This window comes from Pteropus medius, unplaced genomic scaffold (genome assembly GCF_902729225.1).
Source record: "Pteropus medius unplaced genomic scaffold, Ma_sr-lr_union100, whole genome shotgun sequence".
In the NCBI taxonomy this organism is placed as follows: Eukaryota; Metazoa; Chordata; class Mammalia; order Chiroptera; family Pteropodidae; genus Pteropus; species Pteropus medius.
Genome location: NW_024344321.1, coordinates 249,015 through 307,004, shown reverse-complemented (window position 1 = coordinate 307,004; position 57,990 = coordinate 249,015). Strand labels below are relative to the sequence as shown.

The 57,990-nt window shown below is 37.0% G+C and overlaps 4 protein-coding genes and 1 long non-coding RNA gene across 8 annotated transcripts in view; 3 read left to right on the top strand and 2 right to left on the bottom strand.

Moving 5' to 3' along the window:
* Nucleotides 1–8,029, top strand: part of RNASE12 (ribonuclease A family member 12 (inactive)) — a 44,365-nt gene extending 36,336 nt beyond the window's left edge. Inside the window, exons 1-3 of one of the 3 annotated variants that reach the window (XM_039869821.1) lie at nucleotides 6,747–6,840; nucleotides 7,297–7,687; nucleotides 7,819–8,029. In XM_039869821.1, coding sequence (XP_039725755.1) covers nucleotides 6,807–6,840; nucleotides 7,297–7,687; nucleotides 7,819–7,843 — 450 coding nt within the window. In that variant the 5' untranslated portion in view covers nucleotides 6,747–6,806 and the 3' untranslated portion in view covers nucleotides 7,844–8,029. Of the gene's footprint in view, nucleotides 1–6,746; nucleotides 6,841–7,296 lie in introns of those variants that run through there. The other 2 variants (XM_039869819.1, XM_039869822.1) reach the window with 2 other exon arrangements.
* Nucleotides 8,030–11,330: 3,301 nt separating this feature from the next.
* RNASE11 (ribonuclease A family member 11 (inactive)) lies at nucleotides 11,331–12,508 on the top strand. The gene is made up of 2 exons (XM_039869892.1): nucleotides 11,331–11,409; nucleotides 11,896–12,508. The coding sequence occupies exon 2, from the start codon at nucleotides 11,918–11,920 to the stop codon at nucleotides 12,506–12,508; it is 591 nt and encodes a 196-aa protein (XP_039725826.1). The 5' UTR covers nucleotides 11,331–11,409; nucleotides 11,896–11,917.
* Nucleotides 12,509–27,632: 15,124 nt separating this feature from the next.
* RNASE9 (ribonuclease A family member 9 (inactive)) lies at nucleotides 27,633–28,203 on the top strand. The gene is given in 2 exon segments (XM_039869887.1): nucleotides 27,633–27,884; nucleotides 27,886–28,203. Coding segments are annotated over 2 exon segments (570 nt in total).
* Nucleotides 28,204–32,570: 4,367 nt separating this feature from the next.
* Nucleotides 32,571–44,317, bottom strand: LOC120608062 (uncharacterized). Its single transcript, XR_005654303.1, has 3 exons — nucleotides 44,048–44,317; nucleotides 34,902–35,045; nucleotides 32,571–34,151 (listed from the first exon to the last, which is right to left on the bottom strand). It is a non-coding gene; the product is annotated as an uncharacterized LOC120608062 (long non-coding RNA).
* Nucleotides 44,318–49,139: 4,822 nt separating this feature from the next.
* RNASE10 (ribonuclease A family member 10 (inactive)) lies at nucleotides 49,140–52,625 on the bottom strand. 2 transcript variants are annotated; one of them, XM_039869814.1, is made up of 2 exons: nucleotides 52,399–52,625; nucleotides 49,140–51,077 (listed from the first exon to the last, which is right to left on the bottom strand). In XM_039869814.1, the coding sequence occupies exon 2, from the start codon at nucleotides 51,070–51,072 to the stop codon at nucleotides 50,425–50,427; it is 648 nt and encodes a 215-aa protein (XP_039725748.1). In that variant the 5' UTR covers nucleotides 51,073–51,077; nucleotides 52,399–52,625; the 3' UTR covers nucleotides 49,140–50,424. The 2 variants fall into 2 exon arrangements, with proteins under 2 accessions (XP_039725748.1, XP_039725747.1); XM_039869813.1 differs by having other exon boundaries at nucleotides 52,391–52,623.
* Nucleotides 52,626–57,990: the final 5,365 nt, after the last annotated feature.

Here is a 57,990-nt window from a genome sequence, read left to right as displayed (position 1 = left end):
ACGGGAATGGAGATAAGGCACGCACAGAAGAAAATGGATGACTGTATATATATAACTATCCTTTACATATTCATAATGGTAACCACAAGCCAAAGATTCAGAACCATTGTATATAACATAAAACAAGAAGGACCAGAGGGAAAACCCACAAAAGCCAACCAGAATAAAGAAAACAGAAGCACAAGGACAAAGAAGCAATGGATACACCGAGCTACCAGAAAGCAAAAGATAAAATGGCTGTAAGAAGACCTCATATTTCAATTGTCACCCTAAATGTAAATTGACTGAACTCACCAATAAAAAGGTACAGAGTTGCAGAAGGGATCAAAAAGCAAAACCCAACCATATGCTGCCTTCAGGAGACATATTTCAGCTCCAAAGATAAATACAGACTCAAAGTGAAAGGGTGGAAAATGATATTTCGAGCAAATGGCATTCAGAGAAAAGAAAGAGTAGCAATACTAATATCAGACAAAATAGACTTCAAAATAAAAAAGGTAAAGAAAGATACTGAGGGACACTTCATAATGATAAAGGGAGTCATACACCAGGAAGACATAACATTTATTAATATCTATGCTCCCAATCAGGGAGACCCAAAATATGTAAAGTAATTACAAACAGAACTAAAGAGAGAAACAGACCAAAACACTATCGTAGTAGGGGACCTAAATACCCCACTGTTGGATATGGACAGATCATCCAAACAGAAAATCAATAAGGAAATAACATCCTTAAATGACACATTAGACCAACTGGACATAATTGACATTTACAGAGCCTTCCATTCCAAAACAGCTGCTTATACATTCTTTTCTAGTGAACATGGACCATTCTCAAGAATCAACCACATACTGGAACACAGAGATAGCCTCAACAAATATAAGAGGGTTGAAATCATACCAACCATATTCTCTGATCATGATGCTTTGAAACTAGAGATCAACTGCAGAAAGAAATCAGGAAGAACCAAAAATACATGGTGATTAAACAACATGCTACTGAAGAATAACTGGGTGAGAGAAGAAATAAAAAGAGAGATCAATAGATACATAGAAACAAATGATAATGATAGTACAACATATCAAAACTTTTGGGACACAGCAAAAGTGGTCATAAGAGGAAAGTTCATATTATTACAGGCCTATCTCCAAAAACAAGAACCAGCCCAAATAAATAATATAACCCTTCATCTTAAAAAACTAGAAAAAGAAGAACAAATAAAGCCTAAAGTCAGCAGAAGGGAAGAAATAATCAAAATGAGAGCAGAAATAAATGAAATTGAAAACAAAAAAAAAAGAAAAAATTAATGCAACTTAGAGCTGGTTCTTTGAGAAGGTTAATAAAATTGACAAGAAAAAAGAGAAAGGACACAAATAAAATCAGAGATGAAAGAAAGGAAATTACGACTGACCACAGAAATACAAAGGATCATACAAGAATACTATGAAAAAGTATATAACACCAAATTTAATAACTAGAAGAAATGGATCAGTACTTAGAAAAATACAACCTTCCTAGACTGAATCAAGAAGAACTGGAAAATCTAAAGAGACCGATCAGCAGTATGGAAATGGAAACAATCATCAAAAACCTACCAAAAAGTAAATGTCTAGGAGCAGATAGCTCACCAGTGAATTCTAACAAACATTCAAAGAAGATTTAATACCTATTCTCCTTAAACTCTTCCAAAAAGTTGAAGAGGAGGCAATACTTCCCAATTCATTTTATGAGGCCAATATCACCCTGACACTAAAACCTGGTAAAGATAACACAAAAAAAAGAAAACTACAGGCCAATATCTCTTATGAACACAGATGCAAAAATCCTGAATGAGATACTAGCGAACTAAATACAGTAACATATTAAAAAGATTATACACCATGATCGAGTGGGCTTCCCAGAGGCACAGGGATGGTTCAACATACACAAATCGATTCATGTGATACACCACATAAACACATTCAAAAATAAGAATCATATGATCATATCAATAGATGCAGAAAAAGCCTTCGACAAGATACAGCATCCATTTATGATCAAAACACTTAACAAAATTGGTATAGAAGGAAAATACCTTAACATAATAAAGGCCATATATGACAAGCCCTCAGCCAACATTATACTTCACAGTGAAGAACTAAAAACCTTCCCTCTAAGATCAGGAACAAGGCAAGGCTGTCTGCTATCACCAGTTATTCAATATAACATTGGAGGTCCTAGAGAACGCAGTTAGGCAAGAGAAAGATATAAAAGGCATCCAAATAGAAAACAAAGAAGTCAAACTGTCATTATTTTTAGGTGACATGATTCTCTATACAGAAAACCCTAAAGACTCCACAAGAACTCTACTAGAAACAATAAGGAAATACAGTAATCTTTCTGAATACAAAATCAATGTTCAAAAATCCATAGCGTTTCTATACTCTAATAATGAAGCATCAGAAAAAGAAGTGGAAAAAATAATTCCTTTCATAACTGCAACAAAAAGAATAAAATACCTAGGAATAAATTTAACAAAACAAGTGAAGGACCTATATAATGAAAACTACAAGACCCTATTAAAAGAAATCGAAAAAGATACAAAGAAATGGAAAGATATTCCGTGTCCTTGGATTGGAAGAATCAACATAGTTAAAATGACCATATTACCTAAAGCATTATACAGATTCAATCCAATCTCCATCAAAATCACATCAGCATTTTTTAAAGAAATAGAACAAAAAATTATCAGATTTGTATGGAAGCACAAAAGACCCCAGATTGCCAAAGCCATCCTGAGAAAAAAGAACGAGGCTTGAAGCATCACTCTGCCCTACTTCAAATTATACTACAAAATGACAGTAATCAAAACAGCATGGTATTGGCAGAAAAACAGACACATGGACCAGTGGAACAGAATCGAGAGTCCAAAAGTAAACCCATATTTATATGGACAAATAATTTATAACAAAGAAGCCAAAATCATACAGTGGAGAAAGGAAAGCCTCTTCAATAAATGGTACTGGGAAAACTGGAAAGCCACCTGTAAAACAATGAAACTAGAGTGTTGTCTATCACACACCAAAATTTACTCAAAATGGATTAAGGACCTGAATATAAGACCTGAAACAATAAAATGCATAGAAAAAAATGTAGGAACTAAACTCAAGGACCTTGGACTTAAAGAGGATTTTATGAATTTGACCTCAAAAGCAAGGGAAATAAAAGCTAAAATAAATGAATGGGACTACATCAAACTAAAAACCTTCTGCTCAGCAAAAGAAATTGTCAACAAGGTAAAGAGACAACCATCCAAATGAAAAAATATATTTGCATTCAGTGCCTCCGATAAGGGCCTAATATCCAAAATATACAAAGAACTCATACAACTCAATAACAACAATAACAAAAAAGCCACAAATGATCCAGTCGAAAAATGGGCAAAGGACCTGAACAGATACTTCTCCCTAGAGGACATACAAATGTCCAACAAATATATGAAAAGATGCTCAACATCATAGTTATTAGGGAAATGCAAATCAAAACTACAATGAGATACCATCTCGCACATGTTAGAATAGCTATAATCAACAGGACAAGTAATAACAAATGTTGGAGAGGACGTGGAGAAAAAGGAACCCTCATACACTGCTGGTGGGACTGCAAATTGATACAGCTACTATGGAAAACAGTCTGGAGGTTTTTCAAAAAAATAAGAATTGATCTACTATATGGTCCAGCAAGTTCTCTACTGGGTATTTACTCTAAAGACTTGAAAACCCACATCCAAAAAGATATTTGCACACCAATGTTCATAGCAGCATTATTCACAGTGGCCAGGACATGAAAGCAACCAAAATGTCCTACGATAGATGATTGGCTAAAGAAGCTGTGGTACATATATACAATGGAATATTATTCAGCCATAAGAAGAGATGAAATACTGCCATTTACGACAACATGGATGGACCTCGAGATAATCATGCTAAGCTAAATAAAGCCAAACTGAAAAAGCTGAAAATCACGATATTACTTATATATGGGATATAAACCTAAAAGCAGCAAATGAGCAGGACAAACAGAGATTTATGGACATGGACTATAGGCTAGTGGTTACCAGAGGACTATAGAGTAGTGGTTACTAGTGGGGTGGGGGAGGAGAGGGGAGGTAGACGAGGTAAAGGGCGTCAAGTATATGATAGCTGAAGGAAACTGGACTTTGGGTGGTAAACACATAATAGAATATACAGATGTCAAATTATAATGTACATCTGAAAATTATATAATTATATTAATCAATGTTACCCCAATAGACTTAATTAAAAAAAAGTCTGTGGGGGCCAGGCAGTAGCAAATTAAGGAATGGTTGAGGGCTTGTGGTGGGGTCATTTGTCCTCCCCAAGGCCCTCTACAATCTCTTTCCATTACTATTATTTGATGTGGGCAATCCATATTTCCTCAGCTGTGTGCAAGGCACTCAGAAAGCAGAGTGCCCTTAGCCCACTCTTGTGACATGATCGTCTCTTGGGGAAGAAATATAAAGCAGGGGATGATAAGGAGAATAAACACACCCCACATCAAAATGGCAGAGGAAAGGGACAATTAGAAAGGGTATTTTTTTGAAGGGCCTGCTGGTGGCTGCCAGGAGTAGTAAATACGTGAGTCAGTGTTAAGATTTCTTCTCTTTTGTAATTAAAAATTTCCAGAAAGTTTGTTAAACCGCATAGCCTGCGGGTAGTGTGCGTTAGAGTACTCAGGTTTTAGGAGGAGCGGGAAGCAGGCGGGAGGTAGCCGCTCAGGGCAGAGAAGCACTGACAGAAGCATCCTGTCAGAGAGAGCCTTGAGGGTCCATTGACGACAAGAGCACTTCCCAGGGAGAATTTGAAAGATTTAAGAAAAAGAACTAGAATTCTAATAATGATGAAAGATGGGCTCGAATTGTTGTTATATGAATTTTAAAGTGGGGGCAATCTCCCAAATCCAAAAAACTGGGCCTATTTAGGTTCTGTTCCCTTCTGCTTACTGTTTCCTTTATTCCCATTCGATGCCTGGAACCGAGGATGCCGTCTATGGCTCCCAGTCACTTGGAACCTTTCCCAAGTTGACGTTCCACAGAACACTGTTCCTTAGGTATGTTCATAGTGGTGTCCCTCAAATGAAGTTCCATGCTCAAATCAGTTTGTAAAATTCTGAATTTAACAAACTTCTCTGTTACTGGGTTTCTCAACATTTTGTGCTTTGTGGATCTTGTGACTCTACAAAGGAAGAATTAAAATTAACAGTGTTTCTCAAACTTTTGATCAAGAAACTCTTTTCCTTGAAGCACACTCATTAACATTTTCCAGAACAATGTTTGCCTGAAGGCAAGCAGGAAAAAGGCTGTTAGTCATCCTCCAGTGTTTAGACTTCCCTTCTTCTCTTGTAATTGGAAACCAGAATTTTAGCTGGGCACATGCCCACCCAGAATAAATCGAACATTTCTCTGTGTCTCTTGCAGTTAGATACGGCTATGTGAGCAAATGCTTTCCAGCGAGATATAAGTGGAAATACTGTGTGAAATTTTGGGACGTATCCTTAGAAGGCAGTGCCATGCCCTTTTTGTGCTTTTTTTCTCCCTGCTTGCTGGAATGCAGATATGATGGCTAGGGTTGGAGCAGTCATCTGGACTGTGACATGGAAGACACATGCTGAGATGGAAGAAGTCAGCACCTTGAAGCATCTCACCAATCCTGAACTAACTACCCCAAGCTTTCTTTTTCTTTTAGATGAAAAATAGATTTCCATCTTCTTTAGATTACTGTTAGTTTTCTGTCATTAGTAGCCACTTGGGAAATGTGTAATGATAATCTCTTTAAATAGATCTCTCTTTATGCAATGAAAATGTTTCTGGAAGACGGTGCGCAAATTAATTATGTACTTACATCTTTATGGCATTGCATAACACATATCCAAAACAGGACAATTTGAACTCTGAAAGGACATCCAGAATGAAAGTCTTTGGGAAATAAATAATAACCTCTTGGTTGTTCATTTTCATGGGCTGGGATTATGCTTTCATTATGTAGAAAGAGACACATTCTTTGAACCCTTTTCCAGTATTCTCCGTCTTTTCAAGACCATTTTCACCCCAAAATATTTTTCTTTTTACCAGTTAGAAAGACACAGATTTGTACAGAGGAGACTATGAAGTGAGTTGTCTTTCCAAAAGAGAAATCATTTCAGGGCAAGAAGAGGTAAGATTAAGTGTTTTCCCATTCCTATATCAAATGACCAGGAGATGATAGCAACAAAAATGATTCTTTTGTCTCAATACCTTGATCTTTTACTAAGACCTCATTCACTAATTTTCCATGTCCTGGATACCTCGTGGTAATAAAAGTTGCCGAAACTGGAGTTTCAAACGTTGAGAAGGTGAGACTAGTCTTACTCTTGTTATTTCCCATCTCCACCTTAACTGTTCTGCAATTCATTTCTTCATTAATGAAATAGAGAGAATTGCTCCTTCACAGGTTTGCAGTAAAGACTGGCTGAAAATTTGGAAAATAGAGTGTACTGTGTCTCGCACACATTAGGACGTCAATAAATGTTTTTGAAAAATCCATGCTTGTTTAATGAGGACACATTCAGAACCTTACCCAACTCTCTCTCTGAAAGTAAAGTCTGTCTCTACCTTCTCAGTGGCACCAAAGCACACTCCCCTACAAGCCCCTCCCTTTCTGCTCTTTCCACTCTGGCCCTCCCCACAGTCAACTGGCTCCCTATGAGTTATTGTCAGGCAAACAGTGAGACACAAAGGACTTTCTCAGACCCATGATCACAAGGATATGATACTTGTGAGAGCTGCAGCAAAAAGGAAAGGTAAGAGGAGCTAGCACAGAGCCAAATAGAATCGACAGAAGGAGAGATTGGGAAAAAATTGAAAAGAACCGATTAGAAAACAGTGCTAAAGGCATGTGCAATTGGGCAGAATCAGGGTTGAGATGATTATGGGAAGGAAGGCATTCAGCAATAGGAATAAAACAATCAGCCATGGGTACTTTTGAACACCTCTGTATGTTCAGCTCTGTGTTAAGAACTCTGACAGATTCAGGAGAACTAGGAGATCAGATACTTGCTATCAAGGAGCTTATGGAAGCAAAAGAAAATGAGAATAACTAAGGAACTGAGAGCTGAAATGGTCAGAAAGGGCTTTCTTGAAGAGCTCTTCCTCCAGCTGTTTCTTACAGAGTCAGCATGGTGGAGGAGCAAAGTTAGGGGATGGGGCTGGAGGACTCGATTACCCTCTGCTACCTTCTGTCTTCTTTTACTCTATAGGAATTAAAGCAAAAGATGTAAAGGGACTTATACCCCTGATGATAATAATGGTGATGATTTTCCTGATATTTCTATTCTGGGAAAATGAGTTATATGAGGAAACAATGGTGTCAACCATGGAGCACTTGCATGTGGACTACCCTCGGAGTGACTTTCCTGTAAGGTACTGCAACCACATGATCTTACAAAGAATCATCAAGGGACCTGACAACACCTGCAAAAAGGAGCATGTCTTCATCCACGAGAGGCCTCGAAAAATCAATAGTGTTTGCACTTCTCCCCAAAAAATGGCTTGCCCAAATCATTCCACCATTTTGTGCTTCCAGAGTGAGACAAAGTTCAAAATGACAGTCTGTAAACTCATTGAAGGTATCAGATATCCTTCCTGCAGGTACCACGTTTCCCCCACGGAGGGGTTTATTCTTGTCGGTTGTGATGCCATGGGGCCAATTAATGTTCAGAGATATATTGCATAACTTGAGACCAGCACCTGTATCTGAGATCCTCTGTCTTCTCTCTCAGGGGCACTGGTGCTTGTTCTCCCTGATGCACACCTGAACTGTGGACATGGGGTAATGCTCTGAGTGACATGGGTAGCCATTGGTAATTCATCTATCCTTCCAGTATTTCTGAGCTGGAATCTTTTTGCCCTACTTCAATAAAAAAAAGTTCTATTAAATTAAACCATAAACTATGCATGTGTTTCAATTTATTGCCCCTTTTCTTTGGGTCATTTGATGAGAGCCAAGAGTGAATCCTACACAGGACTGGGATTAGAATAAGGTGAGTGAGGCACTCACTTCACGTGCAAAATTTTAGAGGCACCAAAAAACCCCTAGTAATCTAGATTAATAATATTTTCAAAACAGCAAAGTTATTGCAAAAAGCCCTGGTGAGCAAAATACCTGACTTTTAAATCAAGGGTTGAATTTAGGATGAGACGAGTTACATGAGCTGTGGTCAGATGTTGTTATTTAAAATTTTAATATTTGTTCATAAGAGATTGTTTTGAATTAAATCTGCTTTTAAATGTTGCATTAAATTAATATTTATCTTGATTACTGGGCTTTTTGGTACCCCCTTGAATTTTGTACCTGGAGGAAGTACCCCATTCATTTCACCCTAACCCCAGACCTGGTCCTAGGTATAGAGGCAATTGGGGTCATATTTTAGGTTTTTCTCTAAAGGTGATATGTATAACTCAAGCTGCATTTGTTCCTGTTCAGCAGCTCCCTCTGCACCTTGAAAGAAAGAGAAAAGGAGATTGAATGGAATCTGACTGGTCAGAAACCATTTTCCTGGAAGACTGGAGAGAAACAGACAAGGATTTCCCAGAGAGAGAGATTGAGACTCTCAGAGTTCAGTGTACCTCCTCTTTGTATTCCCAGAAGAAACAGAAGAGACTTTGCCCCAGACAACTAACTCTTTTCCCCTTTTAGTTCTTACAATTGAACTGGTCATTTAGTTCTTTCACGTTCGACTATGGGCAGAGAATCTTTAGAGATAGAGGGCAAAGGAAGACAAGAAAGAGAAAGAGAGGCTCCTAATTCTGGGACTCTGATCAAGTCCTGTTCCTCTCAGAGCCTTAGTTTTCACACCTGTAAAGTGAGAGCTTGAAATAGATAATCTTTGAGGTTCTTTCCAGGCCAATTATGCCACAGTTCTCTTTCTTAGTAGTATAGACATGGGCCTTGTAGGAGGGAAGGGTTGTTAGTACTGGGGAGCAATAAGAAATAAGGAATGCCAGATTATGGGGTCACTAATTCTGAGCTATGACATTTTAATCCTGCAAGTGAGAGCCAGAAATTCATACAGTGAGCTTGAGCAGGCACTGGTGATGTATGGGCTTCAAAGGGCCCTTTCTGTTCTGATCTTTTCAGTTGAGAGACTTCAACTATTGCATTCTTCATTTGTACTTAATTCAAGGTCAGATCAAAAAAAGGAGGTACACCTATGCTAGTTGTTAACTTCGTCTTTTGTAAGTATCAAGTTCTAATTGATTTATTAGATTTAAGGAAGGAGAAGGGTGACACTTTTCAATCTTGAAAAGTGGGCAAGGCTCACCCATCTGGGGTGGCCTTTTCACAATTGAGTTTCATTATCTATTTCTCTGTGAGAATCCCAATGTCACTGTTGTCTTCTTTAAGTTTGAATGTCACCAAGGGATCAGAGCCCTCAGCATCCGAATAGATGCTAAGCAGAAACAGGTGGTTCCTAGGACATGACTTGTTGGGTCCTGGTAGCAGCATCATTTCTTGGGTGAAACTTTAAAGTAGCCGAAATGTGTTTCTATGTTCTGAATTCTTATTATTTTTCCTACTCCTCTCTCTAGGCTTTATTGTCCTTTCTTTCCTACCCAACAACTTTTCTTCCCTTCCTCACCTGACCTCCCTCCTTCTAATTAAAAGCAAAATCTTACAGATAAATGCATTCCCAATGAAGTGTCAGTAGGTAATTGAGACTGTCCAGTGGAATCTGTCCTCAGAGTATTTTCATTCAATAGTGATCAAAGCCCAATTCAAATGAATTGTGATGTTTTTGACATTTGTAGTTTGGGTTTGTTTGTTTTTCTTTTAACGGGCACCTAGCAGCCCAAATCAAACCTAGGTAGCTACAAATTCTGCCCACTTGAAATACATGTTTCAGAAAAACTGGGAATATCTGCACTGCTCTTGTTTATTTTTCTCCTTATTGTCTTTCTGTTTTCTTATTATCACCTCACTATTGATGTTGATGGCGAGGATATTTAGGAAACAATTAAATCCTTTCCTCCTCCCTTCGACCCATACCAAGACTATGCTCAAGGCACACACATGAACATATTTATTTAATTCTTAATAATCTATTGATAATCAAGCAATCCAATTATTTAGGCTTATATATTCTTAGTGCTGGGTCCTTGGTCTAATTTTACACACAGGACATTTTAAAATTAAATATAATTTTAAAAATACAAGTTCATGTATACTGATGTCAAATGAGCAGTATAAGAAGTGAGTGTGATAAGAAGTTTAGAGAAATGAGGAATGGATTTGAGAGACTTAAGTAACTGAGAAAATGTGTCAATGAAAGGATAGGATCTGAATTGGGCTTTGAAGGATTTCAAGAGGCAAAAAAGAATAGGCATTCAAGAAAGGAGCAAAAATGGAGAGATGGAATAGGGCTAATTCAGAAAGAGGGGGTCACACTTATTTGACTAGAGCAGGTTTGCATACCAAAATAATGGTAAATAAACCCTGAAAATCAGGTTGATATTAGATCAAGTAGAGCCTTGACTAAGTGGCCTCAGGGGATTAGATTACCTTGTGTAGGCGATGAGGAATATTTCAAGGTTTCTGAAGTAGTGTCATTGCAAGTGGTGTTTCTAGAAAAGATGTGTATTAAAGGAATTAGAGGGGCAAGGAATGGTGATTAGAAGGTAAATAAGTGTGATAATGCAGGAAATATAAGTACAAGGGAAGGAAGCTTTTAGAGGTGGGAGAGAAAAAAGAGGAAAAAACGAGATCTTTCTCGAGTAAGAGAAAAAATTGTCTCATGAATTTTCCAGCATTGACCTCAAGTTTAGGATTTTCTACACTAGTCAAGCCATACTAATGTTGTTAAAACAAACTCGTTGAGAAACTAGTAATATACACAGTTCAGTGCTTGATTCTGTACAGAATAAAAAGAAGCAGAAATTATGTTCCAGACTCAAGGAATTTTTAGCCTTAATAAAAGGAGAAAAGACTAACATGTATCAACTAAATAAAAAAAAAAAGATATAAAATGAAGTGCAGTAAAATCTATGCTGCAGGATTTCAAAGAAGCAAAATAAAAAGCATTTTGAGTTAAAGTACAAATAGACAAGGAATATTTCACAGAAGAGGAAGCACTTGGTGCTGCCTAGGTCACTGGGATTCTGACAGCTAAATGGACATTTTGTTCATTTCTCTGAGCAACCTTGTTCCACGTTGTCTCCTCTGATCTCATACAAGTCAACCTACCTCCTTTTTGCCCCTCCTTCTCTCACTTAGGCCCAATAACAGAAACTCACAGGAAACAAATACAATTTTACTTCTTGCCCTGCAACAAGCTGGAAGCTTTCTCTACAGGATCAACTTGCCAAAGGAACCGGTAAAGACAGATATCCCATTACTGGGAATCAATTGGGGGAAAAGAATGAGAGAAGGGGAAAATAACATTGTGGTTTTTTTCAAGTGGCTGCCATGTGCTAGGTACTGTGTGAGTCTGTAGAAGATATAGCAATAATGAGAAATATGTTGGGTGAGATTCTAGGAAGATTACAGATCCTTCCAATGAGATCGTAGACAAGGAGTAAAGGAAGGAAAATCCTATATAATTCTCACATTTCCCCCCCTTTTTTTTTCACATGGGGAAACTGAGGTTAGACAAGGTAGAGTAAATTGTTTGTTAGTGGATAAGCAGGGATTTGAAGATGGTCCTTCAGACTCCATAGCTGATTGTCTTTTCACTGCATCATACTGCCATTAACAGATGTCAGGGTCTTAAGTTACATGGTCGGGTCTATCCTGGGAATTGTTATAAGGAAAAGAGAGTTATCTCCTTATTTTTATATTTTACTTTTTATTTTTACTGCAGAACAGATTACCCTAAGTCTGAGATGGAGACCTCTCTGCTGCTACTTGGCCTGGGGTTGATTCTTGTAGGATCTTCAGGAAGCAAAATGGAGACGACTAAAGAAAAATTTTCAGAGGAAGAGATGCAATATGACATGGCAAAAAATAACCAAGAAAAACAGACCATTGAGGTATTAACGAACTTGACTCTGTTATGTCATGATTTCGGCCTTAGCATGTCCAGGGACATTATGTCTTCCTCATTATTGACATTCGGAAGATTACAGTATGGATTCCCTAAGAGAAACAGTCCAAGTAATGACAAAGAGTATTGCAATAACACAGTGGACTGGAGAACAGTTTCAGAAGTTAATGGGTCATGCATGTTAAGCAATAACTTTATTCTTGGCTCCATGGAAGTGATCCGCGGGGTCCCCAAGGCCCACAGCTACAAGTGTGGAGAAAATCTTGGCATAAACTGTTCTGACAGCCCAGGACCGGAGACTACTATGCTTACTATGGGCAAAGGATTCCCCAAGTGCCAGTACCACAGTGTTACATCACTAAAGAAAATATTAGCAGTGTTAACAGGTCATTCTCTGATGAGTTTGTTAGTTAGTGGCTCTAACTTGTAAATCCCACAGACTGTGAGACTACGATCTAAAGAAAGACATACTCATTATCATTATTGTTTATTGCTTTCTATTATCCACATATACCCTTTCAGCACTATAGTAAACTCTTGACTATTTATACTAACTGGAGGAATGAAAAATCCAAAATTGTGGATAACTTGATTAAAATTTATAAATGATCTTGGAATGCAGATTTTTCTCTCTCTCTCTATCTCTCTCTCTCTCTCTTTCACACACACACACACACACACACACTTTCTGTGAACCAAACTAAATTCCATCTTAGATCGGCTATAAAGCCAAGAAGTAGAGTTCACTCAACTTGACAGAATTAAGGCGACAAGGCCCAAAACCGATATAGATAACTGAAAATTAATTGTACTGCCACAAAATTATTCAAAGGAATAGTAAATGGGCATAGGGGATATTATTATCACTGCTTCTCTTCAAAGAAATGTGTGCATTAATGTGTGCACTCGAATGTGAGCACTCTCCTATGCAACCAGAAGCCTGCTTGTCCTCCAGAAGATGCCAGAGGAAAAAGATATTTTGCCTTAGCTGCTGCCCTCATTCAAAAGCTGCAGCCCTATGTAACCTTCATTTCTCTATCCTTATTCCTATCTATGTCACAGATTGCCAAGAAGGAAGAAATAAAACGCTTATTGCAATCTCTACTCGAGCATAGTCTTGATTCCCTGGGGGAGAGGAATGGCAAGCCATGGAGGAATAAAGGAGATAGAAATAGAAAATAGGAAGTTTATGCCAAATGTCAGGCAAAATTAGTCTTCAACCTTATTTTCTGATGTTGTAGTGAACTTTTTTTTATTACCAATTATTTATTTGTAAATCTTTATGGTTCAAAGCTCTACAGAAAGCATGAGCAGTTATCTTCTTCATTAATGAGGACCTATGTATTCTTGTTTTCTCATCTTACATCGCCCCTCTATCCTGAGACCACTCATTTTTAATGTCCTAATTTTAAATGAAGGCATGTAAATGAATGTCACATCACTGAAATACTTTTTTTGTTGTATATCGCTCTTTATATATCAATTTTCCCGATGTTTTTCAATTTGGTGCAGAATTCTCATTATATCGAAACTACAAAACTCTGACAATCAACCAATATGCAGCATTAGGGTAGATATTTTTGTACCTTTTAGCTGGGTTTTCCTTGTCAGTGTGGTGGCTGCTTAAATGATCACTATGGGCTTGGCAAAATAGGTATGCCATAAGCACTCAATTTGCTTTCGGCAGCTGTAGCAGAAAGTGATAGAAGGAAATGCCTGGGGCCAAAAGTTCTCTTCTCTGTAGGAGTTGAACCCAGGGTCCCAGAAGGGAGAGGTGCTCTTTGGGTTCCATTCTAAAGAGAGTTCCCTGTGGTGAGGCTGGTGCTACCACCCCCTCACCGGACATGGTGGTAGTGGTGGGTGTTCTATTCATGGCAGAGCAGTCTAATCTCTTGGTTCAAATTTGAGTAACTTCTTTTCCACAGTATAATCCTCTGTAAAGTCCAGCTCTGGGTGATAGTCATGTCAGCCCCAAAGAAAATAACTATTCAGGCTCTGGAAGAGTTTTTTGGTAATATGTAAGAAGCAAATCCAGCTTAGTTCAGAATTTAGTAAAGGTTTCTTCCTTTAGCAGGACAGAATAACAAAGACCCAGGATACCTCTTTCTAGGCCAGACATATCCTCTAAAGAGTCTCAATTAAGATCAAATCTTTCTGCTCTCTGAAGAAATCAGAAGTCTGGGTTCCAAACCTTTGGTACCCTAATCTCCCAGGATCTGTGTAACCATCATACTATGAAGTCTGAAAGATGTTGAATGTGGAGGTGTCATAGAAAGGCAGGGTTCCTGAATGCTAGGACTTCTTACCCTCAAGTCCCTGTCACCCCTTTGACATAATGTGCATCTTAAGGTCCCTCATAATGACAATAGGCAGGGGATTTCTAATTTTAAAACATTAAGTTTTCGTAATGTTCTTTTTCTGTTCCCAAACTACAGAAGGCTCCTTTTTCTCATAGCTTTACCTGTACATTTTTCATTGTGGCTCTCAAGGCCACTAATACTCCATTCTCTTCTTTCCTAGCCTGTCTCCAGCACCTACCCAGTCTGTGTTGTTTTGAGGCTGCTCTCTTCACAGTTCACAGAACTCGTATCCTTATCTTCACTCCTATGTAGGCCGATCTTGATGCCCTTCCTCCTCCCTTTCTCACTCTATCATTTTAGCCCATTCAATCTCACAAGCTTCACTTCTACTTTTCTCTTGTACTTCTTAGAAAAATAACTGAGGGACAGATATGTGTCATATCCCTGTAGCTGAAAGGAAATATTAGAGGGAATGAAATGAGGTAATAAAAGAGACCAATCTGATCACAAGGGTCACGGAAGGGAGAGTCGGGTTGAGAAAGAAAATTGGAATGAAGTGTTAGAGAGGTGTGAGAAAGGGATACTGAGAGGGGTTATTTAGCATAAGAGAAGGGCCCTTCTTATCTCTAATCATTCCCTTTATTTTCTCAACATGAGGGGCACTTAGTTTCTTTAATTAACAATCCTGAAGTGAAACAAGTTCCTGGCCTCAAGTGCCCAGAATGATGCTAAAGTAAAGAGGGAGACTTTGCAACATCATAGGTAAATCCTCATATGTTTTACTGACTCATCATGTCAGTAAAATGACTAAAAAGTAATTTCACACCACTGGAATTCAATTTCCTTATCTACACAATGTAAAAGTTGGATTAGATGTATGTTCTCAGACTTAGATATGCATCTGGATCACTGTGGTGAAGCTTTCAGGTTGCTCACCCGAAACCACCCTACTTGCTCTCAAGACAAAGAGGTACAGTGAGGTGCAGGGCTGCCCAGCCAGACGTTCTTTCCCAGGCTCTCTGAGCAGAAGTGATATGTGCCACTTCTAGGTCCAGGTCTTACGACATTGGACCAGCCTCACCTGTGATTTTTTTCTTCCCAACAGCTAGATTCCCAAAATGTACATGAGTGTGATTTAATCATGTAGATGAAGATAATGTCCTAGGAATGACCTGAACGGCAAAAGAGAGGGAAGCCACATGCCTGAATAACTGAGGAACACAATTATCTTGTCAACTTGGACTACTTATCTTTCTAGTTAAAGAATGTCTCGTTCTAGTCCCAATTAGGAAAAAAATAAAAATAAAAAGTTTGCTGCTTTTTATTCAGAGCGTTCAGGGATAGCACTGAGGCAAAATAAGTCAATTTAACTGAAAGAGCATCTACCCCCTACACAGTGTTCCAGAACTATCAAGGCAGGATTTTTATATATATATATATAAAAATAAAATATTATATATATAAATATTATACATATTTTATATTATATTATATATTATACGCATAATATATAATATTGTATATTATATATTATGCGTATAATATATAATATACAATATTATATGTATAATATATATAATATATAATATATAATATATAATATATAATATATAATATATAATATATAATATATAATATATAATATATATAATATATAATATATAATATATAATATATAATATATAATATATAATATATATATATATATTAATATATATTATAAATATATATATTATAATATATATTATATTATATATATTATATAATATATAATATATATATAATATATATTATATATTATATAATATATATTATATAATATATATTATATATTATATATTATATATATTATATATATAATATAATATATAATATATATATTATTCTTAAAACAATCTCCATGAGGTAGATTATTATTATCTCCACCTCAGTGGTGAAGAAACTGAAGCACAAAGCTTTAGATGATGTACAGTCACACACATAATAAGTGGTCCCTCAGGAAGAAACAAGGACAGTCTGACTCTGTAGGCCATGCTTTTAGCCATTTATCTTTATTTGATAGGAAAAGGCAAACTTGTCCATAACTATAAAGAAAGATAATGGTGGAACACTCTTGCCAATTTATTTTCCCAGGAGGAGCACATGAGACTATCCCCTTTCCTGTACCTATGCCAGCACTATGTTATATTTTAAATCTTATTTCTACTGATTCTACCTCACAGGATTGTTTTGAGGATTAAATGGTAGTGGTCATTATTTTCATTGTGATTATATTAAGGCACAGTCTTAAGCACACAATTGAAGAAAAACATTTGCAATATGTATGGCTAACAAAGGGTTGATATCTTTGGAATATAAATAGATCTGTCAATTTAATAAGATAAAAATGAACATACCTACAGAAAAGTAAGCAATGGACACAAACAGAAAATTAACAAAAAAGAAATAAAAAGTCATTAAACATTTGGAAATTTTTTTCTTCCCACTAAAGGTAATATAAATAAAAACAATGTAATATCATTTTTACCTGCCCAATCAGCAGAAATAAGATTTAAAATATAACATAGTGCTGGCATACATGCAGGAAAGCGGGTATTCTTATGTGTTCCTCTGGGGACAACAAATTGGTAAACATGCTGTCTGTCTGGGGAGCAATTTGAACTAAGCCCCATTCTAGTTTTCAGAGCCCTGCACCTTTTACTCCTCCCTCCTCATATACATCCTTTAGGTAAGAAACTCAGCTCAGTCAATTTTGGGCCTGATGACTCCTTGAGTTTGGGACCTCACTGAAAGGCCTGGGTAGGCCCTGGGATTTGTCTTGCATGAGGTCAAAGAGCATGGCTACATGAGCTGCAAGAGCCCTGGTCCAGTGAGAGCTGCAGGTTTTACTGCTTGTATGTGTTCTCCTTGCTGTCCCCAGCTCAAGCTCTTCCAACAACCCCATGTTCTCGCTTATGGGAATGTGGGCTGAGCTGTTGAACCTGTCCCATGAAATGCCTCTCAGAAAGAGCTCTTCTGGGCACAGGAGACAGGCCTGCTAAAGGAGGAATTGGCAGCAGGGAGCAAGGTTGGGCAGACAGGTTCTTGAAATACGCCTGCACAAAGAGTGAGCACTCTTACTTCGCCCTTTCTGCCACCTGTCCCCTTCTATCCCTTTCTATTCCTTCTTCATCTAACTTCCATGTTCTCTTCTCTTTACCAGATTGTACCCTCAACACACATCTCACTTCTGCACCTTGCCTGGCTTCTACTTTCTATTTTCCTGCCAGGCTTTGCACCACTTGGCTTTATGTTTTCTTTTCTGCGTGTCTGCATTAGAACTCACTATTCAGTTATAGAGTGACAAGTTGGACAGATTACTGGAGCCAGGTCACCTATAACACTTTTACTCAAAGACTAGTATTCTATCTGCCCTGGTTTCAGCCCCCGTGGGGCAACCTGTTTTTCCAGGTATCATGGAACACATGGCCCTGAGCTACTCAGGTGGAAAAGAGCAGGAACGGCACGGATTGCTGGCCTTACCCTGGAAATATGTCAAGCTCATTAGGGGGGTACCTTTGAGCAGCTCCATAGTCTGCTAAATTCCCTTTTATCTTCCTTTAGAAAATTATGGAATTGCTCAGCTGTCTTCATAAAAACCATACTTATTATAACCATTTTTATGAAAAGGCATAAATTTAAAAAATATACCCTCACTATACAAGGTATTGGATACAAGAAAATAATATACTATCTTAAGAGAGAAAGATATCTCTGTTGTCTGGAGTGATCAGTGTAGGCACCTGTAAAAGAACTAACATCTTGAACTTGATAGATAGTCCATTAAGATAGCTAAAATTTGAATAGAAGAAGAAAAAGGGGCTGGGAATGGAAAAAAACACATGAATAGGAGTAGATGAAAATACAGTTGATATTGCCATAGCTACTCCAGGTTTCTTTTGACTAGCATTAGCATGGTATATGATTTCACATCCTTTACTGTTAACCTCTTTGTGTCTTCAAAAAAGTGCGTTCTTATAGACAGTGTATAGTGATAAATTCTTTAAGTTTCACAATCTGAGAATGTTATTATTTTGCCTTAGTGTTTTAAAAATATTTTTGCCAGGTATAGAATTTCTACATTGACAATTTTCTTACTTTGAGTACTTTAATGATATTTTCCAACTGTATTCTTATATATATTGTTTCAGATGAGAAATCTAATGTCAATTTTATCTTTATTTCTCTGCTATAGCATGTCTATAGTATTGCTGGTTTTCTCGTTATTGTTATTTTTTTCTTCCCAATTTGATTGTGAATTGCTTTGGTATAACTCTCTTCATGTTTTTGTCTTTGGTGTTTTCTGAGCTTTTTTGGACTTGTGAATTAAACTTTTCATCAAGTTTTGAAAGTTTGGGGTTATTATTTCTTCCAGTTTTTCCCAACCACCTGCTGTTCTTCTCCAGGGATTCAAATTGTCCATCTGAAGTCACTTGAATTCATTCTACAGTTTACTGTTCTCTTTCTACTTTTTTGTTTTCTTTTTCGGTGTTTTATTTGGATCATTTCTATTGCTTTTAAATTCACTAATCTTTCTTCTGCAATGTCTAATCTGCCATTAACCCCATCTACTGTGTTTTTTTATCTCATACATTATGGTTTTCATCTTTAAAATTTTGATTTTTTTTTTATTATCCATGAATCTACTTAACTTTTTGCACATAAAGAACAGTTATAATAGTGGTTTTAATGTCCTTATTCTGTGCCTATTCTGGGTCAATTTCTATTTTCTTTTTGGGCAATTTCAAATGATTATTCTCCTCATTATGGTTTGTGTTTTCTGCTTCCTTTTATGCTTAGTAATCTTTGATTGGATGCCGAACATTGTGAATTTTACCTTGTTTGTTTACTTTGTACAAATGATTTTGCATTCTTATAAATCTTCTTGAACTTTTTTCTGGGTTACATGTAAGTAAGCTATTTGGAATCACGTGGATCCTTTTGATTTGCTGGGCAGGTCCAGAACAGCAACTGTCTAGAACTAATTATTCCCCACAACTGAAGCAAGACCTTCCTGAGTACCTAATGCTCCGTGAATTTTGGCTTTTTTTCAGTCTGGCTAGTGGGAGTAGGCACTATTCTCTCTTTTAGATGGGTCTTTACCCAGTGTCAGGTGGTTTTCTCCCACACATGTGATAAATAGTACTCTGCGGAATACTTGAGGGGAACCCTTTGCAGATGTCCAAGTTTCTGTCTTGAGGTAGCTCTCTCCATTTTGGTACTTTGTCCTATGAGTTCAAGTTTCTTCAGTCTCCTCATTTCCTCAATTCCATCTCCTCAACTCAGGTAGTTTTCAGGCTCTTCCAAATTCATCCTTTCTTCACTTTTGTTTGATATCTCTCCCAAGAAAGCAAGCCAAGAGAATTGTAGGGCTCAGCTTGTTTGTTTTTTGTCTCTCAAGAACAAGTGTGTTTTGTTGCCTGATATTACATGTCTTGAAAATAATTTTTCTAGTATTTTGTCTGTTTTTAAAATTGTTTCAGGTGGGAAGGCGAATCAAGTCCATGTTACTCATTCTTGCCTGGAAGATGATATTAGTCCTTCCCCCGCCCCATTTTAAAACCAAGTCAAAAGTATTTTTATTTAAACAGGCTTCTTACAAATTTTTGGAGCTAGATGACCTCTTCTTATTTTTCTAGAGGAAAAGTAGATACATCATGGCAGAGTTGCACTCAAGATGAGCATCTGCAGTTAGTGATGCAAAAGCTAAGAAATACATGGGTTTAGTGGAAATAATGCTTTGTTAAGGCATAAGCTGGCATTTTGTCTTTATTGCTGTAGAATGTTGGGGAAAAGGAAAAAAGTTCTATATTTTTATAACATAAGGAATCGTACTTTGAGTGTTGACAGCTTAGAGAGAATGTTAATGGCTTTTATGTTAAATTTAAACATTTTTAGCTACCTAAAAGGTGAGGGAAAAAACAACATAATGTTCAATATTAAGATGATTTATAACAGAAAGAGAAACTGATGATGCCAAGCCATACCCACATAGAAAAAACTGAACTTTCTGTTTTCTTAGGACGAACTCAGATGCTTTATTTTTCTAATTGTGCAAGAAAGGTGGAAGACACTTAAAATAATAATTGAAGTAAATTTTGCTGCCACCATTGACAGTTGTGATTTGGGGACAGATATGTAGGATTTAGAAAAGAAATTCACACTTTTATTGCACCTAACTTTGAAAAGCAATTTCACACTGCACATGTTTTGAAAGTATTTTTTTTTTCAAGCTGTTGTTGGTTTTTAAAATTTATTTTTGGTGTCTTTTGCCATTAAAAATTATTATTATGTTATTTGTTTTTGGTGACACTTTCTGTCTACTTGTGTAATGGTATGTAATTCAGTCTATGTGTATGTTGTCAAGTGTATGCCTGTGCTCCTGTTTTATTTAATAAAGACATCCCATCCTCACTCCAAAATTATGAAAAATATTCTAGTATGTATACTTATATCGATATTCTTAATGCTGCTTTTAAAATATTATTTTGATCTCCATTCCATCATACTTTGAGGACTGTGCATGTGTGTATGTGTGGTATGAACAATGGAATCTATGTTATTTTTTCTTGATGAAGACTCCATTGTCTTACTGGATTTATTCTCCTTTCCTAAGCAAGATCTATGATCTATTCTATTCTCAAATAGTCTGTACTTCTATTTTTTTGCTATTCCTGATCTCCGAGAAGAACCAAATTATGAAATCGAACCAAACAAGTAATCATATCTTGGTCTATACCTTCTAAACTCACACTAACAGTACAGAAAAAAAATAGCAGATATCAGTATAACCAATATTTTTTAAATTGTGTAGACTCATGCAACAAAAAGTTAAGCAGGGCATGAGTAAATATAAAATTTCAGAAAATCGCAATTAATTGTGAAGCAATTTCTGTCATCCTAGAGCTGGCTTGACTCCATTTTTGCAAAATAAGATGTCAAAATTACATTTGTGCTCTGAAGGTTGATTTTTTAATTATTGAGTAACACTTATTTGTGTATGTCTATTCTGTGTGCCTCTGTAAGCTCAAATACTCAAGTCTTTACAGTGGCTCTAAGACGAAGAAATGTCTTTAGCTGAGCAAAAGATGTGTCAGCAAACAAATTAATCCTCTCATGACTCACGAGGATCATACTTTTTTCTAAATTTTTTGACATCATTCTCAGTTTGGTTATAGGTGTGAAGATCTGAAGCATAAATATTGCCTAAAAATGTTTGTATACATTTGAAGCTTTAAAGCCTACATTTTCCTTATCTAATTTAACTAAGAGATTTACTCACAAAAGTAAGTCTAATTCTGATAAAAGTAAAAGTTCACTAATATCAAAATGTGGCATTCTGAGAAACTGGTACTTAATATTTCAGAATATGCTCAAACCAGATCTTAAAAATCCATTTTTAAGTGATACTTCTTTAAAATTACTTATTTTAAGTTTGAAAGATAGTCATCTTTAAAGATAATCAAGAATCAACAGTTCAGAAATAACAGTTTATTAAGGTTTTGTTTTTGTCCTCCCTCCCCCATCATGTTTTCTATATTTCCATTAATTGGGATCATGTTGTAGATATATTTCAGTGTTTTGATTTTTCCTCAGCCATTGGTAATGCACGTTTGTTGCTTTTGTATTTGGTCTTCATTCCTTTTTTGTGTTGTGGGGAACAACCATTCTGTCAGCAATTGGAATTCTGCTGGAGTTTTAATTGTATGGTTTTGTCTTTACTTCTCAAAGAAAGACATGAGCTTCAGGTTGGCCAATCAGAGGACCCCACATGCCTGGATTTATTCATGTGACAGAAACCAGGCCAATCAGAAAAGTTATTTTCCTTGGATAAAAGTGGAAGAGAATCGCACTTCTTACTGTGACCCTAAATATAGACTATAAAGGTGCCATTGCATGGAGAGACCCCTGCATGAGAGTGAGTTAGTGTAGACAGCACAGTAGAGGGAGAGAGAAAGAAAACAAGAGTCTAGTGAAAGATTTAATTTTTTCGTCCTGCTATGTCTCTTGGACTTCTGTGTTCTGTGAGTCAATCTAGTTCCTCCTGTGTTTAAGTGAATTGGTTTGGTATTTCTGTCTCTTGTAACCAAACAGTCTTACTACTATATTAAAAATATTTCAGATCTCTAAAATTTTATTTATTAATACATTTATAAATTCTGGAAAGTAATCTATTTTAAAAATATATAATTCTGTGAATATAGACTATTCTCTCAAATATTAGTTCTTGTTGCAAAGGTTGCTATCGTATTTTTCTTTTTGCCATTTCTTTTTTTTAATGCCAGTTTGTTTATTTATTTTTCATACTATGTATACATAATTTTTTTTTAATTTTATTTTTTTATTTTATCCCTCCCCACTCTCCCCTCTCTTCTGGTAACCGCTAGTCCATTGTCCATGTTCATTAGTCTCTGTTTGTTCTGTTCATTTGTTGCTTTTAGGTTTATATCCCACATATAAGTGATATCATGTAATTTTCAACTTTTTCTGTCTGGCTTATTTCACTTAGTATGATTATCTCAAGGTCCACCCATGTTGTTGCAAATGGCAATATTTCATCTCTTCTTATGGCTGAGTAATATTCCATTGTATATATGTACCACAGCTTCTTTATCCAATCATCTATCATAGGACACTTTGGTTGCTTTTATGTCCTGGTCACTGTGAATAATGCTGCTATGAACATCGGTGTGCAAATATCTTTTCGAATATGAGTTTTCAAGTCTTTGGGGTAAATACCTAGTAGAGGGATTGCTGGATCATATGGCAGGTCAATTCTTAATTTTTTGAGGAACCACCATACTGCTTTCCATAGTGGCCGTACCAATTTACAAGGGTTTTTTTTTTTTTGCCATTTCTATGACCATATTGGACTCAATTTAAACTTTCTCATAATTTTTAGATATTTATATTTTCAATTTTTGTCTCTTTTCAGTAAAACTTGCTTCCATATTTGCATATAAATCATTGCTGCTTAGAATTCTAGCTATTAAAACTGGGAATAAAAGTATCAGCTTTTTAAAACTTTTTATTATCTTTGCCAAATTTTTTATTCTAATCAGAAATGCATTATTGCCTACCTTATCACATTCTCACCAGCACTGAATTGATACAGTATTATGATCACCAATTTGAAAGATACAATTTTAGTTGTTTCCTTTTGTTATTGAGGCTATATAATTATTATTTGATCATTTCCATTGATGCTTCATTGTAACAGCTGTTAAAAATCCTGCCTTTTCTTTTTAAAAAGTGACTTACTTTTTAAATACCACTTAATAATGCCTCTGAAATACATATTCGTCTACCTAAAAGGCCTATAACTCATTTCAATCTTTTTTTTTTTTTAATTGTGATTAAATATAGAGTTCTGACCTGGGACGCAGGGCTTGCATATTAGGAGGAGAGGCCGTGAACAGACAACCTCCCTCAGGCCCTTCCCAGCCTATAAAATCTAAGCTGCTCTAACCCTCCCAAGCAAGTTTAAAAGCAGAGAGGGAAAGTAGGACTTGAGCAGACATTTGTACACCCGTGTTCAAAGCAGCATTATTCACAAAAGCCAAAACGTGGAAGTAATTTATCTCAATCTTTCCCAAAAGCATTTACGGAAAAGACTTAAGACTTTCCCTACTGTTTGCAGATGTTTCTTTATCATGAAGTATATTTTCTGTATATTAAGAAAGTGCTTTTCAAATTTTAGTGGGCTAAAATTCGCCTTGTGAATTTGTTTAAAGTGCAAATTTCTGTCCCATTTACAGAGACTTTGAATATTGAGGTCTGTGGAAAAATCAAGGAGTCTATTCCACAAATAGGACAGATGAGTCTGCTGTGTGAGATTACCAGGCAAAAATTTAAGAAACATTGCATGAGCATGTTTCAATACTATCTATTCTGTCTTCTCTGTCTCTGTCTCTGTCTCTGTCTTTCTTTCTCTCTCATTCTCTTGCCATTTTAATTAATCCCCATTCCTATATTCTGCCCCAGGCAGCCACTAATCTACTTTCTGTTCTGTCTCTATACTAAACTTTTGAACAAGAAGAGAAATGAATGTAATTGCTTCACATTTAATGTTTTATAAAATGATCATAAGTAAAAACCTATTACTGGCACATGAATAGACAAATCTATACTCAAAATACAATAGATCATTCAGAAATCGAATTATTTAATATATAAGGTAACTTTTATTATGTATTTATTTTTAATTTTTATTTATTTATTTTTATTATGGTGACATTGGTTAATGAAATCCAGTAAGTTTCAGGTGTACAATTCAACAGTAAGGCATACATATATTGTATTGTGTGTTCACCACCCATAGTTAGATTTCTTTCTGTCACCATATACTTGACCCCTTTAATCCCCATCTACCTCCTCATTACTCCCTCCTCCACCCTCTGGTAACTACTAGTCTATTGTCCATGTCCGTGAGTCTCTGTTTGTTTGTCTTATTCATTCGTTGCTTTTAGGTTTATATCCCACATATAAATGATATCATGTTTTCAACTTTTTCTGTCTGGCTTATTTCACTTTGCATGATTATCTCAAGGTCCATCCATGTTGTCGCAAATGGCGGTATTTCATCTCTTCTTATGGCTGAGTAATATTCTATTGTATATATGTACCACAGCTTCTTTATCCAATCATCTATCATAGGACACTTTCATTGCTTCCATGTCCTGGCCACTGTGAATAATGCTGCTATGAACATTGGTGTGCAAATATCTTTTCTGATATGGTTTTTCAAGTCTCTGGAGTAAATATCCAGTAGAGGGATTGCTGGATCACATGGTAGATCAATTCTTAATTTTTTGAGGAAACTCCATACTGTTTTCCATAGTGGCTGTACCAATTTGCAGTCCCAGCAGCAGTGTATTAGGGTTCCCTTTCCCCAACAACCTCTCCAACACTTGTTATTATTTGTCCTGTTGATAACAGCTATTCTAACAGATGTGAAATGGTATCTCATTGTGGAAGGTAACTTTTAAATTAAGGGTAAGAGAATGTATTTTATTCCACAAGTGTTTTATTCCACTGGGGTTATGTATAAACCATGTGAAAAAAACTACTCTCACTATACTTCAAAGTAAATTCTAGATGGATGGAAAGCTTAAATGAAAAAATTCATAAAAGTAATAAAATATAGCATAAGTGAAAATGCATATACTTTTGGGTGAGAAAGGATTTTGAGAAGTATGAAACCACAAGTTGAATTCATAAAGGATTAAGAAGTTCAAAGATATAAAAAATGAAGCGGTGACCTGGTAGGCCCTGGTGCATGTCCTCAGCAGGTTGCACAGGCCACAGGAGCTGAACTCTGCTGTCCTTTTCTCTCTAGCCCAAGATATCACTAAGGTGCCAGGTTGTCCTTAATGGAAATGTGTGCTGAACTCCCTGACTGTCACAATGAAGTTACTCCTCTGAAGAGATTTCCTGGAGGAGACTGATGAGAATGAGAAGGCAAAGAGGGGAGGAATGGCTTACAAAAATGGTCACACCAAGAGCGCCCACTCACATCCCCATTTTTTAGACCATTTTTTTCCTTTCCTGTTCCATTCTCAGATCTCCTGTCTTCAATTTTCCTATTCTCTACACTTTCTGATGTGTGTTCCCAATATCTACCTTTCTTTAACTCCACCATTCTCTGATCCTTTCTACTCAAATAGACACAGACATGGATCTAAATTGAAATCTGAGGCTCTTTGTCTCCAGCTCCATCTTCATGTAGTTAAGGGTCTTTGAGTTACCAGTACTGGAGAATTTTCAGATTGCCTTAAGAGGGGACTTTTCTTACACCAAGAGCATATGGAGTAAGAAAACTCAGGAAACTGCTTCTGCAACAGCATAGCTAAGCTTCACAGAATGTGGGCCAGTTTATCACAGCACTCTAGTGGCTCAAAGGAAATCCTAGTATTGGCCATTTTGGTGGTCTCTCTGCTTCTGTTAGTCTCTTCTCATAGAATTACAAAGACAGCCTCGAAAAGGGGGTACAGTCTAGCCTCAGGAAGGGACACTAGACTGATGAAGAATAGCAGTTAAGAACAAAGATGTGGAAATCAGATAGACTTGTGACCTGGGTTTGAACCAGGATGCTGCCAGACTTGACGTAAGATTTTTAAATGACCTCCTTTCTCAAAAATATGCTAATTATAGTAAAAACAAAAACAGTACTAAAAGTAAAATCTCTATCATAAGATTGTTTGGAGGATGATGAAGAGGATGATGATAACATGTGTATAGTGCTTGGCATATAATTGCTCATTATATTAGCCATTATTGTTTATTAATTTTATTTTAGAGCGAGTAGACATGGAAACACACAGAGAAGGAAGTAACATAATAACTGAAATCTCTAATGAAGTTAACATGATTACAGATAGGCATACAAGGATAGAGAGAGTTAGGGAAACCTAAAAGAAAACCTGATCATAGCAGAAACCGTGAAGTCTACCTAGGAGGAAAAAAAAGAAGAAGAAGAAAGAAACACAAGGTGAATGATATACCTTAATGGAAGCGTTATTCTGGGTGGAAGAGGAGGCAGAGGAGGCTGCAAAATGGACCAAGCCTTTCCAGGTAATGAGGTAGTAGTAAAAGCAGACACACACAGACATTCAGCCAATGGTGTTCATTTGACCCTATGGACCTTGTTTGATCCCTTCTCCAAAGGCATCTATGGTCAGAGGTGAGCAAGAGAAGAAAATTCCAAGAGGGAGAATTTTCACATTACAGCAGGAGGGTAATGAGGGGAAGGTGGATCACTATGGCTCTTCTCGGTACAAGTTCTTAACTCCTAAAAAGGGAACCGATGCATTTGTTTCAGCTGGAGGGAGCATGTGAGCCTCTTTTCTGCCTTTCTCTCTCCCCACTGCTGTCTTGATCTCCTTTCTCCTTTCCTCCCACCATTCATTCTTTCCTTGTTTCTTTCTCTCCCTTCTTCCCTTTATCTCTTTTCCTTTTCTCTCCTTCATTCCTTCACCTTTCCCTCTCTTATCCACAGTCTTCTGGGCTAAATAACATAGGACTAGTAAGGTCAGTTTTTAGTCAATATTTCAGAGATACTTAAGTAGATTCTGATTTGTCAATTTTAAAATGGTCCAAAGTCTTCGAGCTCAGAAAAGCAATAGGTGGTAGAAATGGAGCCTGCACAGGAGTAGAAGCAGTCACAGTATCACAGCAGACATATCCCCTTATCTCTTATTTTCCCCACAGGAAAATATGGGAACTCTGCTCAGCATGCAGGCCCTGCCTCTTCTCCTCTTGCTGCTGCAGTCACTTCCATTTCAATTTCTAATGCCGCATAGATATTTTGATTTATCAGATGATATGGCAGAAAAATTTGAGGATTAGTTGGAGGAATTATATAGCACAGGGCCTACCAAACCACCTATGAAAAAAAGTTTCCAGAAGCATGTCATAATTTATCCTGGAAGATCATTATATGATCAAAACTACTGTAATGATGAAACGAAGAGAAAAAAATGTTCACAACAGGTTTTACTGTAAGAAAGAACATTTCTTCCTCCAAGTAGCATATAAGGAGTTGCAAAAGGCATGTCACAATATATTTGTGGCATGTAAGAATGGAGTTAAGAAATGTCACAGGAACAAGAAACTAATCGAAGGAGTGTATTGTAATTTAACAGATGGAATCATGATGTCAGACTGTGAATACAAATCTGTTTACAAGAAGGGAGATGCCCTTGTCACTTGTCGATGGCAAAATGATATCCAAGAAATTATTCCTGATAATGTAAATGATATTTTGGAAATATCTGGCAAGCAGTAAAGCATCAGCCACCAGGAAGATATCTTCTTCCCACCATTCTAGAAGAATAGTCTCTATGAGGTTATAGTAAGAGGATATATCTCTCTCCATGTTGATTCTTATAGGTCAAAATTAAGAATGATAATTTTGATCTATTCATTTTAATCATCCACCTCCCTCTGTTCTTCCCCTAATTCCATGCACAGGCAACGTGGGCTAGGTTCATGATAGTGCTCTGAGATGTGGTTTCAAACAGGTCATGTTATTTAGCCCATTTTGAATGCATTATGAGAATGAATGTCTGCAGTGAAAGGATGACTAGCACCAAGAGGAACACAAAATGGTCACCTGAAGAGTGCTCCAAAGTTGTATCCATACGAATCTCTAGTTCAGTAGAAATAATAAAGCGTATTGACTTAGTGAAGTGTCTCTGGTATGGTTATGTGGGGTTTCTGAGTTTGTAATTAGCCTTTCTCTGTGACACAATTTGTAACAAAAAGATCTTGAAGCCCTCTGAGAAACTGTGTAATTCATCTTTCTAGTGCTATATTCGTAGAGATTTCACTTGTTCTGTTCTTTCCATACAACATAACATTCATGGGGAATGAAGGTGTAGATTCTAATAGGAGATATCTCAGGATAAATACCTCACTCAACAAAGCACTTTTCAATTGTCCAATGCTACTTTTGTGGATTCCATATTTTTGATTTAGCTTAGATATCACTATTCACAAAACTACAAACAATTCATCACTTTCTGATATAGTCACATTTATTCACAATTTCTTTCCTCGCTTTACATAGATGTGGCTTTATCTGAGAATATTTCTCTTCCAAAAAAGCCTGAAGAATCAGTATGATAAAAGAAATCTGCCTAGTTTAGGTATTAATTGCTCTCCTTTTGTCTGTGAAAGTTCTTAATATCTTTTTATTATTATTCCCTATAACTAACTTGTGGGAAATGAGATAAGAAGTAGTGACAGGGGTTGGTAGGGAGAGTGTCTATTGCTCTTGTACATTTCACAGCAATCAAATCTGCTCATCTTTTTTCTGTTCCCATTCTTTGTCTTCAGACTCAGAGATAGGGTCCTAATTCATTAGTCAGTTGATGTAAATAGGGGCCTTTGGCCACGGGTTGCCAGACCCTATATCAGTGGCTAAGGAAAAGACACCAGAAAATCAAGCCTCTAGACAACACTCTTCGCCTGGAAGCTCATGGCCTTTAATTGTAATGTCTGAGTGAATTAGAATCCTATCAAACTTTTGGGAATCTCCATGACACGCTCTAAAAACCAACCTTTTACACATCTGCTGAATAAGTTTAGCACATAAGCTACCCTGGATATGTGCTATGGACCATCTCCTCTGAGTCATGTTCATTTCATCTATCTTGGTGTGATACAATATACAAAATATTTAGGAGAGTATTGTATAGTATAATAAGTAAGGCCTGAAATAATCATAATATATTTTCCAGGTAAATGATCTGATTCATATACATTGTAGAAAAAAAGACACAGAAATAGAATGAGGATTATTTACACAGATCATTTCTCTCACCCAATATTGCATAATAAATCTGGATCCTGGCCTCTACCTACTAGATACCCTAAGATAGGTCAAAACTATAATTTTTAGCTTCATTCATTGTAAGATTTCAAAATATTATTATTGTCCAATCTCCATGATCACTCCCTCCTCAATAATACCAACTTAGATCAATATTTCTCATAACTTTGACTCACGTAATAGTTTATTCTTCATGTTAGAATCTATTGAGATGATACAACATTAAATGTTTAAATTGTGGTAAAATATGAATAGCATAAAATTGACCATTTTAGCCATTTTTAAGTGTAAAGTTCAGTGACATTAAGTGAATTGACATGGTTATGCAACTATCACCACCAATCATTCCCAGATATTATTTATCTTACAAAACGAAACTCTGCCTGTTAAATGATAACTCCCCATTCATCCATTCCCTCAGCCCCTGGCAACCATCATTTTACTTTCTGTCTATAAATTTGACTAAAATAGGTGCCTCATATTAAGTGGAAGCATACAGTATTTGTCCTTCTGTGACTGGCTTATTTCACTTAGTAAAATGTCCTCAAGTTTTAACCACGTAGTAACGTGTATCAGAATTTACTTCTTTTTTAAAACCGAATAATATTCCATTAAATGTATATACTATATGCTGTTTATCCATTTATTGATAGACACTGGGGTTGATTTCACCATTTGGCTATTGTGAATAATGCTGCTATGAACATGGCTGTACAAATATCTGTTCGAGTCCTTGCTTTCAATCTTTTTGAATATATACTCAAAAGTGAAATTGCTGAGTCACATGGTAATTCTATTTTTAATACTCTGAGGAACCACCACACTCTATTCCACAGCAGCTACACCATTTTACATTCCCACCAGTAGTGTACTAGGGCTCCAATTTCCTGAATCTGCACCAACACTTGCTAGTTTCTTTTGTTTTTTCAAATAACCAGTCTGATGGGTATGAAATAGCAGCAATATTAATTTTAAAGTTTAATTATTCAGTGAAAGAATGTAGGCAACAGCATTCTCAAGAGTAAGAAAAAAGTCTCATAGATTATTCATGAGAATATAAATTGATACAATTATTTCTTGAGAAAAATTGGCAAGATGTGTCTGATGTTTTGACAACCTGAGACACAATTTTATTTTCAGAAATTTACCCTAAGGAGGTTTTTTTGCAAGGGCACAAAGATATATGCACCAACATGTTCACTGCCTCTCTAGTCCCGGGAAGCACACAGGGAGCGGCTGCATTAATTGAGACCAACTCTAGTCCCTTAAAAGTGCTTTGCCTTGTACTGTGTAGGCAGCACATGAGAAAAGAGTTTTCAAAGGGTGGAAGATGCTACCAGGTGGGGCAGAAACAAAAGCTGCTGAGGCTCAGAGATATAAGATTATGAGCTCAGATCTAACTTTAATCCTAGAGTGCTAAAGAGAGGCTAGATTGGAATGAAAGTTAGGCCTTGCTTTTTCAATTCTATAGAGCCCTCTACTAAAGAATGTGGAAGGCGACAAATTTTTCAGAAATTAAACAATAAGACATGAAAGAATTCGACCCAATTCTGGATCTTTTATGTTTTCCAGCCACTACAAAGTACTTTCCATGATAATTTCACAGTTGATTCAATTTTCTCCTATGGCATTTTGAGTCCCTAGTCTTCCCAAGATATCTTCCCAGAAAAGGGTGTCCTCCTCACAGCTGCTAATCTCAGTACACTCAGTCACACTGCCAGTTTCGAAATGTACTTTCTTTTCTCCCCCATGAAGTGTTACTGCATTGTAACTCCCTGAATTCCAAAGAAATACAGGAATATTATCACCTCACTGCTGGTGGCCCCAGAACCTTCATGAGAGATGGTGCTCAGGGCCTGCAATCTGATTGGAAAAGGGGGGTAAAGAACTTGAATTAAAGTTGAATTTGCATAGTTTTAAAGCAAAATTCTCACCAAATATATAGCGAGCACGTGTCAAAGCATTATTTTGCTTTTTAATGTGAGAACCAGCAGAGAAGATAAAAATTTCTGGTTCCTTATGTTTTGGAAAGGAGAAATAAATGCAGTTAGTAAAAGAAATGCCTAAAAAATAGGTTAGATACAATCCAGTTTGCTATCTAATGGGCTATAGAAGACAATGCTTTTGGAGTTAATCTTTCTACGGGGATATAAAGTCATAAGACCTTATTGGATTCTGAATTTAACCTCTGAACTTAGGGGCAGTAACTCATCCATGTTTCCATCCATTGTGATTATCAAACATACTGTGCCAGATAAGGTCCAGAGTGCAAATGTGGGTTGATTAATTGGTGAATGGTAGATCCTGCTCTTATTGAAGCAGACTTACTAGAAAATACTCTAGGATAATATAAAAAATAAGAAATTGTCATTTTGTTTCCCCCAAATTGAAGATGATTTTTTATCTTTCTCATTAAGAAGCATGTTATTCCATTTTATGCTTTAACTGAGATCATATGTTTGTTTCAGAATGGCAGCAGTGCTCTGGCTGAGATGATGAGGGAGGCTAACCCCTTCACTCTCCATGGTATTGCCATCATCCCTCTCTGACCCTACTTAAACATACATTCATTCATTTATTCAACAAGTGTTTGTTTAGTGTCTATGCATGCCAGTCACTTGGCCAACTATTGGGCCCACAAAGTGAATATGAATCTCTGGTTACAGGTTAAGTTGTTCCTAACACCAGAATTTAAACAGATTCAGATATACTCAGTTACGTGGTGAGGCAGTGTTTTTAAGGATTCTAGTTACATGAGGAGAATTGCTGCAGAGGAAGGATTCCACATGATAGAAAAGAAAATGATAACTGGGGCAGAGAAGCAAGAATGGTGTTTTATTTCTATCGAACTTCCCATCCCCGCTCCACGGACACACTAACATACACCTGGCCTTTTCGACCCGAGTTTGAACACTATGGAGAGAAAAGCTTTGAGTAGAATATGATAGAGCTATTTTGAGGAGAGACTCTAAGAGACTGAGGAATACTCTTTTGGCGCTCAAGGGTTGAAGAGTAACACAGAGTGATAAAGGCATAATCTCTCCATTTTCCCCAAGGAAAACCACATACCTCTAAAACCTGCCTAAATAGTTTTGGTGCTGTTAGAAGAAAGCACATTTTGGTATAGAAGCCAAGTGTCATGGAGGCACCAGCAACCATGACATCACTCAAATTCTCACATGTGTCCCTCACGGTAAAGAACACCATCAAGAAGGATTGGAGTAGAAGAAAGAAAGACACCACCTGATACATATGACCTACTGGTCTGGGAGCATTTTGAGACTTTTCCTGGAGAATTATAGATATGACAGATATGACATGGACAAGATTTAAGAGTATCTAGAGGGCTTATAGCTGTGTAGACACTACCATTGTCTCTCAATATTTGTAATCCTTTTCTTCATCTGGAGGTTGTACTAAGAAACTCAAATTTTACCTGAGCATGTAGTCACCCAAAATAAAAGCGATACTTCCTAGTTTTCTTTGCAAGTAAAATTGACCACGTGACTAATTTCTAAACAATGGGATGTTTATGAAAAATAAGTGAAATGAGTGAAACTTCTGGGACATATCCATGAAGGAAAGAGGAATCCCTTATTTTTCCTTCTCTTTTTCCTAATGTTATCTTGGACCTTGACATGGAAACCATCTGTTAAGTTTGGCAGAGCAACAAAATAGAAAGAACCTGGATATCTGACCCCATGGAGCACTATACCAGACCTGAATTGACTATCCCCGGACTTTAGAAAAAGAAATGTGAGAGAGAAACAAACACCTCTCTTGTTTTAGTCATTGCTATTTGAAGTTTTGGTCACTGTCAAATCAATTCTAATTAATACATACAGGAATTGGGGAGGGGTAGCAAAATCACGTGAGATATAGGTGGTTACTGTTGAAAGGATCCCAGACTGACGAGACATGAGAATTTACACCATAAGCCTGGTGTAAATTTTAAGAATTACATGTAGTGATATATTTATAAAAACAGAAGCACAACAGTTGACACTATGTTAGAGAAATGGCAGACCTGTCTAACTATTGTCTTGTCCCTACTCTTTACCCCAAATGTTCTGGCATAGAAGCACAACAAAAGAAAATTCGAATATAGGGATTGGTAGAAACAACTCTTGGGTTGGGAATTACAGTTTGGGATGCATCACAGACATATTTCTGGGCTTGGAGGACCATAGAAATCCTTTGTGCTTCTTTGGACTCAGATGATTCTTCTTAATCTTGAGACTATTACAGGCAGAAGTGAGGCTCTTTGGTCAATCCCCAAGCCAAAACTCAAACTGAGATTGCCACTGCTGTGCATCCTCCATTTCCATCTCATGATTTACAACCACAGGTCACAGACAGCTTTGTGAGATACCCAAAATGCAGTCAGATATCTTCTGAATCTATGAATTAAAGAATAAAATTTGCAAGTTAAATTTAAAAGCCTGAGGAAGAACTTTTAATTTTTTATTTTAATCAAATTAATTCCCTCTTAATAAGTGTTCTGGAAAAACTCTTTTGAGTGCACCAAAAACCTCGAATCAACTCTCACACCTTCTGTTCTTTAATAGCCTGATAGCACTGGCATGCCCTTGGTTGCTGCTCAGTGCATAGCATACAGCAAAAGCCCAATGCAAGGCCTGGAGCCTGCCCTAGGCCTTCTGTTTCTGGCTGAGAGCCAAGATAGGTAGACTGATGACCTTACTGGAAGACACCCAGGGCACAGCTTGGGCATGATCAAAGGACAGAGTTGATGGGTTAAAAAAATAATGTCGGAGATATGGAACATTCTATGTAGTCCATGCACACATTGACCTCATTCGCCTCATTATTCTGAATATATCAGAGGTCAATTGTTCTCCCTGAGTGGGAACAGGTACTGATTTCCTCTTATTTCAAACAATAACGATAAAAATCATGAAAGCAACATGTCCAGGCTTCGATAGCCTTATAAGTATAAAATAAGGCTACACGTCCATTAAAACACAAATTTTAAAGACTTCAAATGTCCATGTCCCCTATCACAAATGTAATCTCTCTTTAATGTCCTTAGATAACTTCTGAATCTCTTGGGGGTGCTGACTTCATGCAGTCTCACAGGAACTACACGTCCTTCCCACTGCTCTCTCTGACCAGGGGTCGTATACACTTACTGTCCTCTCAGAGGATGTCACAGGCCTGTCTCCACACCGGTGATGTTGCTTTCAGCATTGCCTCAGCTTCAGGGGAGAGAGTGCTGCCTCTCCTTTACTTTCAGATTCCAAGATATGCTGTTCCCTTAATTATCTAGAGCAGAGCTGTGATTAGATAGAAGCGTCTTTAAAATTAAATGTTAAAGAAACTGGAATAAAAAAAATTCAAACAGTAATAAAATTTGCAGAAGTTAACATCTTTGTATGAACCTTTTCGTTTGCCTTTCGGCAGATTTCCAAAGGATAGAGCCTGCAAGTAAACTTCATGGGTAACATGAGTATTTGATTTGTGATTGTCACTACAACGTACATTTATGTTTTGTGTACTTTTCTATAACTGTGTTATGCTTTGATTTTAGTATGTTTAAATTTTTTATAAATCAACGCACGATTACATTTTTAAAATCCAATTTACTTTGACAAATTTTCTCCCCAAAAGCTATATCAACACATACACAGAGTTTCTCTATCCCTTCTAACATTATTATCAGATATATCATATTACATTCTAATAGATAAAAAAATTCTGATTCTGTTTGTCTGGTTATTAATGAGATTAAACATCTCAAATTTTACCGTTAATTTATTCTTTTTTGTGCTAATTTCTTATTCATATTTTCTGCATATTTTTCTACTGGGTTGTTTATTGATTTTAGCAACACTTCATACAATGGATATTAATCCTTCTAGTATATGCTGCAAATAGTTTTTTATTTAGATATTTCTTTTAAAAATTTGTTTATATCTTTTGTCATTCAGAGGTTTTAAATTTTGTGCACTGAATTACAACTGATGGTTTGTATATCCTTTAATGTTATAAATCTACTTTTTTATATTTTCTGCTCATGTGTTTATAATGTGATTTTTAAATGTCTTACATTTCAAATATTTAATTCATATGTGACCTTTTTTCGTGTATGATGTGAAGTAGAAATCCTATTCTGCTGACATTTGAAAGATAGTCCAATGTGTCTCCACTACTTTGAAATTCTACTGTTTCAGCTTCGCATGGTAGACTAGGTCATTTCACATCAACTCCTTGCTAAAATAATTGGAAGAGCTAAACAAAAAAAACTTCAGATCTCTTGGAAGGCATCAGAGAGTGCCAAGTTAGTGATGAATTGTGGGGCCAAGTTTCAGGAAAGGAGATAGCTGAGCCTGGCATTTGGGATCACTTTCCCTCCTCAAGACAATGCCAATTTCAAAGTGGCTTATGAGAAGCTGAAACAAGCTTTACTTAGATTCATAGGCTGAAGAAAACAAAACTTAAAACTTAAGACCCCAGAATATCTAAATTGGATACCCTGGTAATATCTAAAGCTTTAGTTAGAATATTAAGATATTCTAGGAGTAAGAATGAAACAGAAATAGACCTACCCTCACATAGACTAAATCTCAACCCTGAAGCACTTAAAGCTCTGATGAAACTAGTTATAGGATTGCTAATGGTCAATTCCTACTTCTGCAAAAAAACATATTTTTTCCTTATGGAGGGAAATAGCATCTTCCAGAGCCTCAATGTATCTTTCCACTTACTCATATACCATATTCATCATATAATGAAAAATAACCAACACACAAGAAGATAAGCCATGATAGTAAACCCAAGAACAAGAGACTGAGAAAATAGACAATACCCACATAACTAAGAAAATGCAGTTATTAGACAAGAATTTTTATGTAACTAATACGTCCAAATACATGCAAATATGTCTATACACAAATACAGTGTGTTAGTCTTGTTCTAATACTACAAGATGACCTCTAAGATGTCCCCCCTCCCCCTGTTGTACATGCCCCACATTATCTCCTCTCCTTGAGTATGGCAGGACTTGTGAATACGATGGGATAGTCACTTCATGATGTTTTAGTTTATGGAGCAGTTGACTTGAAGAAAGGGAGATTATCTTCGGTGGGCTTGATTTGATTAGGTGGACTAAAAAAAGATTTGAAGTTTTGGAAGGGGTTGCTACGAGGGGAATTTTCCACTCTTGGGTTTAAGATGGAGGGGCAACATGACAGGGAATATTAGGTGGCTCCTGGATGCTAAGAGTGACTCTCCGTCAACAGCCAGCTAAAAGACAAGGACCTCAGTCCTACAACCAAAAGAGACCGGATTCAGCTGATCACATGGATGAGTTTGGAAGTGAATTCTTCCCCAAAGCCTCCAAGAGTGAAGCCTGGCTGACTCTTGGAGTGTGACACGTGGGTGGAGAATCCAACCGAGCCAAAATTCAGACCTATAGAACTACGAGATTAGAAATAGGTATTGTTTTAACCCACTAAGTTTGTGGTAATTTGTTATATAGCAATAAAATAAGTAATACAATAAGATTGAGATTTTGGGGAGGCAACAATAAATAATGACAAAGAAATAAATAGAATACAGGAACTAAAAACTACTATTGAAACAAAAACCTAATGCCTGGGTTTAAAAGTAAATAGATACAAGTGGGCCCTGCATTGTAGATGGGTTCCAATTTCTTCACATCCTCAACGCTTGCTATTTTCATAGTTTTTTGATGGTGGATAAACAAATTGTGGTACATGCATATAATGGAATATTATTCAACCATAAAAAAGAAAGAAGTACTAATACATGCCACAATTTGGACAAACCTGGAAAACATTATGCTAAGTGAAAGAAGGCACACATAAAATGTCAATATTGTATGATTCCATTTATGTGAAATATCCAGAATAGATAAATCCAAAGAGACAGAAAGCAAGTTGGTGTTCGCCAGGGGGTGAAGAGAGAGAAAAATCAGGAGTGATTGCTTAATGAATGTGAGGTTTTCTTTTGGGATGTGGGATGTTTGGGATCTATATAGAGATGGTGGTTTCATAACATTGCGAATGTACTAAATGCCATTAAATTGTACTTTTAAGTGTTAATAGTATCTGAACTTTACTTCAATAAAAAAATCAAATGCATTGGTAATTGCCAGCAAGAACATTTAAAAAATTAAAAAGAAATAACATTATTAAGATGGTGAATTATGAATAAAATCTTTAGATATTATTATAGTATGTTAATTTTCTGATTTTGGTAATTATGGATATTTAATTGAATGTCCTGGTCCTAGAAATTCATGGAAATAATATAGTGATAGAAAGGCATCATGTCTGAAACTTAATTTCAAATAGTTCCCCCAAAATGATTGATGTAAAAACAAATGTGGTAAATTTACCAATTGGGGAAACTGGATTAAAGGTGTATAGAAGTTTATTTTACTATTTTTACAAATTTCCTCTAAGTCTGATATGAACTAGTAGTAATATAAATGGTAATTAAGCATTTGAAAAGATGCTCAATCTCACTGGTAATATGGAAAATGTAAACTAGTATGACAATGAGATATAACTGCATATGCATCATAATTTGGAATTCTTCTGTCAAGTGTCTACCCTAAAGAAACACACATATAAGTGAAGGAAAATGAACAAGAAAGCTCATTAAAGTGTTATTTGTATAATAAATATTTGACAACTTAAATGTCCACTTACAAAGGAAAAAATAACCCAGTATAGTTAAAATATGGAATACAATAGTAAAAATCAATAAACAGGATCTACATATACTAGTGTTGATAATCTTAATGACAATATTGCTTGTTAAGTTCAAGTAACAAAAGGCTATGCACAGCATGTGGTAATTTATGTATATTTTAAAAAGATACTGTACTATATGTGTATATATATTGTTTATGGTATATGCAGAAATAATAAATCATAAAAACATCCACAGGGAGAATAGTCACCAACATTTGTTTACTGGTTACTTCTGGGGAATGAGGAGAAAGACATGGGGGAGTAACACTAGCTCATCTAACCCCTCTTAAATCTTCTTTAAAAAATAATAAAAAGATTCAAACCAAATATGATCAAACATTAACATTTTAAAATATTGACGGAAGTGTCTGGGTATGTTTTATTTTTACTTTTATTCTTTTTCTGTATGTTTGATATTTATTATTATTTTAAAACGGAAATAAAAAAGACTTAATTATAGTGTTCTAAAATGTGGAGGTGGGAGACAGAGGAGAGGAGAATGTCTAATTTTTTTTAAGGGGATTAGATAAGAAGGAACATTCTGATAAGTCTGTTTATGAGATTAGCTTTGGAATAATTTAAAACACTGACAGAAAAATAATCAGAGAGTCACCAATTTGTACCTATATGGTAAGTTCTTTTCCTTACAAATGTTAAGAGCTATATATGGTAACATGATGTTGAAAATCATGTTTTACAGAGATACATCATATTAACTGTTGAACACTGACAGTGCTAATCAAAAATTAACCATATTCCAAAGTCCAGAGAAATTATGATTAACTTATTGATATATAATGCCCCATATTTTTAATAAAATAGGTGCTGGAATATTCAAATTTATTATGAAAGTTTGAGACATATGAAAAGTCAAGAACTCACTTTACAGTTCTAATCATGAGACTAGTGCACTGGTGCCATCTGGTGGCGTACCTCACACACATTGGAGATACTGGAGAATTTGTTATTTTTGGGAAGTAAATACCATAAAAGAGGAACAATTAGAACCACCAAAAATTCAGCACCTACCATTTGCCCAGTATTATACAAACAAGCGCGCACGCTACACGTACACATGTGTATATACACATGCATATATCCTTTTAACAACATTGAATTTTTTATTTTAAAGAGAAATTTATTTGCCTAAGTCTACAAAATTAGTTTTGTTTACATAGTCCATTCCCTTCACACACTGAATTGCCTCCATATCTCTTTGAAGACTGCACTTACAAAACGTGAAGCGAAGGCAAAATCACAAAGCAGATACTAGAGGATAAAGTCTTAATATTTAAGAATTAAAGGTTATTAAAGACTTCATAATATATTCTAAGCTATTCTAAGAATTGCTTTCATAAAACAAAAAACCAGGATGCTCTCAAAGAGTTACAATAAAAAGAAATAAACACTAGGAAAATAGATATATAAATGTCAGGGGGAACAAAAGAGTAAATATTAGAGTCAAAAGATAAAGTCAATGAAACTTCCAAGAAATTAGTTCCAAAAACATGACAAAAGCATAGAAGAAAGGATAAGAAATATAGAAGAGCAATGAAAGAGATTCAATATTTGACTCTTAGAGTTCCAGAAAGGGAAGAGAGACAAAAAGGAAAACTGAAAATTTAATGAAGTCAATTTCCCAGACCCCAAAATTTGAGAGTCTGGATGAAACCCTACCATTATCACGACCACTCCTCCCCAGTGCAGGATACAGTGACCTATATGCACACACATCAATGTGAAAATTGAGAAAACAGGCTTAAAAAGGTCCAAAAAGCTTGTTAACACAATTAAAAAGATTGCTTACAAAGACCCATATAATGGCACAAGACTTAACAATAGCAATGGTGAGAATATAATTTTTATTAGTTACAAAAGAAAAATAATGGTAGCTTCAGCAGAAAAACTTGAGAAATTCCACCTTAACCAAGTGAATGATGTAAATACTGTTGGTAATGGATCAAATTAGAATTGAATGGGAAGTGCTAGAATGCACTGGGAAGAATGTACACCATTTCTGTGACATCTCTGCCAAAGATGCAGAATCTGAATCGAATTAGGACAAACCCACATTGAGAGACATTCTGCAAAGTACCTGGCCTATAATCTTCAAAAGAGTCAAAGTCACGAATGAAAGAATGCCTGTGGAACTATATCAGACTCAAGGAGAACAAAGAAATATGACCACTAAAAGAAGCATGAGACTCTAAATTGGGTCTTTTTGTTATAAAGGGCATTATTGGGACAAACAATAAAATTTAAATAAGGTCTGGGTTAGATGGTACCATAATGAGAACATTAATGTCCTGGTTTTGATTATTGTATTGTGATTATGTATATGAATATCCTTGTTTGTAAGAAAGACACACTGAAGTGTTCGGGTAAAGCACTCAGCAAGTTACTTTCAAATAGTTCAGGAAAAAAAGTTCTTTGTACTGTACATGCACCGTTTCTGAGTTTAATATTATTTCAGACATTTTAAAATATATTTTAAAAGTGTAATACAAAACTGCGTATAATATTTGACTCTAAATTTGTTTTTAAAGATCTTCATGTTTCTATTTATATTTGTACATAAAAAGCTAAAAGTATATGCACCAAAATATTAAGTGATTAACTTTGAGTACTGTTATTTGAGCACGACTTCTCTGTATTTTTCTAATTTTCTACAATGAATTTTATTGCTCTTTTTTTTGATTCATTAAGTCTCTAGAAGAAAAAACTATAAAATACTTAAACGAAAATAAAATTAACTAGAATTACCCTAAATCTCATCATTAAAAGTTAACCATTGATGATATTTTGAAATATATCTTTCCAGGATTTTTTAAATACAAATATAAACATAAAGGGTTTTTTTTTTTACAAATACATGCATATTTTCATAAAATTAATCATGACAAACCCACTATAAACTTATTTTCACTGAACATATCTACATTCTTCTATGTTAATAAATGCAGATTTTTATTATCACTTTAAGGAGCAGAATACTATTTTATTGTTAGACTACTGTTATTTATTTAAATTATCCCTGTTGTTGGACATTTAGGATTTTCCACTTTTTACTGTTACAAACCATGCTTCTGTTATCTCAGAAGCAGCTTTGATCACATTCTATTCATTAGAAGTGAATCACATTCTATTCATTAGAAGTGAATCACCAAGTTCAGCCCACACTCAAGGATAGGTAAATTAAGCTCGCCTTTTGAAGAGAAGAATACCAATGAATATGTGGGTGTTAAAGCCACTGTAATAACTGAAGATCATAAAACTTTTATCAAGTAACCTCTGTAAGTCTTTGATATTGGTGAGAGATGGCTGACTCTCCCCAGATCAAGAAAGTTGGAAATATAATATAGTGGTAACACTATTGTTTTAAAGACTAGGAAATCTAGTCCATCTTTCTCTTGAGTGGTATTGACTATATATATAAAAGGAGGATCAGAAAATGTTAGCCAACGTTTGAGAAGAGGCCATGCAAAAAATGAGTTTAATTTAATACATATACATTGAACACCTAAAATGGACAAAGCATTCTATTAGTTCTGCACAGGAAATTCCTCATTTACTGATAACAAGAATCAGAGAGTTTACTTATCAAGATCAGCTAGCAAATGTTAAAACTAGCATCTGAACATAGGCTGTAAAGTTCTAGATTCCATGTGCTTAACTATTATGCCACACTGACATTTTACAGTCTACCTTGCCTGCCTGCCTGCCTGCCTGCAATGACCTTCAACCTGGGCACTTGCCCTTTAGCTCCTTGAAGACTCTCAAGTCAAATAAGTCATTCATCTCTTCCTTAGAATATGTATATCCTAAAGAACTAGCTTCTGTCAGGGCTTGCCCTTAGCAAAGGTATTAGGTCAGGTGACTTAAAAGCAGAGCCTAAGATGACCATTCTTGAGCTAGTGATTCACTGAGGGAGTGTGTTCAGGAGAAACCGGTAAAGATGTAAAGGAAGCAGGATAAGGCAGAAGAAAAAGCTAAACAAAGATGTGATTTTCACTTCAAATCTACCCTCAAACCACATTGGGCGCTTTAGAACATGATTGACATAAAATTAAGGCAAGAAGTCCAAGTTCCTGTATATGTATCTGCAGCAATCAGTCATTGGCTGTGGGCTACCCTTTGGGGAAGAACATAACCTCTTAGGCATTGCCAAGGAGGAGGCCCCCTCACACTGGAGGCGATTCTCCAGAGAAGAGTGCACTGTGAATTCTCAGCATGCTCACAGCAGCTGGGGGATGGCTGCACCTCTCCTCTCTGGTAAAGGATATCTGTCTTTATCAGTTAACCCTTTGGGTATCCTTTCCTTCACTTTGGAAATACATTCTCCTAACCCCCAGTCTCCTAATGCAGCTGCTTGCTGTATGTTGGCCTTTTGCCAGATCAGCTTTCCAGAGCAGTGCCGAGTGCTGGACCTAATCACATCACCTTCCTTACTCTTATCATAATCATCCCCTATGGGTTTCCTTTGTGGATGTGCTACAAGCGCAGATACAATCAGTTTTAGTTTTTTTGTTGTGGTTGATGTGTTGTTGTTGTTTTTAATGAATGGATACCCAGTAATTAGCACACTGCCAACTTCATGCAAAAGCATTCATAGAATAAGTGCTGTTTTGCATTTTGCTTTTCTTATTGTCACCTATAAAGGTGCTGAAAATCTCATTCATTCTTTGAAGTTAAAAATTTTATATCCTAGTGTATATGGATACACGATAAGCTTATAAAGATATAATTCCCCACACTAGCCTCATGCTAATGCTAGAGAGCTGACATTTTCCAACAGTGGTGCATCTCAGTGCCTCCTGAAATCCTATATAAATAGGTAAGGTTATTACGCCTTGATGTGAGCACTTGCATTTCCCTCGTAGTCCCTTCTGCTTAGCCTTAATAACACCATTTTCCTCTTCCCCTTTATTCTTCCCTTAAATCCAACTTTTACTTGGTTTCTAAATCATAATTCTAATAAAGCCCCAGCCCAACTGCTTCTAGAGTTGACATTGCTGTGATTTGAATCACTTTCCGGGAATGAACTTAAAGCCCAGTTTGCACATGTGAAGAGGAGAGGGCAGGCCTATGGGCAAGGACAGGAACAGCAGTAAATTACCCGCTAAATCAAAGTATTGCTAAAAATAGCGACAACTCTGTCCCTTGGAGTCTCTTTCCATCCCACCAGGAGTGAATCTCTCTGTCCAATGATATAAATTTACAACTTTGGGAAGGATAAAGAATGAAAAGGGCCACCTCAGTCTACACTGCCTGCCAAGAGTGAGCACTTGAGGGATCTGAGGAGAGTGTATGTCAGGAGCCCAATGAGGACATGATACATAAGACATTATCTTGGATTTGGCTACAAGCAGTTGTGCCTCTTAAGTGTGTGTGTGGCCCTGGCCAAATGGGCAGTGGGGGGCGAGGGGGAGAGTATAGGGTCCCAATCTACATAAACAATTTGATTTTTAAATATATTATAAAATTCATGGGCCCAAGTGGAGTATAGTGACTTAACAATGGAGATTTAGAATTAAGGGTAGAGAAAACATACTTACACATTTGTTTATGTTCAATCAGTGCACATGCAGATTCCTTGTAGGGTCCAGGCTCTATCTCTTCCTATTAGATCTAGGAACCATTTCTTCGTGTTCTCTGTAGTTAAATGTATCATTCTTGGATAATTTCTCCCACCACAAGAAAAAGGTAGCACAATGCCACAGCTCTTCAAAATCTGTCCGAATTGAAACAACATAGATCTTCTTGCCTCTGCAGTTTCCTAATGCTATTTATATAATACTGGCTATGTCATGGCTCATGACACTGAATCATCCACTGTCTGCCTGTGAATACCAGCTTCCAATGACTCTCCCAAAGGTTACTTTGTTACTTTACATGGTTGATAATGACCACAGATGCGAGTCCTACCTAGTGCCATAGTCTGTTTTGGCCACTAGAACAAACTATAGCAGATCGGGCTTCTTATAAACAACAGAAATCTCAGTTTTGGAGGCTGAAAGTCCAAGATCAAGGTGTCAACATGGTCTGGTAGAGCCCTCTCCTGGAGTGTAGACTTCTTATAATTTCCTCAGATGGCAGAAGAAGTTAGGGAGCTCTGCAGGATCTCTTTTATAAAAGCCTTAATCTAATTCATGAGGGGTCCATGACCTAATCCCCTCCCAAAAGCCCTACCTTCTAACACCCTCACATTGGGCATTAGGATTCCGACATGTGAATTTGCCAGGGGCCAGGGTGACACACATTTAGACCTTAGCACCCAGAGTAGGCAGGAAAATGAGAATGATAATTCATTTTCTTGCCATGGGATATTTGCCATTTGGAATTTTATAGTGTAACTATAGAACAACACATCTTCCAACCATATGTTTTCTTGAATTCTTTAGGCCATAATCACTGTATTTCTACAATGTGACCTCTTTTGTAACTGATCATACCACACTCTTGCCTTTCACACATTACCACCAGCCAGGAAGATAGGCAAGGGTCCCATGGGCAGAGTGAAAAAAGAAGTCCTGTTTACACAAGGAATGATACTCCTTCATTTTGCACACATTAAAATCAGCCCAAGAGAGTATGTCATCACTCGTCAACCAGAGGCGAGACAACACTGATCAAAAGTGCCCTATTGGCACTGCACAGCAATAGTCTCAAAAGTCCTTTGAAGAGACAGGAGCACTGCAAAGTGATGGAGTAACCACCCTGGGTGCCAGCAGTAGGAGGCTCACTGGAAAAGGAACATGTGCTGCTACCCCTGCCACCTTCAAGTGCTATAGGAACATGGATGGATGAAAGCCAGCCACACGTGTGCTCAAGTCCAAGGATTAGTAGGGACCACTGGTGACCCAGAGTCCTACATTCATATTGTGTCTAGGATGTGTTTAAGTCACCCCAAATCAATATACCAGTACCATTCTGGTGGCTCACTGTCATGTGATCCCACAAAAGAAATACCACACCAATCAGAAGGGGCCATCCACTTACTGGGCCACTTTCCTGGAACTAGGGCTGGCTTCAGAGCCCTAAGATGACCCCGTAGGTGCAAGTCTCAGAACTCTTCAAGGACAGCTGGCTGGCCCTATACACGGGGTAGGGTAACAGTACCCTGAAGGGGAGTAGTGAGACTTAGGCCCACAGGCCCCAGTTCAAGCTCAGGGTACCTGATCCAGATGGCACTGCTGGTCCCAATCAGTCCCAAAAATCAGAGGGCAACTTCCTGTGTGAAAGGCAGTTCAAAGTATAGGGACCCTGAAGGGATAGGTTCAGAGCAGGGGCCCGGTTTACTCAGGTCTAAAGACTGCACTGGCTTCAAGTATATAAACATTGTGGCCAACCAAAGAATGGAATTTGATCAGTTTTACAAGACCCCACATATCCACACACTAGCCAATGTGTCTAAAACTGAAACCCATGTTAACGCTATTGCGCTTATATCATAGTACTGCTTCCAGAAGGATGCTGTCAAAATGCTTATTGCTCTTTATGATCAACGAGTCTTGTGACATCACCGCCAAATGCAGCTGCCATTCAACGAGCATTACTATGGGCCATTTAGTCTCCTATAATACTCATAACAACCCTATACAGTAGATACTAGTGTTATCTCATTTAACAAATAAGGAACTTGAGGTTCTGAGAACCAAGAGTTATTACCCATGGTCACAACTGTTTTTAAGTGGCAAAGCTTCAATTTTATCCCGGGTCTATCTGATTCCCAAGAAGTGGTTATTTTCTCCTATAGCATACCACATGAGATTACTTGGTAATCTGAGTACAGATTATTTTATAATCTCACCTAGATGTCAGTCTTCAAGGTGGGCCCCATGAAAACTGTATTAGGTGAAAAAACTCAGATGAAGGGCTTAAAAAAAGTCTAGAATAACTTTTTCCAACTAGAAACACTAGTTCTAGAAATCAATTTTTAAGTGACTAAGGAGAAGGGGGAGGAATTTCACGGTGAAGTAAATTCAGAAATGCTGAATATGCTCTCTGCCTCTTAGAGAGTCACAGTGCATGTTAATATTAAAGGTTCTGAGATCTGTATTTTTTTTTAAAAACCTACTTAACTCTTGTTAACCCAGCATCTCCCAAATCATTTTAACATCCCTGTCAATAGTCTTTGAAATATCAGTTTACAGAAAAATTCCCATAGGAAGAATAGTAATGAGACCCCTAAGATGCCTAGACTCCACCTGATGCCCAGGTCCCGATCCAGACTAATTAAATCAATATCTCTGGAAGAAGAATCCTGGGATTGTACTTACTGTATTTTTTTAAGCTCCCCAAGGTGATTCCAATGAGTAGTCAAGGTTAAGAAAGACTTGTGTAGAGTATCCTGCAGACAATATTTAAGTGTCTTGCAAATAAATAATAAAGGAGTCATTTTCTGGCCTTGGTTCCCCTCTCCCAGTCACATTTCTGTGCTATGTTACCCAATGTTAGCAAAGCAACAGCCAAAAAGAGAGTGAGAATAATAATGACAGCAAAGAGACTGAATTGGGGGTGGGAAAAGATTGTTCTATATTTTTAAAAGGATTAAAGTACACATTCTAATAAAAATCCAAACTTTGTTGAACTTTCTTATACATACTATGGTTTTGTTTTATTTTTTTGTCTGTTTGTTTGTTTGTTTAATATTATGTTAAGAAGCAGCCATAATCATCCAGATGTTGGGCCTCTAAAGTCATCCTCTGGCCCTGTGTTCACATCCTGAGAGGACTCAGAACCTAGAGATTCTCTCCTGCATCTGCTCCAGCTCTTGCTCGGGCTCTCGCTCATTTTCTTATAGTACCTGGTGCATATGTGCTCAGCACTATAAATATTTTTTGACCGATGTAAAGAAAAAGAATCCAGAATCCAGATCTAAAACTTTGAGTCAAATCTCATCCTTGGGGATGTGGGTGAGCAAACCAAATGGCACCTTAAATTGGGAAGCAGCAAATAGAAGGAAGGTCAGGAACCCTCCATTTGAATTACAGATCAGGCATTTATGAGTTAGATGATATTGGTTGAGGTAAACTTGGCCTTTCTGAGTCTGTTACTTATCATCTGTAAAACACACTAATATAACATCACTTCCTTACTGGGATTACATAAAACCAAATATGTGACAGCCTCTAGTAAAGTGTTCAACATTGAATTATAACTTCCTTCCTGCTCATCTTGAAAAGACGTCCGAAATGTAGATTAGGCTACTCTTTTTGTTAGATTGTGCAGTATTTGACAGGAGTCAGAAACTTGCTCCTCTTAAGTGACTATTTCATACAATTTTTAACTTCTGAGGAGGTACTGGATAACCAATAAACAGGTAATCATTGATCAAATGTGTTGAAGAATAAGAAGAAACATAGTTGCTTCCACATAAATGCTTATGGCCTAACTAGAGTCATATATTGTATATGCAAATTAATTAAGGGCTAATTAAATAGCATATATAGGTCCATGATCCCTTACCTGAAACTTTTGGGGCCAATGCATATTGAAATTTAGAATTTTTCAGATTTCAATATTATGTGACTCGTGTGTGTGTGTGTGTGTGTGTGAGAGAGAGAGAGAGAGAAAGAGAGAGAGAGAGATTACTTAAACACCCTTAGAAGAGTCTCTCTGAGGCAGTATTCATAATCAAACACATTGATATTTCCTCAGTGAAATGTGTAATGGCCATATAGCCATATAGCATTTAGATTTTGCATCTAAATAAGTTTTGGAGCCTTTGAAAGAAAACTTCTGTTTTCAGAGCTTTGGGGGTTTAGAAACAGTGGATAAGGAATTGAAAATCTGTTATATGGCCTAAAGCATGTATACTGGAAGCGCAAAGAGAAGCGCAAAGAGAAAGCTGCAAGAGTCAGTGAAAGTTTTATAAATGAGGCAGCATTTGGGTTACAATGAGTTAATTTTCTGTTCCTGTTGAGTAAGGAGTCCAGATCTTGTCACCACATTGTGTTTTCCTGCTGGAGCCACTAAGTACCCTCAGAGTGTTTTGTAGGTTGCTTTCCTGAGATTGTCTCCCCAGCCTAATAAAAGCCTGACCACTGAGATTTGTCCAAAATGAAGACTAAAAGGTGGAGCTAGGGTGACAATGTAGAAACCCTTAAAAAGAAAAATTGGTGGGAACCTATAAGAGGATGTCATCTCATCTGTGAATGAGAGAATATATGCTTCAAATCCTTACTAATTCTAGTTTCTTAATAGTTTACCCCATACAAAGGACCCTTTGGTTTTTGATTAAGAAGTCAGACTTTCAAATTCCCAGTCCTAAATAGCTTTGGTTTACCTACTGGAAAATTTCTAACATGGCTGATTTTCTCTGACGTCTACTCTTCTATCATCTCTTTCTACCTCACTTCTTATTTTCTCCCTTGCCTTAGATAATCTTTTGTCTTTTCCTCCTGGAAGGGGTTCACCATCAGGAAGAGTAGGAATCTGCCTTGGCCAACTCCTCACTTCCCACCACTCCCTCACTGACCTGTAAAATGTCAGGGCAGCCCACAGGTGCAGATACGCTTCCTGCCCAACAATGCTGTTTCTAAGAAGTCATTGCCAGGAGAGATGAGTCAGAAGTATAAAGGGAAATATTAAATTAAAAGAGTCTGAGAGGCTACTAGAACCAACACATTTAAGTTGTTGCCTGCCTTTGAGAACAGAAATGATAAAGGAAATTGAGGAATAAATGAGGAAAGAACAGGAAAGTAAAAGGCAGGTCAGAGTAAGACAAAATTTTTTTCCCTTCAGTTTCCCACTTATGTATGTCCTTGACTCTTGCGTATGTTACAGTCTGGGAAGGTGAAACAGAGAAAAACTCTAGGAGGAGGATCTCAAAATCGATATAACAGATCCTTGTAGCCATTTTCTTGGATTCCTTCTTGCACTCATGCATGTCTTGCTACGCTATTTCTTGATCAATTTGAATTCAGAGGAAATAGGCTGATGGCATCTACTTACATTCTCTATTTACTCAGCCCCATAGCTTTTTCCCTCCTTGAGTAGATGCAAACCCTCTCTGCCGAAATTATTCTTTCACTAACTTTCCTATCCTTTGGAGCAAAAAAGGAGAAGAGGTGCTAAGTGAGAATGAGAGTCCCTCTGATCTCATTTATTTTACATCTGTTGAGCACCTAATGCGAGCACTACATTCTGGAACAAATTTGGAGAAATGGTACTCTTTCTGATCTCCCTCTCCTCATCAGTCTCTTAACCCACCATCCTCTGATGCCAGACTCACTCTTTGACTATAGGACCAACATCTTACTTGTCATTGCAAAAGTGATCAGTGTCAGTCGAATAAATTTCTAAAAGAATCTGGAGAAAGAACAGGGAGAGCCCCAAAAGAAGAGGAAAAGGAGGACAGAGGGAAGACAGGGTAAAAAGAAGCAAAGCAAAGAAGAGAAGTAAAAGATGGGAGGAAAGAGATAAGGGTAGAGAAAGATCAAGAAAAAGAGGGCTGTCCTTGTCCCAGCACAAGTTCTATTTTGATTTGTACCACCACAGCGCCTGACTAGCAGATCCCTATATCTAGGTCCCATATTTTGGGAGACTTATAATGGGTAGCAGAAAAGGACATGGGCAAAGGATGCATTAAATTCTTGTAGTCTACACCCAAAGGCAAACAGACCAGGAAACAGACTGATGACCAGGACCACAGGAGAGCCTAGAGCAGTTCTTCATTTATCTCTTTCCAAGAGAGGAGATAGGATTGAGAGAGAGAAAAACCAAGAGATTCTACATATTATTAACTATTCTGCCACTTCTAATCCCAGGAACAAAATGCAAGTTAGGCGAACTTGCAGGCAAAGAATTATATTTTCAGGGGAGAATGATAAAGGTTCTCTTCTCAAAACCTTTTTTGCAGAATACCTAAGAGGAGGAAAACATCTTGAGAAAGAGGAAGAAGAGAAGGTAGAGAGGACAAGTTGCTTCATCATTCAGATGTGACCTGGACCTTCATGTCACTACAGGATATAATAATGAACTTTTCAAAAATGAAAGTTAGGTAATTGCAGTGAGGAGTAACTTGATCTGGTTTGGATAACTTGCAGAATGTCAAATCAAAAGGACGGGAACTTTTGTGACATTTGCGTCCCTTGAGTTCACAATCAACAACAGGCCCATTACAGACAGCTTTGACTGTCTCTAGCTCCTCATGAATGAATGTGTACTGGGTTATGCATGTGCGGTTGTGCTCCTTTATCTTATGTGCCATCATGGCATTGCACTCCCGGGCCGTCAGGTCAAACCTAGAATAGTCTTTGTTGCTCTGAAAGAGAGCCTCAGCTCTGAGCATCTTGTTTCCTCCAACTTCATCTTCACTGAGAATGGTCTCTTCTGGCCAGCCAGGTTGCACCAGTACTTTGTTGCTAAGCAGCAGGGTTTCTGTTGTTCGGGAGCCCTCTCCCTCCTTAGTGGCCTCTGCCATGTCCTTTGAGTCGCTGTACCAAAACTCATTCAGTGACTGATCACTATCCTCCAAGAGTGCTGCGGCCATCTGAAGTCCCAATCCTAGGCCCATCCCCAGGCCTAGCAACAGCAGCAACATCATGAAAAAGATCTGCACCAGAGTCAGCTTCATTTTGCCTGGAGGGGAGGAAGGAAAGGACTTTGAGGTGACTCTTGGCTCCAGTAGAGACTCTATGCCCTAAACCCTGACAGCATAGTCTCTGGGGTCTCCTCTTCTTTCTCTACGTTATCCCATCTCCCTCAAGGCAGAGATACTTTCTTGTTCTTTTCTTATTTCTCCTGTCCCTCCTGTCCCTCCCTACCACATGCCCTATCCTGTGTAATGATGTGTGGATCCTGCAGAACTGAAAAATATATGCAAAACAGTTCTGAAATTGGTTCATATGCGGGCATCAGAGGGAGAAAGCTGACATCAACTGTCTCTTAAACAGAAATTAGTTCCACATAACCCAATAGGATTGTTGAGAAGACAAGCAAATACAGTGTCACGCTTACCTCAAGAGAAATTCTTAAAGAAAGCCTTATTCTCAGGAAAGGACTAGAATTACTATAAGAGATCATCTCTATTTTTACCCCAAATTTATTTTTGCTCAGTCAAGGATTTATTACTCTCTTTGCTACCTACCATGCCCCCAAAGATCAAAAGAAATAGAAAAAGTATTACAATGCATTCTCGATCCTAAGATGAGACAGGGAGATGTGTGTGTGTGTGTGTGTGTGTGTGTGTGTCCAGTTTCACATCTCAGGATCCTGCTAAAACTACACCTTGGCACGCCAGATCCCTCCTACTACTAATGATTTCTTAGCACTTAGGTATTTCCTGCCGATTCTTTTTGTACTCTTAGGGAAGGATGGAATAAGAATGAAAACAATGAAAACCAAACAACTGACCTGCCAGAGCTCCTCTACCAATAAAGATGCTAATGAGAGCTGAGAGAAGGTGTACACATCTTTGTCCTGCTAATCTAGTCTCAACCCCTATCAAAGAGAGACCTTCCTTATCAGAAAAAGAAATTGCTATAGTCTGTTGAGTAGGTAGGAGTATTATATCAAAGCTCGATATACTGAATTTTAAAATTGTACTATGATTATTTATGAGACTGTCTTTGTTCTTAGGAAACAAATCCTGAATTATTAAGGAGCAAAGGGGCTTGGTGTATGCAAACTATCCTCAAACCCCAAATGGTTCAAAATTAGATCATATGTATGCATGTACATGTGTGTTTAGAGAGGAAGATAGAAAATAATTTTTTAAAAATGGAAAATTTGTTCTTTTTTTTTTAAAATAATGTATCTGGATGAAAGGTATTCCTTGTATTATTTTTATAACTTTTCTTTAAAGTTGAAATTACTTCAAAATTTTTTAATTTTTTAAAAAGAGAGAATAGCCCATGTTGTTCTCCAGGGCACCCAACACCGCTGTGACTTACCTACACACCTAAGCAGCTTCAAAGATTCTTGTTTCCTCTTGTTTAACAAGTTTTTCCCTCCCAGGATTTGCTTCCTTATGGGAAGTAGCCTGGATGCTGGTCTTCAGAAAAATGGTTATCTCCTTGTCGTCCATGTGCTCTTAAACCCAGGCTTGTTCCTAGGCCCACGCCCCTCCCACTTCTCCAACCTAGCACTGAATAAACACACTCATCCAATTCTCCTTTCTTCTCCCACAAACACTTTGAAGTAAAGCTATTTGGGCATTGAGACAGACCCAGACATCTAAGACAGGAAATGTCTCAGCCTGAAAAACTGCAGACAGTTTGATTTTGCCAATAAATTTTTCCACTCTTGAGTTACACCCACTCTCCTGAGGTACATAGCAGCCTGATCTTGCCCATGAATTTCAAGCCAAGTCAAGTCCTTATATTCTTCATATGTACTTCCTTTAACCCTTTCCTGTTGCTTCTAAAATGTCAAGATTTTTGGCTTTTATTTGCAACATGGTTATTTTGCTTTTCACATTTTAGAACTGTATCATGACTTAACTTGAAGATTTAGAGTATTTGAATCAATTATGAATTGACATCTTTCCTATAAAGCCTAACCCACCTTTCCACTCTCCCCTCCCTCTTTCCAACCCTCAGCCAATAGCCACATTCCCATGAGAATTTCCAGATTCTGCAAACATCTAAAGCAGCAGCATCACTATCAGTTCCTATAGCCTGGGTGGGTAAAACCGGAGGGGTTACAGTGTTGATTCTAGTCACTTTAGCTAAAAGTGACATCATGAGATGATATTTTTAAAGGCACTTTAGAAATTACTGAAGCATTCTAAAAACTCGCTGTAAACATAAGACTGTCTCTTATAGGAAGATGTGTTACTTTGTCATTCGGGCATTAGTTTTCAAATGGTGGTCTGGGGAGCTGCTCATGTATAAAGTCTATCTGGCTGACCATTTGCAGTGCTGATGTCAATAAGTACAACAACAATAATAACAACAACTAATCGATGTTGAGCGCTTACTTCATGCTAGGCACTTATTGCATTTCACCCTTACAATTTGCTTGTGCCATCCCTCTTTGGTGTCCATTTTGCCCATTCACTCTGATGAGATCTGTTTGCAACCTGAAGAGGAAATAAAGACTCCTCTGCTGAACCCAGTAGCTGTAGTGATAAGACACATTACCTACTTCTTTATAATCGGGGTGTTTTTGTTACTATTAGAGATTGTTTGAAATTAACAAAATTGACTAAATATAGAAAAAAGACCTATATGTGTGATCTCAGTATAAACTTTAGACTGGACAGGTTTCTATTTTTGCTTTTTCCTCTTCTAGGCTACAGTTTTCTCATCTTTTAAATTTGAATAATAATAGCTCTTACCTCATAGGGATGTTGTGAATATGATATAAGACACTGCATGTAAAAGGATAAACGTATTAGCTATTGTTGTTGTTATTATTATTGCTATTACATAGCAATTACCAACACATACTCATTACTCTAGCAATGCCATTTTCCTATGTAGAAATAACACATATTAAGGACTGCAGCTATCAGCATTGCTCATTATCTCTAGAAGTCAAACAATATCCTAGAATCTCAAAGTAGGCATTAAGGCTCATGTAGACTGATGCTCATTTTATGAATAAAGAAAGTGACTCAAAGGGTTTAATGTCTCAGATGCTATAGATAAATAATGGCAGTCCTGATAGTAGAACTCCTGACTTCTAGTTAAGCAAAATTTATGAAGATATAGATAGATGATAGATAAATAGATAGATAGATAGATAGATAGATAGATAGATAGATAGATAGATAGATATAGAGTTAGAGACAGAACAGATACTCTGATGAGAAGACTGACAATAAAGCCATTTAAGATTTAGACTCTAAGCATAAGCACTATTTCTCAGTGTAAATTACTCTAAAATATAGACTTCCACTGTGGTCAAGATGGAATAACGGCAACTGGATTTTGCCTAGAACTCCTGTAAAAATGAACAAATTATATGAAACAACAGATTTTCAAGACATTGGACAACAGGCAATGAAGGACGGCGATCACTGAGAGATGGGAAACAAACAAAATGGGCTTATGCAGTTTTATTCATATTAGCCCCAAACTGGAAACAGCACAAATATCCTTCAGTAGATGAAGAGCTAAACAAACAGTGGTACCTGTATACCATGGAATATCACTCAGCAACAAAGAAGAGTGACCTGCTGATACACACAACAACATGGATGGATCCCAAGGGCATTATACTGAATAAAAAAATAGTAATATCAAATGGTCATGTACTATATGATTCCATTTATATGACATAGAGAACACAGTGGTTGCCAGGGGTTAGGATGGTGGGGTTAGGGATACAGGTGTGACCATAAAGAGGTACCACAAGGGACATCTTTGTAGTGATGAAATAATTCTATGTCTTGATTGCAGTGGTGGTGACATGAATCTACACATGAAATAAAATGGCACAGTGCTACACACACACATGCATACACATACAAACACATGATGCTGATGTCAATTTCCTGGTTTTGATATTATACTGTATGTAGGTAAGATGCAATCACTAGGGAAACTAGGTGAAAGATACATGGGACTTCTGTGCATTATCTTTGCAACTTCCTCTGAATCAATAATTATTTCAAAATAAAAAAGTTTTTTCAGTGTTAATGCTCCTTATAGAAGTTTTACTTAATAGTATAGAGAAACACACAAATATACATACACAATGCCCTCATTAAGATTGTCATTCACATTTTGGTTTATATCTTTTCAGTCTTCTCCCACCCCATCCCACCCTGTGTTGATGTTAAGTTCAACATGTCTACTAAAACTTCAAGTTGAGATGTCAAATGGCAATTGAATAGAGTGAATATAGGAGTCTGGAGTTCAGAAGAGTCTGGGTGGAGATACAAATTTGGGAGACAACAACATATGACTAGGTATCTAAAGTCATGAGAAGGAATGAGAGTGAGTGTCAAAAGAAGGTTGTTTTTTTACCTTTTTTTTAAGATGGAAAAATAACAGCTTGTTTATTGATCATAAAGATCAAATAGAGAGGAAAAACTGATAATGCAGAAAAGAATTGTTGGAGCAATGATTTTAAGTGTTCAAACTCTGAAAATGGATTGCCTGGGTTTGTGTGTGTAAACGTGTTATTTTATCTATGAATTACACTCAAGATAATAAAAAGAACATATAATATGTTTGCTGTGAAAGGTTGGCTCTCGTGACGTGGGTGAGAACTGCTGGTTTAAAAGAATTAGTAATGTCCAGGGGTCTTGCTACACTGTGCACATAGGGAAGTAGTTGCAGTTTCTTCTGCACAGTGACAGTTGACTGGCTATAAGCATCCAGCTCAGCCTTAGGCTGAGGCTCTCCAGCTATGAAGAGTTCCTTAGCATGGGAGACATGGAAACAAAAAAAAGGTAAAGATGCTGAACAATGTTTTATTAATAAGGAATCCAACTCTACTGTGGGTTCCAAATAAGCCATTAGCTTTTTTCCCAGGGTTTTTGTCACTCACATGTCCACCAGATACACAAAAGTCCAGGACAGGGGCAGCTGGGGGCAGTGGGGAGATTTTTTTTTCAGATACGGGCATGTTATTTGAGATGACCCAATGTGTAAACTGACCCCTATTAGGATACCAGAGTGCTCAGTTGTATGCAGAACATAGCATCAGGTAACCCTGACCCACCAAACACAAAGGGATCTAGCCTATTAAAGACATTCAGCAAACATCTTGATAGTGAATGCTTCTTTATGATATTACATAGTGCAACTCTGCAACTCTACTTGCAGACATAGTTCTGAGGGTTATGCCCTCTGCTCAAGCATGGCCAGCCAAGGGGGTAAGTAGAGAACATGGGGCGTAACCCATGCTCTGCTCCCCAAATTATACGAACTAGCACAGAGTTTACCCCACGCTCATAAAGGGGCTTTTCTTCCAATCCATACAAAGGTATTATTTAGGCTTGCTAAGGACCTAAATATATGGCTTTATATTTTAGTTCATTTTCACATAAATGACCTCATTTGACTCTTACAATTGCTACACCAGGTAAGAAGAACTAGAATTATTTCTCCTGTTTTACCATAAAATTGAGAGTGAAGTGACTTGCTTAAGGCCAGAACAAGAATGGGACCCTGACTTACTGACTCTCAGCCATCATTACACATCATTCTCTTACACTCTGCCTTGTCCCTGATAGTTTGTTCAGTTGAGGTAATTTCCTCATGGATCTAGAGAACAATGGTTACCACTGATGCCAAAAACAATCTTGCACATCTAAGATGGATATTTTAAGTTATTATTAAGAATCACAACAATTCACATTTGTAAAAGGAACTCACACAAACATGCTTGCAATCCATAGAATTCAACACTTCTAACCTCTGCCAGATCTTTCGCTGTTATAATCCTTTTATCCCCTTTTACCCGTTCAGGCCCTACATAACCTGGGTCCACCTGGTGGACAACCACCTGGGGGAGTTATCGCACCATATTTTGTTGTTTCTAAAAGTGATTTGGGCAGCTTCTGTAAAGTTGGAGGAGTTTTGTTCATGAGATATGAGCAATAAAAGAGACCACAGCCATCCCACACTGGTGCAACAGGAACTTCCAGAACCAACCAAGTCTGCAGAAGGAGCTCCCCAAAATGACATCTAACCTATAAACACTTTTGCCAAGTTCTCTGTCTTCTCACAGCCTACACCTCTGCTAGGAAAGGTGCCAGCTCACTGACATTCTGGATTGTATCCTCTGTAAAAGTTATATTCATCCATTTCTATGAATCAGCATAAGTAACATTCACTGACTTCTTTGAAACAGGCTTAATAACTATCTTTAGAGATGTTTTGTTTAAAAATATTTTTGAAATGACTCACTTGGCTGGTTTTACATGCCAAAGAAACAACCAAATTTTCTTGTTAGTTGCATTAGTCTCATCATGAATCTTCACAGTCTTTTAAATTTGACACTTACCAGATATAAATGAAGACTCCATCACCTACACGGTTTTTGTTTTACTCTAATGTTTGCTTAAAGTCTCTGCTATAAACTACAGGCCAGAATTTATGTCTTGGACAAAGAAGAGCAATATCATAGCCTCATGAAAAAAGACTGCATTACATACTTCAAATGGCTGATGGTTGCCAGCGTAGACAACTCAGTACAGGCTCTGAGTTAATATTACTTAGACAACTTTCATACCAAACCAGTGGACTGAGTCAAGATCTCCAGAACTCTTTTTAATCAGAAAGCAGACAGCTTCGTGAAATTGCTAACTCAAGATCCAGCCTGACAAGAATTAGTTATATAGGACTACATAAACTGATGAGGAAAACTTGTGGCTGTTTGTTTGAAATGTTTTCATGTTCTATTTTAATGCTTTAACATTCTATTGTGAATATATAAAGAAGACTTTTCTTTCTTTTTCTTTCAACTCCCTGTAATCCATAACAAATTACTAGGCTCCACTATTTTTTAGCTGAAATAAACATTTTTACATGATATCTGATTCCCACTGACCCACAGACTCCAGCCAAAAATTCAGAAACTTACCAAGTCTCCT

Coding starts and splice junctions, on each gene's coding strand:
- RNASE11 (XM_039869892.1), top strand. CDS start 11,918: ATGGAGACCTCTCTGCTGCTACTTGGCCTGGGGTTGATTCTTGTAGGA.
- RNASE10 (XM_039869814.1), bottom strand. CDS start 51,072: ATGAAGCTGACTCTGGTGCAGATCTTTTTCATGATGTTGCTGCTGTTG.